Source organism: Anabrus simplex, chromosome 2, assembly GCF_040414725.1.
Source record: "Anabrus simplex isolate iqAnaSimp1 chromosome 2, ASM4041472v1, whole genome shotgun sequence".
Classification (NCBI taxonomy): Eukaryota; Metazoa; Arthropoda; class Insecta; order Orthoptera; family Tettigoniidae; genus Anabrus; species Anabrus simplex.
In genome coordinates this window covers 1,022,369,622-1,022,441,710 of record NC_090266.1, presented here as the reverse complement: position 1 = coordinate 1,022,441,710, position 72,089 = coordinate 1,022,369,622, and positions in this window count along the sequence as shown.

The window sequence follows — 72,089 nt, the reverse complement described above, 5'->3', positions numbered from 1 at the left end:
GCCGTTAGTGGGACGTAAATCTTCTGTTGTGTTTGGGTTAATTTTGTACATCTTATCTCGAAACTACACCACAAATAAATTTGCGTTGCGTTATTTGGTACTGCGAGCTGAACATAAACCTGTGCTAATTATTTGTTCCCAAATCGTTATACACTGCAGTCGTCAGACTGTAGCCTCATCTTGTTTAAAGTTCACATCCAAGTGTACTTTCCTCTTTAGTCACTTGTGGAAAAAATAAAATTGAGGATCAGCTCAATATAACGGTCAGAGTTCATAATCCCTTGAAAACGAACTGCCATATTACAGACCCATCGAACGCCAACATTGGTGAAGTTGAGTGTCATGAATTAATCATGGTTATCCCAGGACCAATAATGGATATATAGTTCATTTAACCACTCGTTCAAATGAAAGCACGCCGCATCAAAAATATTACCAACGCTGGGCTTTAATCACCACTCACCACTGGCTACTGACTGAAGGGACCAATTGAAGTTGTAGTTGTGCATTCCGGCGGAGGATCTCTCCGGCTTAATTTTTGCACTTATACTACTCAAAATTAAACAGGCTCTATTCAGGAATGCTGCTTTCTTGGCTAACAAGAGGAGATGCGTCATGGTGGGAATAATGCCGTCTTTTATCTCCTGGGAGGGGGTATATAACTGTCGATGCTTGTTACTATCAAGAGCATAGGGTGCTGACTGAAGCAAGAATGGGATTCAGATGTAGTAATTGTAGTCAGAATTATCACTGCAAGAAGAGCGTTCCTTGTGTGCAACTGTTACCTCCAACTGAATCGGCAGTTTGAAGAAGGGAACAAGCGCCAAAAAAATCGAAATTCGTTGTTTTGCACCAAACGGGTGTTAACATATAGACTCTCATTCTTAGGTATAAAAAGGGACCAAATACCACTCAAGTATTGGTGTAATTGGCCCTGGAAATATTCGTCAGTTGGAAGAAGGGAATATAATACGGTTTTGTTTCCTTCTTCAAACTGATACCGAGCTTGTCCACCATAGTGCTGTGGTCGCGCTCTGTAACAGCTGGTATTTCTATCTCCTTTTCTGCTTTCAGTTTATACCGCATGTTATGCAGTTCGTCACACTTTTGTTTTGTGTTTAATCTGTGAAGTATCTGTATACATAAAATAAACGTTTTGCCTGTACATTGCTAAGAATTTGAAAAGAATGGTATTTCTGCATCAGTCATGTCCACAATAACAAGGACATGAACTTTTTACTTTTCCGTAATGTCTGTCTGTCTGTCTGTCTGTCTGTCTGTCTGTCTGTCTGTCTGTCAGTCTGTCTGTCTGTCTGTCTGTCTGTCTGTCTGTATGTATGTATGTATGTATGTATGTATGTACACGCATCACTAGAAAACGGCTAAAGAGAATTTAATGAAAATCTGTATGCAAAGTCGGGGAATAAGTCGCTACAATCTAAGCCATTAATAATTCTGGTAGTTTAGGCGAAGGTCTAAAATTTAATTTTCAAATATTTATGTTATTAGTGGTCCTATATTAATAAAAATTCGTATGAAAAGTAGGAGAATAAGTCGCTACAATCTACGCTATTAATTGTTTTATTCACGCGGAGTGAAATAGTAGTTTAGGGGAAGGCATAAAATTTAATTCGTAAATATTTAGGTCATTAGCGGTTTTATCTCATTGAAAACATGTATACAAATTCGGAGAATGAGCCACTACAATCTACGCTATAAATAATTGTATTCACGCTGAATGAAATGGTAGTTTAGGGGAAAGCCTAAAATGTAATTCTCAACTATTTATATTATTAGTGCTCGTATTGATAAATACTTCATAACCAAAGTCATATAGAATTAAATTTCCGACCATTTATGTCTTATACTTTTTTACCGTACTGGCAATGTTAACACAGATATTCATGAATTTGTATTTTTGTTGCTAAGTCCATATCGGCGCCGAGCCACGAGAAAATAAGTTAACAAAATTTAATGAAAATCGGTATATAGAGTCGGGGAATAAGAAACTACAGTCTAAGTTATAAACAACTTTATTCACCTTGGATGAAATTGTAGTTGATGGGAAGGCTCCTACAATTTAATTTTTAAATACCTATGTTATTGATCCTATCGAAAAGTACTACATAACAAAAGAAGAATACAATTTCCGATCATTTATGTTTTATTCAGTTTTACCGTACCGACTATGATGAGTTGTATTTCAGAGTCGGAAGAAAACTAAATGTGAAGGCCTACAATATCGAAAGCGCATAAACTTGATCAACAATAACATTACATTGACCATTGTTTGTTGTGATGTTCTTTGTCTCTTATGTTGCCTCTCAACTCCGAGTATAATAGCCTGACTGGATATTGGTGGGAAATAGCTAGGAAGTTTGAAAACCTTCTTCTTTAGCATGCCATTCCTCTGGTTCATACATTTTCTGATACAACTGGTACGTAACACACTGGTTCTTAATAGTATTCCAGTTATTCGATCCTTACTCTGACGCGCTGTTTTGAATGAACAGTGTGCATACTCAAGGGCAGAGGCTGACTTAGTAGTAGTAGTAGTAGTAGTAGTAGTATAGCCTGGTCTAGAAAAACAATTTAGGCCTATTCCAAATTATAGCACAACAATTCACCAAATAACTCAAAAAACAACCCTGAAGAGAGCCGTTTCTTAAGAAAAGCTTTTCTTCTTCACTTTTATTAAATTCTACATTCATTTTATTCCAAATTATCAGTGAAGAGGAGGGTTTTCCTCTGGATTGGAGGAAAATTTTGCCTCCAAGTCAGATAGATTTTTCCGCCACCGCCAGTGTAGTGAATTGATATTTTCCGACTCATCGGATGCTCCTAGGAAACAGGTTAGTAAAAGAGCATAGTTTTGGCCCTGGGAGTCTCCACTATTCGACCCTCTCCCCGCCGAAGAAAGAGGAAGTGTGTTCGCGAATCACGGCTGTCTGCAGCTTGGTCATTCAAGCTCTGGAACCATGGACTGTTAGATGGGCAGTGTAGTACCGTTCATTAAAAGTGCTTCATTTGGTCGAGTATTTCGTATGAAAGCATTGCGTTCAATCGCGCCATTCCTACTGACGTCATTGTAATGTATGTTCATTTCAGTTGGGAAAACCACTAAGACAGTCTTTTTGAGGATGTAAAAAGGCTGGTGGAGAATGAGTGTCTGCCATTATAATTAAAACTCCCCAACCTGATTGTGACTGATGGTATGCAAACGGGTCTACCATTACAGTGAAAATTTCCTTACTCAGTCTTCATATGAGGAAAGATGTTTGGTGAATTCCTCGTCGCGTTTCTAGGGTAACGTTAAGAGCTATGCAATTTAATACAATCTTGCTCACAACCTGTACACTAGAATTCCGTATGCAATGTAGAATTCCGTAGCGAAGCACGGGTATATCAGATAGTGAGTTTATAATTCTCTTTTAATTGATGTCTTAACCTACCGAACTTGTTTTAAAAGCGAGTTAGTTCGGTCGTTCTAATGTGATGTCATATTTTTTGTTGGAAAGCATTGTGACTGCTAGGCTTATTTTGCTACATGTTTGGTGTTTAGGTTAGTGCTATAATGCCTTCATCCACATCTGAAAGTGACATTGAAGCTACTCCTGTAAAGAAGAAGAAAGGGATACGTCGTCCAGAAACATATATTTATGAAGTCCAGAAAAACAAAAGACTTCGTGGTGAAGAGTATACAAGTATTAGGGCAGGTGTTACAGTGCCTGCCAAGTCAAATAATGATGGTGTCTGCTCGTGTAAAGATAATTGTACTGAACGTCTAAGTTTAGATGAGAAGGAACTTTATTTCAAAACTTTGGTGGATGCTCGTTCTGCAAGACACTTCCTTAATGGGTCTGATTGATCGAAAATCACCATCACGGAGACGATCCAAACGTGAAGCACCACTTAAACGAGATAGTATTTTCTTTATCATATAATGGAAGGTAATGAACGTATGAATGTACGTAAGGATGCATTTAGTATTTTTTACTACATAAAGAATAAAGCAATCTTTCGATTAACTGCATTGATAACTGCAGGCCAAGCTCCCACGGATAACAGGGGCAAGCATGGATACCGCGGTAATTGAGTACCTCACAACATCCGTTCTCTTATCGATGAACACATTAAAGAATTTCCTGTTAAGGAAACACACTACAGTAATAAAACTATCAAGTATTTGATTGCTGAACTTAACATAAAAAAACTATGTACGAACTCTTTTGTAAACAACAACCCAATCTTGCCGGTAAGGTAAAATATGAATTTTATAGAAAAATAATTCCACGAAAATTATGACTATAGATTTAGACGTCCTCAAATTGATGTGTGTAGTGCTTGCGAGGACCTAACTACAAAGATTAAAAGTCCGCATCTTAACGATATTGCAAAGCGAGCTACTGTTGCCTAAGAGATCATATATTTTCGTCGGTCTAAGAGTTTTATAACTAACAGAAGGAAATAAAAACACTCTGTTCTAATGACCCGGAGGTCGGAGCACTTGTGTTCGACTTCATGCAAAATCTACCTTTACCGAAAATACCCGTTCAAGAAATGTTCTACTTGAAGAAACTATGGCTATATGTGTTCTGCATACACGATATGAAAACAGACTCTGGCAATTTCTATGTTTATCAAGAGGGAGAAGCTAAAAATGGACCTGACGAAGTATGCAGCATGCTGTGGTTAAAAATACAAAATATGGACCCTGAAATTAAAGAACTTCACGTTTTCCGTGACGCCTGCGGAGTACAAAATCACAACAACACTTCAGTGCGTTTTTTCCTGCACTGGTTGCTACTGGGCTACTTAGAAATATTTATCCGTACTTCCCAGTCCGAGGGCACTCATTTCTGCAATGTGATCGCAATTTTGGACTGCTGAAAGGAAAATTAGACGAACGGACAGAATTTACTCAGCAGAACAATATACTGATTTAATTCAATCCTCTAAGAAGTCAAGATTCAATGTTACTCAAATCTCTGCAGAAAGCAACCTAAGCTTCAAGAACTGGCGGCTTAAGCTCTACATAAAACAACAAAGTCCCAGAAGATGTCCCCATTTACGATTTTCAAATACAAACAGTTAGAATACTCCGTACCAAACGGTCATCTAACCGCATTAGAGTTCATTGATGGTCTCGTGAAAAATACTTCCTTGCTGCAAAAGCCAAGCACAGGAGTACCCCAGATGCCAACAGTAAAAGCCTACAATGAAATAATTCCAATACAGAATAGTACGGTCCGGTAAGTAGGCAAAATATTAACCTACATTCCAGATGAGTACAAACCATTCTATGAGGAAGTGGTGATGAGACCTGCTACTGCTAATGCAGATGACAGCGAATGTGAAGGATATTAATGATTTTCAGGGTATGATTTGTACATAATGGTTTCAAAACTTGTGAGTAGTATAGAACTTTTTTTTGCTAGGGTCTTTACATCGTACCGACACAGATAGGTCTTATGGCGACGATGGGATAGGAAAGGCCTGGGAGTTGGAAGGAAGCAGCCGTGGCCCTTAATTAAGGTACAGCCCCAGCATTTGCCTGGTGTGAAAATGGGAAACCACGGAAAGACATTTTCAGGGCTGTCGATAGTGGGATTCGAACCTACTATCTCCCGGATGCAAACTCACAGCAGCGCGCCTCTACGCGCACGGCCAACTCGCCCGGTAGTATAGAACTTTACTGTATATGTTGTATTAGTGGTGTTTTGAGATAACTGAAATAATTCTGTTTTATTAATAGTCACTTTTTATGTCTAAGTCATAAACAGTTCGAAGAAGGGAACAAATCCTGTCTATGTAATATCGTACTATTTCTGGACAAACAGTGAAATTGACCTGCCCAAGATATTGGAATAGCAGGTTAATGTACAGAAACTATTATAAATGTTTTGGTTGCAAAAAACTAATAAATAAGAAAAATAGGAGGTTTTTCAAAGTTTCTCAACAACCAATGTAAAGAAGGGAACAAATCCACTGTTTTTAATATCGTATTAATCCTTCACGAACAGTCCAATTGACTTTCCCAATGTACTGGATCAGCGCGTTAATACACAGAAACTATTAATAAAGATTGGTTGCAAAAAAATAATAAATAAGAAAAGTAGGAAGTTTTGTTCAATTTTATCAACACCCAGTTTTCGGTTTGTTCCCTTCTTCAAACTGCCGAATCGCAAACTTGTTGGGGTGTTGTGGAGTTTTGATGTACCTGTGGTGATTTACAGTGTGGAACGGTGTACCGATTCAAATGTAGTGTACCGCAGAATGTTGGAAATCCTTAGGTATGCCGGGAAATTATGTGCATTCTCTACCTTCTCAAAACTCAAGAAATATGGTAATATAGAAGGAATACATGCGCACGGTATGGGAAGATCATCCTCGGCGCGGAACTTCCGTGAGCATTTCGACGTCTGTGATAAGAAAACTATTGAGGTCATAGATGTCTGATCACATTTGCTACACAGTGACGTTCGAAGGAACCACTTCTTCGACACTTGGCCTCTGGCAGGGGATTATTTTCCTCGTAAACCACTCCTTCACATCATTTTCGGGGGTAAATTGTTTTTATTTGTGACAATAGAAATATACGTTTGCTACCTATTAAGAAGTGTTTGGGATCTTATTTATTTCTCCCCCACCCACAGGCTGACAGGCGGTGAAACGTATGTTGCTGACAGGGACCCACGCTCTATCCTACATTTCTTTCCTCTGTGCCCAACTTTTTATTTGATCATATTCTTGCTCAATGTTAAATGTGAACCCTGTGTTACTATTCATCACGCTGTACAAAATGCCTTGAAGTCCAACTCCAAAAGATATCAATAATCATAATAATGTACCACTAACGACATTTTGCAGTTTTTGGAGATGCCGAGGTGCCAGAATTTAGTCCCGCAGGAGTTCTTGTACGTGGTAGTAGATCTACCAACAAGAGGCTGACGAAGTTGAGCACCTTCAAATACCGCTGGATAGAGCCAGGATCGAACCTGTCACCTTGGGGTAAGAAGGCCATCGCCTCTACCGTCTGAGCCCCTCAGCCCGGCAATAATCATAATACCGTAATTAGACTCTTTCAGCTTTCTTGTTTTATCTCGTAGGGACTAACAAATTGTTATGAACCCTCCTTTAAAATATAATTCTTCAAAATATAGGTGACCAGTTGGCTCACCTCAACATTCGTAGGCATTATATATATGAGGAGATCTAATTTAAGCAGATGAGGGAGTTTGTATTGCTTTGGTGATATTTGTCAGAATTATCCTCATACATTTGCTATTGGAAAATCCACCAGTGATGACCCTTTCCGCATGGGTTTTAACACCTTCATTTCTGAATTTCTTCTCTTTACTGGTCTGGGCCGATGACCTATATGTTAGGCCACTTTAAACAACAAGCATCATCATCAAGCTTTATCGGTCTTTCCTTGCACCAACGGATTGTATCAGCTGAATTTGAGGCTCTGGTTATAGGGGTTCCATTGTTAGACATGTTGGGAAAGTGTGTGGAGGAAAGGGTACCAGGGTAGAGTGTTATCCAGAAATTATGTTAAGGCAGATGTTGAGCAAAGTAAAAGAGAAGGAGGAGGGAAGGGAGAAGGTCGTAGTGTTTCACATTGGTACTAACAACGTAATACAAGCAGGTATAAGTACCAACATAGTTGGGATGTATGGGACATGGTAAATGCAGCACGGGTGAAGTTTAAGGAAGCGTAGATTGTTAACATTGAAATACTGTGTAGTAGGGATACTGACTGGAAGGTGATTGGGGATTTAAATGAGACTTTGGAGTGGGTATGTGGGAAACTGGGAGTGAGATTTCTAGATCCTAATGGGTTGGTAGGAGATAGGGATGTGCGCTCAGATGGCCTTCACTTACACCGCAGTGGTACATATAAATTAGGAAATTTGTTTAGAAGGTTTGTAGGGAGGTACATTCAGGGAAACGGTTTGGTCTAGGGAGTGGTGATAAGGGAACAAGGAACTGGAAATCAAGTAGGGATGACATAAAAATGTTATTGCTGAACTGTAGAAGTATTGTAAAGAACCACACACAGCTAGTTGCTCATTGCCCGCCATCTTGTCAGGGATATCTTCTGAACTTCTCAGCCTTATTAAGCGACGTGACATTTTACATGCAAAACTTTAAAATCCCACCCTAAAGAATAACATCAATCTCAATCAGGAACATCGCAGGTGTAGAAACAATGTGATAAATCTAAAAAGGAGCATAAAAAACAAATATTAATCTGAAAAATTTAGAATTCATAACAAGAACCCAAAGGAAACGTGGAAAATAATCAATGAAATCATACATAACAGAAAAACAACAAAAGGCGATAATTGTACATCTCTAGAAGTAGATAACAAGATAATTTCAGACAGTCAGGAAATATGTGAATCATTAAATTTATATTTTACAAATATTGCTAAAACCCTGGCTTCAGCAATCCCTCTCCAGAGCACTGAAACACTTGCGGTTCCTAGTTACTTGAACTCATTTTACCTATATCCAACTGATGAAACAGAAGTAAGATCTATAATATCAAATCTAAAAAACAAGAGTAGCTGTGGGCAGGATGGTATAACTGCCAACTTTCTAAAAGAATTCCAGGATTCTTTAAGTGGGTTGCTAACAGATATCATTAACGAATCCTTGGCATCTGGTACATTACCTAGTGAGCTAAAAGTAGCTAAAGTAGTTCCTGTCTTCAAGGGTGGGGACGGTAGGAATCCTAGTAACTATAGGCCTATCTGTATTCTTTCCATAATCTCCAAAATATTAGAAACTATTGTTAAAAAGAGACTTCTCACTTTTTTAAACAATAATAATTTCTTTTACAATGCACAATATGGCTTTCGTGAGAACTCTAACACTGAAATAGCAACCGTAGATCTCATAAATATGCTGCAAGAGTCAATAGATTTTAATAGTTTTGCTGGTGGGTTGTTTATAGATCTAAAGAAGGCCTTTGATACAGTGCACCATGAAAGACTGTTAGCTAAGTTAGAGAGAGCAGGAGTTCGTGGTGTTGCATTGAAGTGGTTTGATAATTATCTGTCCGATAGAAAACAGTATGTAGTGCTGAATAACTGTAGGAGCTCAGCAATTAGGGTAACCCATGGCGTTCCACAGGGGTCAGTATTAGGGCCGATTCTCTTCCTAGTCTACATCAGTGATATTGCAACTTGCCGCTTGAAAGGACGTATCACACTGTATGCCGACGACACAAACTTGTTTTATACTGGTAGTAATATACACTCCATTGTTAAGGATATGCAGGAAGACCTCAATACTCTGTGCTTTTGGTTTCAAGCAAATAAATTAACTATTAATGTGCAAAATACTAATTATATGATAATGACAAAACAAGGTCAGAATGAAATCCCACACAGTAAAATATATTTGCAGAATACTGAAATAAAACTAGTTAGAACTGTCAAATATCTTGGGTTGGTGATTGATGGGAACTTGAACTGGACAGACATTGTTGAATACATTACTAAAAAGATCACACCTGTTGCAGGAATTTTAAAGAAACTTAGTTATCTTATCCCACAACATCTTCTAAAACACATCTACTACTCTTTAATTCATAGTCACCTACAGTATTTGAATGTAATCTGGATGCGCTGTAAGAAGTCCGACTTGAATGAGCTAATGGTAGTACAAAATAGAGCTGTTAGAAATATACTTAATCTTCCCTACTTAACACCAATAAAATATCTATACCTAAGTGCTAAAATACCACCCCTAAGCATGAGTGCAGAATTCAATACAGCTGTACTCATGTATAAAATAAAACATAAATTTATACAACACAACACTACATATACTCTGAATTCTGACAACCATCCATATAGTACTAGGCATGCAAATGACTTTGCCTTATACAATGTTTGCTCTTATAAATATGGTATAAACAGCCTGAAGTTCTCTGCGATCCAGTTATTTAATAACATCCCTGTGGAGATAAAAACAGCACCAACTTTGGCAAAATTCAAACAAAGAGTCAAGCATTATTTTTGGGAAAGGTACAGTGCTGTTTAAATCAAAATATCAGTTGTCATTTAAGGCATTCTCCCAAACAATCTTGCAAACTATCCGGAACTATTCTTGTACCTCTACAACTTTTATGTTATGTAAATGTAAATACTCTGTAATCTGTTCTTGTACCTCTGCAACTCGGAGTTATGTATATATACTGTAAATACTCTGTAATCAATTCCTGTACGTCTGCAACTTTTGTGTTATGTAATTGTAAATAATCTGAAATCTATTCTTGTACTTCAGCAACTCTTATGTAAATGAAAATACTCCATAATCCATTCTTGTACCTTTGCAACTTTCATGTTATGTAAATGTAAATACAGTCAGAAATAATTCTCTGTAATCCTCATATTGATGATGTACATATTTCAAATACTGTATGTATTTATATGTTCAACCATTTACTAATTATCTTATACACTGACTGACAGAGCAAATGCAACACTAAGAAGGAGTGGTCAGAACTTTATGCCAATTGCAGGGTAGACTGACGTCACTGAGGTATGCTCATGATGTGAAATGCGCCGCTGTGCTGCGCACGCAGCGAACGATAAATGGGACACGGCGTTGGCGAATGGCCCACTTCGTACCGTGATTTCTCAGCCGACAGTCATTGTAGAACGTGTTGTTGTGTGCCACAGGACACGTGTATAGCTAAGAATGCCAGGCCGCCGTCAACAGAGGCATTTCCAGCAGACAGACGACTTTACGAGGGGTATGGTGATCGGGCTGAGAAGGGCAGGTTGGTCGCTTCGTCAAATCGCAGCCGATATCCATAGGGATGTGTCCACGGTGCAGCGCCTGTGGCGAAGATGGTTGGCGCAGGGACATGTGGCACGTGCGAGGGGTCCAGGCGCAGCCCGAGTGACGTCAGCACGCGAGGATCGGCGCATCCGCCGCCAAGCGGTGGCGGCCCCGCACGCCACGTCAACCGCCATTCTTCAGCATGTGCAAGACACCCTGGCTGTTCCAATATCCACCAGAACAATTTCCCGTCGATTGGTTGAAGGAGGCCTGCACTCCCGGCGTCCGCTCAGAAGACTACCATTGACTCCACAGGATAGACGTGCACGCCTGGCATGGTGCCGGGCTAGAGCGACTTGGATGAGGGAATGGCGGAACGTCGTGTTCTCCGATGAGTCACGCTTCTGTTCTGTCAGTGATAGTCACCGCAGACGAGTGTGGCTTCGGCGTGGAGAAAGGTCAAATCCGGCAGTAACTGTGGAGCACCCTACCGCTAGACAACGCGGCATCATGGTTTGGGGCGCTATTGCGTATGATTCCACGTCACCTCTAGTGCGTATTCAAGGCACGTTAAATGCCCACCGCTACGTGCAGCATGTGCTGCGGCCGGTGGCACTCCCGTACCTTCAGGGGCTGCCCAATGCTCTGTTTCAGCAGGATAATGCCCGCCCACACACTGCTCGCATCTCCCAACAGGCTCTACGAGGTGTACAGATGCTTCCGTGGCCAGCGTACTCTCCGGATCTCTCACCAATCGAACACGTGTGGGATCTCATTGGACGCCGTTTGCAAACTCTGCCCCAGCCTCGTACGGACGACCAACTGTGGCAAATGGTTGACAGAGAATGGAGAACCATCCCTCAGGACACCATCCCCACTCTTATTGACTCTGTACCTCGACGTGTTTCTGCGTGCATCGCCGCTCGCGGTGGTCCTACATCCTACTGAGTCGATGCCGTGCGCATTGTGTAACCTGCATATCGGTTTGAAATAAACATCAATTATTCGTCCGTGCCGTCTCTGTTTTTTCCCCAACTTTCATCCCTTTCGAACTACTCCTTCTTGGTGTTGCATTTGCTCTGTCAGTCAGTGTATACACAAACTATATTTTGATGTGTAAGTGCCCGCCAGTATGTAATGTCCTGTACAATTCCTATGTATGAGCCTGCAGGCTCGTTGGAATTAATTGAAATGAATGAATGAATGAATGAATGAATGAATGAATGAAGTAATTTAATAGATATATACATACCAGATATTGTACTAGGAGTTGAATTATGTCTGAGAAATGATACAATGGATGCAAAAATATTCTCACGGAAGTGGAGTGAGTATTGTAGAGATAGGATAGGATTGGTATGAGGAGGAGTATTCATTCTGGTGAAAGAAGAATTTCTAAGCTACTAAGAAGTTAAAGAGGATAAACATGAAATTCTAGGTGTAAGGCCCATCTCTAAAGGTAATAGGCAACTTGATGTCTTTGGAGTGTACAGACCGGGAAATGGTAGCGCTGACGCTGATTCCCAATTATTTCATAAGATAATCAGCTATGTGGGAACTATAAGGAAAGAAACTTGATTGTAACAAGTGTTCTCAATTTACCAAATGTCAATTGGGAAGGTAATGCAAACGACAGGAAGCATGACCAACAAATGGCATATAAGTTGATATGGGAAGGGCATCTGATTCAGAAAGTGATGGAACCAACTAGAGGGAAGAATATTCTGGATGTGGAGCTCGTAAAACCACATGAGCTCTATAGAGAAACCGAAGGAGTAGATGGTATTCGTGATCACGAAGCTGTAGTGTGGTAGTCAAAAATAAATGTGAAAGAAAGGAAGATATTAAAATTAGGACAATTAGGCAGTACCATATGGCTGATAAAACAGGCATGAGGGAGTTTTTATAAAGTAACTATGATAGGGGGAAAACGGTAAATAAAAATGTAAAGATAATTTGGGATGGGTTTAAAGCAATTGTTGAGGAATGTGAACGTAGGTTTGTACCTTTAAAGGTGGTAAGGAATGGTAAAGATCCACTATATTATAACAGAGAAGTAAAGAGGCTAAGAAGGAGGTGCAGGCTGGAAAGAAATAGATTTAAAAATGGCTGTGGATGTAAGGAGAAATTGAAGGACCTTACTAGGAAACTGAATCTAGCAAAGAAGTCAGCTAAAGATGACATGATGGCAAGCATAATTGGCGGTAATACAAAACTTTAGTGAAAAATGGAAGGGTATGTATAGGAACTTTAAGGCAGAAACATGTTCCAAGAATGATATTCCAGGAATCATTAATGAACAAGGGGAGTGTGTATGCGAGGATCAACAAAAGGCAGAAGTATTCAGTCAGCAGTATGTAAAGATTGTTGGTTACAAGGATAATGTCCACATACATAAGGTGACTAATGCTAAAGATGTATTATAATTTACATATGATAACAATGACATTTACAATAAGATAAGATACAAAGCGTTGAAAACTAGAAAAGCAGCCGGAATTGATAAGGTATCGGGGGATATACAAAAGACAATGTGTTGGGATATAGTACCATATCTGAAGTACTTATATGGTTATTGCTTGCATGAAGGAGCTATACCAAATGAATGGAGAGTTGCTATAGTAGCCCCTGTGTATAAAGGAAAGTGTGATAGAGATAAAGCTGAAAATTACAGGCCAGCCAGTTTGACATGCATTGCATGTAAGCTTTGGGAAAGCATTCTGTCTGATTATATTAGACACGTTTGCGAAATTAATAACTGGTTTGATAGAAGATATTTTGGGTTTAGGAAAGGTTATTCCACTGAGGCTCAACTTGTAGGATTCCAGCAATATATAGCAGATATCTTGGATTCAGGAGGTCAATTGGACTGTATTGCGATTGACCTATCTATGGCTTTTGATGGGGTAGACTACTGGCAAAGATGAGTGCAATCGGACCTGACAAAAGAGTGAGTGAATGGGTGGCTGTATTTCTAGGAAATAGAAGTCAGAGAATTAGAGTAGGCGAATCTTTATCTGTCCCTGTAATAATTAAGAGGGGAATTTCTCAAGGCAGTATTATTGGACCTTTATGTTTTCATATGTATTTCAATGATATCTAGTGGAATCACAGATAAGGCTTTTTGCAGATGATGTTATTCTGTCCAGAGTAATGCTTGCTTGTTGTTTAAAGGGGCCTAACGTCGAAGGTCATCGGCCCCCAGAGCAATAAATAAGTTACAGGATTGTGAGTAACTGCAAAATGAGCTCGATGATATTGTGAGAGGGACAGTAGGGAATGGTATGATGATGAACGGGGTTATTGGTCAGGCGGATACTTGTGAGTTTCACAAATAGGAAAAGTCCTCCCAGTTTTAATCACTGCGTTGTTGGGGTGAAAGTAACATTTGGGGATCATTGTAAGTATCCAGGTATTAATATAAGAAAAGATCTTCATTGGGGTAATCACATACACTAAATGGGATTGTAAATAAAGGGTACAGATCAGTGTACATGGTTATGAGGGTGTTTAGGGGTTGTACTAAGGAAGTAAAGGAGAGAGCATATATGTCTCTGGTAAGAACCCAACTAGAGTATGGTTCCAATGTGTGGGACCCTCACCAGTATTACCTGATTCAAGGAATGGAAAAAAATCCAAAGAAAATCAGCTCGATTTGTTCTGGGTGATTTCCGACAAAAGAGTACTGTTACAACAATATTGCAAAATTTGGGCTGGGAAGAACTGGGAGAAAGAAGACGAGCTGCTCTACTAAGTGGTATGTCCCGAGCTGTCAGCGGAGAGATGGCGTGGAATGATATTAGTAGACGAATAAGGTTGAGCGGCGGCTTTAAAAGTAGGAAAAATCACAATATGAAAATAACGTTGGAATTCAAGAGGACAAATTTGGCAAAATATTCATTCACAGGGAGGGGAGTTAGGGATTGTAATAACTTACCAAGGGAGATGTTCAATAAATTTCCAATTTCTTAGAAATCATTTAAGAAATGGCTAGGAAAACAACAGATAGGGAATCTGCCAACTGGGCGACTGCACAAAATGCAGATCTTGATTGATTGAACAAAAAGGAAACCTGTGAAATAAAATTTTTCTATGAAAGGTACATAGCTTATCATACCTCTCTGATAAGCCATTACAGCAAATTTTACTCGTTTCTATGAAGCAAGTGTTTGAAAAGTACATGACTGCAGAAATATTTCTAAGAAATTCAGATAGGCTACTTTTTTATCATTTTCTGAATATACCGAGCTCGATAGCTGCAGTCGCTTAAGTGCGGCCAGTATCCAGTAATCGGGAGATAGTGGTTTCGAGCCCCACTGTCGGCAGCCCTAAAGATGGTTTTCCGTGGTTTCCCATTTTCACACCAGGCAAATGCCGGGGCTGTACCTTAATTAAGGCCACGGCCGCTTCCTTCCAATTCCTAGGCCTTTCCTATCCCATCGTTGCTATAGGACGTATCTATGTCGGTGCGACGTAAAGCACATAGCAAAAAAATTTCTGCATATGAAAATGCCAGCTCCGTGGTGTAGGGGTAGTTTGCCTACCTCTTACCCTGAGTTCCCGGGTTTACTCCCCGACAAGGTCAGGGATTTTTAACTGGATCTAGGGGCTGGCTCTAGGTTCACTCAGCCTACTTTAATACATAATGGATATATCTGTCCGGGAAATAGCTGCTCCGGTGTAAAAGGCCAAGGATAACGGCCAAATGGATTCGTCGTGCTGACCACATGACACCTTGTAATCTACAGGCCTTCAGGCTGAGCAGTGATCGCTTGGTAGGCTATGTCCTTTCGAACCTGTTGTGCCATGTGGTTTGGTTTTTTCTGGATATGAAATAACGTAATTGAATGTGTAAAATTTAAATTATTATTTCTATGTTATTTGGATTTAGGTAAATGCTGGCTGGTATTCGTTAACTGGTTCTAATGTGCCCCTATTGTATATTTCTTGAAATAAAATTAGTGTGTAGGGTTAGTTTGAGTTTCTCTGAGTGGTTTAGGCACAAGTAAGAATCGGTGGCATATGCTGGGTTTAAGGCATTGGCTATCACTAGACTTACGTTACCTCTTTTCGATGGTTGGTTTAGTGAACGTCAGGCCTTCAGCCTTTTGAGCTTCAGCCAGTAGCCAACGGAGAAGCCCGCTGTGTTGTCAAGGCTGCATCACAGTCTACTGCCCCGGCCTCTGTTACTGCCAATGCGCAACCCCTGATCAGTGGAGATGGTAACCTAAGGTTTACCAAATGAAAGTCCGGCTTTGTGGATAGATAGATAGAAGGTTTGCCTTTGATCCGACGGCCCTCGTTCAGTTTCCAGAATCAACCCCTCATACTGTTACTACCCCTGGTTTGGGGACTGGGTGTTTATGACGTCTTCGCCATTCGTTTTATCCCATTAAGTCAGCACCAAGCCTATATAGATGCCATGCTCCATTATTATTATTATTATTATTATTATTATTATTATTATTATTATTATTATTATTATTATTATTATTATTATTATTATTATTATTATTATTATTATTATTATTTATTTTACAGTGGTCGTAACCAACGTTCACTGGTTAATTAGCTTCCTCGGGAGATCAGTGGTGGTGTACGACCCATGATCACGGGTTCGATTCCAACCAACAAAAGAAAACACTAAACCTGAAAGATGGCATTTCATTTTAGCAGATCTACCAATAAAAATAAAACTACATTGCTACTCTAACCCCAGCCCTGCAGACTCTTCCTACAAGGATGCAGAAGTAAACGGGAGTGAGGAATACCCGCACTCTCTTATCTATATCACTAAGTCAGAAGTATTGTATTTCATTGTATTTTACTTTATTTCATCCAACTGATCATACAGTGATACGGGACACGTCAATAATCATATTTACAGTTACAAAGAATAAAACAGTACTCGGTAATATACATGCCATGAGAAATAAAGAGAAATATACAACGTGGTAAAGAGGCACAGATTTAAAAAAAAGGTGATACATAAGTTAATTTTCAAGAGCTAAGAATTCTTCAATAGAATAAAAACAATGGTTAGAAAAAAATTTGAATAATTCTTTCTTAAATTTTATATGCTTAATGCAGTCTGGCAATTTATTAAATAAATGTACTCATGCATAACTCAAACTTGATTCATATAGCTTAGCTTTGTGTGGTTCTATGTGCAGGCTGTGTCTATTTCTAATATAATACCTATGTATATCGGAGTTTATGGCGAAACTGTTTACATTCTCCTTCATATATACACGTTCTATGGAAGATATTAAGGCTAGGCAATGGTAAGATAAAATTAAGTTTAAGGTATTTCTTGCAGCTTGTCCCCCTGACGACACCGGCCATTCCTCTAATTATTTTCTTTTGTAACTTAAAGATGACTTCTCTATATCGCGAATTCTCCCAGTGAACGATTCCATAGGTTAGTATGGGATGGACATATGCAAAATACATTATTCGGCAAGCCGCTGAATTAAAACTATTTTTCAAAGCTATTGTCATGAAATAAATTCTACTAAGCTTTTTCTCTATAAACTCTGTATGTTTTTCCCAGGTTAATGATTCATCCATTCACAAGCCAAGAAACTTTGTTGATGATGAGTACTCAACCATGGTCTCTTCAAATTATATTGGACTAATTTCCATATTTAGATTAATCTTATGGTGAAGTTTAATCACAGAAGATTTCTGTTTACTTAAAAATATATTTTTTTATCATCAAGCCAACTCAGGATATTACTCACGATATTGCCTGCCCTTAATAGGTCATATTAAACGAATACACAATACTGTCACAATCCATCCAGCAAGTTTACAGACACTTTATAACGAACTCACTCCAGACTTTGCCATACCCAATTTTGCAATGCCTTCGTCCATACATAGTGGCCAGTTTGAGATACATATGCAACCTATTGCCAAAATATTTTAATCAATTACTTCAATTCGGTTTTCACGTCAGCCAAAACCCCCCAGGATTGGAATAAATTTATATTAGTACCATTAGAAAAACAGAAAATTGGAAGTAATGTTTACCCTCAGTATAGAGGCATAACCTTGGGATCCTCTATTCGTTTTTTCTACTATGGTGCCTGGAATATTATAACTTATTGCCAAAATATCAATTTGCCTTTATTAAGGGACGAAGTTTGTTTGAGGCCAGGAATATATTTTTTACAGACCGCATTTTAGCTAGATTCAGAAAGCATGATACTATTGTCGTTTTCTTAGACATTAAGCAGGCATATGACAATATTAACATTCATATATTACTCCAAAAATTGAAGGACATGCAATTTCCTAAGGCCCCATTCACAATGCAAACGTAACCGTAAACTTAACGACGTAACGTAACCGTAAAATTAACGTAAAATATGTGGTATTCACAATGGAGGAACGTAACAGTAACGTAAAGAGTACACAGCAGCCAATCAAAACACTGCCATGTTATTTAGCACGGAAGTCGGGTTTTGGATTATCTCGCAGTTTTATATTTCAATACCTCGATGGAATCAAACAACGTGCTAGCGGAATTCATATTACTTCAAACATCTATTGCTTTAATCCTGGGAAAAGACGAAATGGCGATCTAAACAACGGTGCAGAAAATGGGTCCATCCCTTGAATTAAAGAAGGTTACCTCAGTGCGATTTTGGTAATCTAATGTAAGAAATGACCCTCATCAGTTCGTTTTGGACATGTGGATGAAACCTGAACTGTTTGCCTTTCTTACGATTTACTTCCCCTTTTCTAATAAAAAGAAATGTAAGATCTCCTTTACCGACATCTATGCCCCTATCTATCACACCCCGAAGAGATATTTGGATCAGTTTGTTTGGATGATATCGTTTTCGTAAACTAGTAGTCCGTATAACGTTAAGAAATATACAAGGACTCTGTTTTATTTATGACAGGGAGTGTCCCTCGTCCGTTTGCCAGCGCTGCGAGCTTGTCTTCCGCCATTTACCGTCAGATTTCATTGCTACAGGATATTTATTTCCACCTATATTTTATCGGTACAGCGTCTTTGTAATTCTTTCTCCAAATATTGTTTTGAAAGAGAATTACAAGTGTTTCGTCGAAAGAAGTCATTATATCATGCACAAAACACAATGTTTACCTCTGCTCTGATTGGTTGGTTCTTAAAGTTAACGTAAAATTAATCGCAAGAGCTTGGAGTTTGCAATCCCTTAATTTTATGGACTCGCAGTTACGTTCACGGCGGCGCATTGTGAATGGTTCCATTAGATAAGATGGCCGCTAACTTCTGAGTTAACGTTAATTTTAAGTTTACGTTACGTTACGTTTGCATTGTGAATGAGGCTTAACACATGTATAACTATACTGAGACAATTATTATATTATCGATGCCTACACATTAAATCCGCGTGGCAGCCTCATGCCATTAGATATTCTTCCAAGGGATTACCTCAAGGTGATCACTCGCGACGCCCGGATAATGACATATGCCAATTATATCTTAATATACGATACTAAAGTTCTGTACTTGAAGCCAAATAAAATGCCTCCATTGCACTAGAAAATGCGAACACTTGGCTAGTTGCACATGGATTCGAATTTTCGCAGGAGAAATGTGCTGCCATTGTCTTCACCAAGAAACGTAGTTATGATCACTCTCCCGTACTCTTCAGCACTTTAGTTATTCCTACTCCTACAAACTATAAATATCTACTCTAAGTATATATTCAGATAACAAGTTACATTGGAAATACCATTTTGAATCTCTACAATCTCAAACAACTAACTTTTTAAATATTACCAAAACCACAGTAAGGAGGAAATGGGGTAGACCCAGTCGTTGCTTTTACAATCTACGAAAATGCAGTAAGATCTAAGTTAGACTATGGATGTATATTCTTTAATATGGCATCTGCTAACCTCGTACAAAAATTTGATGTTATTCAATACCGAGCGTTACGACTTTGCATTGGGTCCTTGAAATCAACCCCCCACTAATGCATGCCGTTGTTCCTACGGAGAAAGTTTCTAGCAAACAATTTTTTAATGCGAGAAATCTGGCTGACTTCTAATCTGCTATTTCCTAAATAACAATTCCTATCGAAATATTTTCAGAAACACCCTAACACCATTTTAAAAAACCCTGCCCTCTTAACAGCATTTGAAAATATAAGAGATTATCGTACTCACATGATTCAATGTCCATCACCACCTAATCATTCATTCCCATCCTATTTATTATTATATAAACCACAACTTATCACATCACAGTTTGGATCTAATTCTAAGCAAGCCCAACAATATTCTCACATTATCTCATCTCACATCCGTGTATGCCTATCTCTACACCAGGATGCATTAAGCATTTACACAGATGTTTCTAGAAATTCTCAAGGCGTTGGAGCACTACCGCCACCTCAATCCTAATTACTGCCTGCTCTGTGCTATGCTGTTAACATGCTCCTCAGCGTGAGCTCTTAGTGTCACAAACCTCTGCTAGGGGCGCCAGCTAACGCATCTAACATCTCCGTACCCATCTTGTGTTCCAGTGCCTTTGCATCGAGCATTTATGTGTATGTCTCTGGTTGTAAAACGATGAATTGTTGTGTTCCTCTCTGTATATCATAGCAAGAAATCCAAATTCTTCAGATTTGAGGATTTCTGAAATCCCCCCACGCAAAGAACTTTGGAATCATTGGCTTAGCGGTATATCAAGGCAAGGATCAACCAAGGGTAGTCAACGGATTCCATCCGATTATTCACGTATCTGTAGCTAGAATTTTAGAAATGAAGATATAAATAAACTAAAAGAAACATTTGAAGCCAGAGAGCGTGCCTAGTCGGTCTTCGAATTATACCCATTACCTTCAAACTAGAAAACTAGCTCCACGAAAGAGTAGACAGCGATAAGATATTCCTTCGGAAGAAATTTATGAAGAAACAAGCTCTCCAACCACAGGAAATACATTGGATGACAAATACAAATGCTGTATGAACAACGATGTGTCATTCCACGTCAATATTACAACGAGTAAGAATGACATCAGTGATCAGAAATCATACATTAGAGGCTCCGATCGAGAATTCTGAGACTGCGAACACAGCTGATGACTAACCATAATGAAGTTAAAAGACTACAGGGGAAATTCGAAGACAACCAAGAAACTGACCGTTTGAATAAAGTAAAACGATCAGGTAATATAATGAAAAAAGACCTTTTATCTTTAAAATCAAATCCAAAATGTTGGCAAGTCAAAATCCGCGTGGTCAGAGCAAATCACACGGTACTATGTGCGTGGTGAATAGTATCCCAAACAGTTACGAATATGGCAGGACTACTGGTCTAGTGTCAGTTCCGTCACAAAGTACTCTGGACAGGTAGCCTAAATGGAAAATGTTGATAGTGTTTGACGGGATTTCTCAATTAGTGAAGGATAGACTCAGAGCTGAATGTAAAACTCTCAGACGAACATAGATGAGTGTAACAGTGATTCCGGATGAAATGGCTAACTAGGTACGATTCCTCTACGACCGATCCAGTGACGAGTTCGTTTTCGTGGTCAATGTTGAAGGTGAAAGCGGTACGGATATTGGAAAATATCCTGCTCTCGCGATTAAACTGTTGTGTTTTCTTGTAAACGGACTTTGAAATACTTTATTCCTGCTGCCTACTTTCTCGTTAAAGTTTTAGAAGTCTACGATCTATCCCTTTCAGTTCAGAAATGATTAGTGCCGTTGACTGACAATCATAGAACCAATGTTTAAACATTTTGGAGAAGGAAAATTGAGAACCTGTGTGACTCATCCATGTTATCCTAGTTGTAAACTCCTTTTCAGTTTTCACTATTACCATTTGAAAAAATTGATATCCCAGTTCCTAGACAGTGAAATGACAGCAATGGCATCATCACCTCTAATTATGTGTAAGAAGTTTATCGCCTCCAGAGAGACTTGACATCCAAGCCTGTTCGGTATTACGAATAAACAGAGGAATTTGGAAAAGATTAACGTTCTGCTGTACAAATATTTCCCCAGCGGTCAATGCTGCTATTCGCTTCATGAAAGAAAACCATGCCCGTTTATAAGCACATGTTTAGACATTTCATACGCGGAATCGACGGTGTACTTCATGGAATTAATTTACACATTTTTCACATTCGACGACATCATTCACAAAACTCAGCACATTCAGCAAAACAACCCATATAATGTGCATTTCTATTCACCAGCAGATAAAAAATACTTGCAATGGTTGAATGATGATTTCAACGAGTACGTTAAAATAATTCAGTTGGAATCAAAACGTGAAAAACTGAAGTGTCTGCCTAATGGGACGGCAGATCTATAGTGGGATGTGTGTCTTATCTGTTACAAAACCGGTATTTTTATGTTCTCACTAGATGATGTTCCGGAGACGCAGTAGAAGCTCTATTTAGTGCAGTGAGATGGTGGATGTAATGACATGCCGGACGCACGCACTGCATTATGTGCTATAAAATGTATCCTGAAATCTGGCCGTGAACAAAGGGTCAGCGAAATAGTGATAGAAAATATGATTCGTCCACTGCTAGTAAATAACAGTAAGAAAAGTATTGAAAAGGTGCTCCATTTCTCGTGTCAAAAAATTCTGAAATTTTTATGTACCATGCACAGGTGGGATGATCCTAATGTATCTACTGTAACAGGTAAGATTTTATATATTTTAGGATTCTACATCTTAAGCCAAGCTCAAATGTGAAATGTAGGTTTCTGTATGTGCATTATCTTCTCAATTATTTACATGTTAATAATAATTTTTATTTTATGTTGGTGTTACGGACGAACTCTCATTTAAACAACATGTGCTCATGGTGCGGTAAGTGCTGCCATCTGCAATGTCGCTGTAAACGCAATTCTCGCGGCATGGAGCAGTCAGTATTTAGAGACTGAGACGGCGGTGCTGTACACCCTCCTCTCAAACTTCCTGTAAATTCACATTAACAAAATACGCCTCCAATTTTACAGCTGAAGCCTTCGCCTATAGACAGGCCTTACTATATGTAAAACATAATGTTATACCGGAGGCTATCCTATTTTCCGATTCACAGAGTGTCTTGAAACGAATACAATACACTCGAAGTCCCAGTCCGTGATATATATTTACTATTAAAAACTAATATATGAACTAGAACAAAACAGTCAGGATATAACCCTAGTCTGGATTCCAGGCCATTCTAATATTGCCCGCAATATGAAAACTGATTTACACGCAGAAGATGCTGCCTTGGGAAAAGGGTTAATTTTTAAAATCGCTGTTCCTGCTGCTGACATTCAATCTCTCATCAAAGAAACAATTTGTCAGGAATGGATGATTGGAAAGGATCAGCAAAAAGTAAAGTTTTTTTAAATTTCACTATCCAACCTTCCATCTGTCTTCGACCTTAGTATTATAATGGTACATGTACACATCGGCATGTCACCACTATCATTCGCCTCCGTTTTAACCATGTTCTCACATCCGCGTACAAATTTAGATTTCATTTAAATAACTTACCGATATGTAGTTGTGGGAACGCTATCGGGGATGCTAACTACATTATCTTCCAATGTGAACAATTTTCGCAACAAAGACACCTCCTGTTCCAAAACTTAATAGAACGAAAGGTTACATTCACAACATGTGTCTCTTGCCTAGTATACGACCACACACCGGAAATTGTAGTGGCCCTAAATGACTACTTAAATTAATGCCATATCTGTCTATGAATGACCTTTTACGCTTGAAATTATTCAAATGAGATGTGTCAAATTATTCAATTCTTTGCCATAAATTATGCCGATAAATGTGAAAACTCGTTCCTTATGTATAAATATAAAGTTCTCATCAGGAGGAAATCACTAAAGTTATATAGCGAGTATAAACACGGCCGACAGGATCCCTCGCTGAGTTCTTCATACCAGCCTTGACAATCGCTTGTGAAGCCTAGCATAAAGCTGTAATTGGAAAGTTTCGCCATAATGCCGCTGGAGCGCTGGCCTCCTAAGTCAGAGACAGGAAGCGGTATACCGCTAATTACCGCATTTCCAGTTTTAATTATATTGTTTTGCTGTCATAAATGTTGGCAGTGTGTTCGCAATGACGTGTTTGTTGGCTTGATATTGAGAGCTGAGAGTTATGTTTTAATCAGTTTTTATTGTGTAATGTGGTTATTTGATTTTTAAATTGTGTTTACAAATATTGGAATATGTTATATTATTGTGCGCCTTTTTGTACTTCGAACGGTAATTTCCTGCAAACAAGCACAAATGTAATGAGTGGCTCAAAGTGATTTCTCGCCGTAACTTCGTCCTAAACGAGAATTTTAATTTATGCGCTGATCCTTTTTTCTGTAAATTGTGCATGATTTGCTTTTCTTTAACTGTGTTCGGAAATATTCGAATATGTATTGCTGCGTGCTTTTGCGTGCTTCGAACAGGAAAAAAGAGCAAAGGTACACTATCATCTCACGAATTATCTGTAGACCAGGACAATACTTCGGAGTGGTTCGAAGCAGTTAGCACTTTCATCTTAGTTTTCCGTTTCTGTTTCGGGTATTTACCTTCTTTCTTTCTTAATCCGTTTATCCCTCCAGGGTTGGTTTTTTCCTCGGACTCAACGAGGGAACCCACATCTACCACCTCAAGGGCAGTGTCCTGGAGCTTGAGACTCCGGGTCGAGGGATACAAATGGGAAGAGTAACCAGTACTCGCCTAGGAGGCCGCAACAGCTATGCTGAATAGGCGACTTGTGTTGCAGATGGGAAGATGGGGAGGAAGAGGGAAGGAAGCGGCCGTGGCTTTAAGTTAGGTACCAACCCGGTGTTTGCCTGGAGTAGAAGTGGGAAACTATGAAAAACTACTTCGAGGATGGTTCAGGTGGGAATCGAACTTCCCACCCCCGCTCCACTCATTTTGCCTCCCGATGCTGAGTGGACCCCGTTCCAGCCCTCGTACCACTTTTCAAATTCCATGGCAGAGCCTGGAATCTATCTCGGGCCTCCGGGTGTGGCTGCTAATCACGCTAATCGAGTATTTTTACCCCTAAATTTTCTTTCATTAAATAATCCTTTAGGAGGAGACATAATTGACACATGACATGAACACAACACATTTTTATCCAAGATAATATGAACTTGAACTTTTAAACACTGACAAGTAGGAACCCTTACTGTTATCAATCGTGTTTGAGTAAGCAGGGAGTGCTGATGTGGTGAGTTGAGTGAGGAGCAATGGACAACACGTTGGCACAATACAGGATAGTGATTGGGAGCTTGCACTGTGGAATGGAAAGTAGAAAAGAGAGAAGAGTGAAGATAAATGATGTAAAAGGGGGATGTTGGCAGCTCTACTGATGACAGCGGTGGTGGATGTGCTGTTGATAACAGCAGGAGTTGAAGTTAATCCTGGGCAAGAGCCAGTGGGTTCCATTGGATGGAAAGAGTTCGAAGCGATAAGAGAGATGTTAAGAGAGGCATGTTAGATAGAGCAAATAATAGAAATGTTTCGAGAGTTATATAAGGAGTTTAAGGACCTAAAGATGAGTATTAAGAAAGATGTGAGGAAGATAATGGAGGAGAAGTGGATAATAAAAATGAGCTGGAACTATTGAAGCAGAAGGTAAGAAGTTTGGAGCAAGGCCTGAGAGGGATGAAGTGATTAGTAGTGAGGGGTGAGCAAGAAATTTTGAGGAAGAATATTTTCATATACGTACGGTGTGCAAGAAGAGGAAAATGCACTAGTGTATAAAGTGGTGGAAGTGGTGCAGAATATGATGAAGATTAACTTTAGCGAAATTGATATAGACGATGTGCACCGGGTGGAAAAAGTTAAGGGAAGGAGGCCCATTAGAGTAAAATCATTATCTACATTGATGACGGACATTGTGATAAGGAATTCGAGTAATTTAAAATGCGAGAATGTGTGGATAAGAAGGGAGATGAGCAGTGAAGCCATCAAGGAGAACAGAATCCTGAGCAGGCATTTAAGTGGGGAAAGAAAGCAAGGCTTTAAAGCATATGTTAGAGGGCAGCAGCTGGTTGTTGGGGATGACAGATGGTCACGTATATGGACGGTGGGCTGGCTAAAGGAATTAGATAAAGATCATCAACATCAGCAGAAGGCGACCCCGACGGCAGAGGGAGAAGTGATGAAGGTCACAAGGAGAAGTAGCAGTGACGTAAAGGAGAGTGACATTACGGAAGTGAACGAAGTTCACAGCACACCAAGATCAGGAAGCGGGGAACTGCTGAATAGCAGTGTCAGCAACCAGATGGTCGGGAATTCAGAGACCTTGGTGAGCCAGGACAGCATATAGGTGAATGAAGAAAGAAATAAGACACGAGTGGTGCAGAGTGATGTGAAAGGTGTGAGTGAAGGCAATAGGAGACAGGGTAATGATTAAACCTCGCCGAGTAAAGGGAATACAGGAAGGAAAATGGAGAGGAGACAGGAGCTAAATAAGGGAAGGTCGATAAATTTGAAAGATTTATGTGGAGGGAAAAAAGGTTCTGGTGCGGAGAAGGGAAAGGAGGAGGAGAATACGAAAGAAAAGGAAGAGGAGCGGGGTGGGGAAGGCTTGCAAGGAAGAGTGACAAGACGTAGGGGTGGAAGTGGAGAAACACAGAAACAGGGAGGGGGAATAAATAACTAGATATGGTGATAGGGCTGTGGAATATTGAGGGGTTGATGAGGAAGCTAGGGTAGAAAGAAATTGTAAAATTAGTAAAAGATTTTGAGATAATTTACTTAGTGCAGACGTGGTTAGGGAAAGGGGTAGTAATTGAATGGGACGGGTATAGAGCAGTCAACGTGGTAAGAAAAATGGGGAAGATGGGAAGAAACCCAGTGGTATAGCAGTTTTAATTTAAAACATGAGATAGCTGGGAGGGTAGAGAGGATACAGAGTGAGGTAGAGGGGTTAGTGTGGTTTATCATTAAAATGGAAAGTGACGCGCAGGAGGCAATTTGTCTGGCTCTATGATATAATCATCCTAGAGATTCAGTTTATGCAAATACAATTTTTTTGAGAAACTGTTTGAAGAAATAAACACAATTAAGGGGATGTATGTGGAAGATGGAATGATTTTAATGGGGGATTGGAATGCAAGAGTGAGCAACAGAGTACCAGATTATGGGAGAGAGGATACCGAAGTGAGAGGGTACAGAAGTAGAAAAGACAAAGGTATAAATGGTTATGGAGTAAGGCTGTATGAGTTATGTGCTATAGAACATTTACATATTTTAAGCGGGTGGATGAAGGGAGATAGTAAGGGGAAACTGACGTACATCACATCAAATGGAGGGAGTGTAGTAGATATAGAATTAAGCACGGAAATAGTGTTAAGGAGAATGATCAGTTTTGAGGTGGCAGAATATGGGGCAACAGAACACATGCCCATTAAGATAAAACTAAGAGGTGAGGATGATGAAGAGAGGAGAGAGGTAGGAAAAAGGGAGAGGTATAATATGGAGGAATGGAAGTATATCTGGAACGATACTACGAGAGAAAAATTGAGATTAGAGCTAAACGAGAGGGGAGATATCTTAAGGGTAGAAATTAAAAGTGCGTTGAAAGGAAACGACATGGATAAGGTGCTAACATTAATAGAACTCCCAGTATGGAGTGTGGGAAAGAAAGTGAAGGTAAGAGAAGGGAGAAATAATAACAGAGTCACGGGGTGGGTTGTTGAAGACTGTAGGAGGAAACGAGAGGTTGTAATGACAGCTCTAGTGGAGTTAAAGAACGGAGTGAAACAAGAGAAGAGGGAGAAATATTGTGAATTAAGAAGGGATTACAAGAAGTTATTGAATAAGAAAAAAACGCTGGAAAGAGGCGGAAGCAGACAGAATAAACGGATTTGCAAAGAGCAGGGAGTTGAAATGATTTGGGAATCTATAAGATAAAGAGATCGAGACCGATGGGGGAAGGAGACAAATATAGGGGAAAATGAGTGGGTAGGATACTTTATAGGTCTTGTAGGAGGAGGAGAAAACTGGCATGTGGAAATGGGCAACATCTGTATCGTAAGAGACCTAGAAGTAGGAATCCAGATACTAGATAAGGAGATAACAAGCCAGGAAGTAATTAGCGTGTTAAGTAAGGCAAGAACAAATGCAGCAGGTGGTGTAAACGGTATTACGAACAGGGTATGGAAGGACGTGGGGGATAATGAACAGGTGTTGAAGGTGATGGTTAAATTTTTTGACAGCATGTTGGAAACGGTGAAATTTCTTAGTGAGTGGAGAAAAGGGGTTTTATGTCCAATTTATAAGAATAAAGGGGCAAGAAGTGATCCTAATAATTATAGAGGAATAACACTCCTTGACACCTTGTCGAAGGTGTGTACAGGGATCTTAGCGAATAGGATTAAAAATTGGGCAGAGCAGTATGGGAGGATACGAGAGTATCAGAATGGCTTTAGGAAAGGGAGGAACACGGTGGATAATGTGTGGATTTTGGATACTTTGATCACGAAGTATGTGAGGATAGCAGGAATGAGAATATATATAGCAGCGATTGACTTAGAAAAAAGCCTTTGATGCAGTGAGTCGGGAGGCGCTATTTACTAGATCAAGGGAAACAGGGCTGTCGAAGGAAATAAAGGCGGCAATAAAAGTAATATATGAGAAAGTACTGGTGATGATTAAATTACAGGGGGGAGGGTAGAGTAAGTGTATGGAGTCGAAGAGGGGGCCGAGACAAGTTTGCAAACTGTCACCGACACAATTTTTATTGTTTATAAATAATATTTTAGAGAGATATGCAGGAGGGAGGTGGCAATGTCTTTGGATAGATAAATGGGAGGTACCGGGCCTGCTATTTGCAGATGATCCGTTGATTTTGGCACTAACAACAGGTGGGTTGCAAAGAGGATTAGATGAGGTAGTTGAATATACTAGAAGATGGTCGCTCAGAGTAAATGTAAGAAAGATGCAGATAATGGTATATAGGAAAAGGAGAGCCAGGAAAATAAAAGAAATTCTGGATGGTAGAGCAGGAAGAAATCAGACCTGGAAAAAATTTAGTATTTAGGTGTAATAAGTAGTATAACGGATTATGGAAATATCAATGTACGAGGGCCAAATTAAAGGGAAGGGTAGCACTTGCAGCAGTGGGGGTATTAGAAAATAAATTCCCTGTTATAAAGTATAAAATAAAGAAAATGGTGTTCCAATCACTGGTAAAAGGCAAAATGTTATTTGGTGTAGAAGTATGGGGATTGGAGGAGGGTAGGAAAGAACTAAACCAGGTGGTGGCGAAATTTAGCAAGATTATGATGGGCCTTCCAGACTGCACTGCAAATGTGGGAGCTAGATTAGTGAGTAAATCATCGATGGGAATTACAATAGCTAAGAGGGTGATTAAGTTTTGGATAAGATTGGAAGAAGGGAAGGGAGGGGAATTACTACAAGAAGCATATAGGTTTCAGAAAAGTATGGAGAACGAAGGATACTGGGTGAATAAGTGTAAGAAAACCTTACAAAGTTTAGGGTTGGGGTTAGGATGTGTGGGACGGGGGAGAGGAGAAAATGGGCATGGGAAAGGGTAAAGGGAAGAGTATTATATACAGAAAGACAGATTTTAATAATGGAATGTAGGGAGAGAGGCTTGCTATCAGTATTAAACAAATCGGGGGAAGTAACGAACCCGAAAACCGAGTTTAAGGGCAGAAGAGATAAAATAGGTTTATATTGCTGGGTAATGGGAATTCCGAAAAACAGGGGATGGGTAGGACGAGAAAATAAGGATAGATGTATTTTGTGTGGGGAGGGTTGGTCGGACCTGCATATATATAACCAATGCAGAGCCTTAGAGAAGATTAAAAAGAAAGTGCTGAATAAGAAAGAGATGGAAAAGGTAGAAAAGAGATATAAGATGACAGCATAGTTGGGTAGAGATTGGGAGAGAGGAACAAATATATCAAAATATTTAAATGTGGTTATAAAGAAATTGAGGGAATAACAGGAAGAATGTTGGGAGCAAAAATGGGTCAATAACAAAAGGAGAGAGAGAGATAGGAAGAAGAGGAAATGAAAGAAAGAGGGAGCAGGGAGGTTTGGAGCTATGTTTAGGAAAGGGGGTAGAAGGTGAAAGAAGCAGGAGGAGATGAGTAGGTAGATAGGAGATAGGCGAAATGGCGAGTTGAATATGAAAATGAAGTCTTCAGAAAAGAGAAAGTTTTAGATGAACGAGGGAAGCATCTTGGCGAGAGAAATGGTTATCCGCCCTGAGCAGGATGATGCTAAGTAGAACGAGAGAGTTGTATTAGGTATAAGGATATGTACTATGAAGTGATTGTTATAGTATAGTGTAGTGCAGTAGTGTAGTGAATTCAAGGAGGGACAATTGGCAGAGGGTTAGTGTAAAGAGAGCAAGAGTGAGTGGGAAAGAATGAGTTGTTGTATATCCACAGTAGTGACTAGAGAGATGGATTGAGCAAGAGTTTTATGAATGGGGGAGAGCATCTTGCTCAGAGGAATAGTTATTCGCCCTGTGCAGGATGATGGTCAGTAGCTTGAGTGTTATATTATACACAATGTAGATACAGTGGGAAGAGATTTGTATATATTGGTATTTGAATGTATTTAGAAACGAGCAGGTAATATCTAGATAGGGGTAATGAAGAAAAACCTTGTAAAAAGTAGGAACTAGGTAGGAGAAAGAAGGCTGAGAAATTAACTATAAACTATATAGATATTAAGTCGATGGTGCTGTTTAAGGAAATGTGCAATTAGTGAATGGATTGTACAGTATAAGATGTAAATAAGGTGGAAGAACTGTATGAAGATGGTGTAAATTAGTAGAGTAGTAAGGAAACCACTGGTATGTTTGTAAGATCGGTGTTGTGAACTGTGGAAAGAAGACGAGGAATGGTGGATGTATATCTAGTGTAGTCGACTAGAAAGATGGATTGAGCAAGACTTTGATGAAGGAGGAACAGCATCTTGCCCAGAGGAATGGTTATCCGCCCAGAGCAAGATGATGGGCAGTAGAATGAGTATACAATGTAGATATTATAAGAAGAGATTTGTATATATTGGTATTAAGAGACTAGTGGTAATATTTTGAGCGGGGATGGTGGAAGACTTCGTAAAAGTAGAAATTTGGCAGGAGAAGGAAGGCTGAGAGAGTAAATGTAAAGAGGTGTATAAATATTAAATTTATGGCATAGTTTATGAAAATGAACAATTAGTGTGTGGATTGTTGAGTATAAGATGTAAATAATGTGGAAGAAGTGTATGAAAAGGTCTAGAAGAGTAGGTGAGAGAGTAGGAAGGAGTATGTAAGTGAGAAAGAGTAGAGTATAAGATACGTGATGGGGAGTGGGAAAGGCTAGGGTGGGACTGACCCACCCTAAGTTAACAAAAAATGTTAAGCATGTCCGCACGTGGGGAAAAAGGAGAAGCAAGCATGGGTGCTGGCAATGTGAAAGAAAGGCGACTCGTATACAACAGGCTGGACAGAAGATAAGAATGTGACGGGTCACATAATGGGCTGGCTTCCGCCTGATGTGATCTGTCACGCAAAGAATACGAGGAAAACTCATTGTCAGCTAGTTACCTGTAGGGTTAGATATATGACCACAGGAGGCGGGGATGGGTGTGGTGTCTCGGGATGGACGGGCAGTTTTCCTTACCAGGGGAGATTCCACGACCAGCCAGTTCTTTTAATTCAGTTTTAGGCAGTAGAATACTTAGTTAGGATATTTAGTGTAGATAAGGTAGCATATTACATGTGGCGCTGGACATCCGCTTATGTGTGGGATGCTACAACAGAGTAGATTTAATAGATTGTAAATTTAGACATAGGGGGAAGTATTGGCTTGTTATCTTTATTACCTAACCGATGGTATGTACAATGGTGGAAATAAAGTTATGTATTGCAATTACATTACTGTTATGGCGGTAAGGCCAATGAACAGTTTACAATGTATTTACTCAAAATAATTATCTCTCACTGAATTTTTATTTAAAATTCTTATGTTTTGCTACTTGTTTCACGTCGCACCGACACGAAAGGACTTATGTTGACGGTGGGATAGGAAAAGGCTATCAGTGGGGAAGAATCGGACGTGGCCTTAATTAAGGTACAGTCTGGTGTGAACATTGGAAACCACGGAAAACCATCTTCAGAGCTGCCGACAGTGGGGTTCGAACCCACTAACTCCCTGATGTAAGCTCACAGCTACGCGCCCCTAACCGCACGGCCAATTCGCCCGGTATTTAAAATTCTAGTGCAAGGTATGAATCAAATATAATCTGAAACTAAATACAACGCATATATATTGAAATTAAAATTTAAACATGTTTGAGGCAAAATATTTATGTTATCCATATACCGAATATCACAACGTAACAGCATTTGACGAAGTTTTTGTTTATCATATTTTTGTGCATTTATTGCTTAATTTGGTGATGCTGATTATGAATATATAAGTAGTTTTCCTCAAGTGTCAATATTTTGGATATGATAATGAATGTTTCAATTTTCTTAAAAGCTACTAATATTGCATGCTTATTTAATACGACTAGATTCCTATAGCAAAAATCTACCATACAGTACCTCGAGGATTGTTGAGAATAAGTGTAAAAATATCGAGTAACACTGATTTTCACCCAACAATGGTGACATTCAAAAATGTACGTTAGAATGGGTTTTCATCATATGTCCTTCTGACCCCTCTGCTCGTACTATACCCCACAGATAATCTCCGATCATAGCACAGTCCCAACGTCCCTGATACCTTCTTTCCATGCAGTAAATGTCTTCGTGAAAGCGTTTGCCGTGTTCTTCATTTACGCCTCCTAAATTTGGCCTAAAGAAATCAATATGAGGAAACAAATAGTGCATTTTCACCGATATTCTACATCCAAGTACATCATAACACTGCATCAAATTCTCTATCAGTTTCATGTAATTCTCAATTTCTATTGTTTCCCATGCTTTGTTGCACTACCATTCTAAAAGCATCCCAAGCATTTCGTTCATCAAGAGTCATTGCATCTACAAGTTCTTTTCATTGTAACATTACACGAATCTGAGGTTCGGTGAAAATTCCGAATTTTATTTTTGCTTCCAATAACCTGGGGAACATTTGTCTGATGAGTCTAAGAGCCTCACTGTTTCTATCTAAACCTTTGATGAATTGTTTAGCGAGTCCAAGTTAGAAATGGAGTGGTGGTAACAGAATCTTCTCCCTGGACACAAGGGGATCATTTCTCACGTTGTGTGCAACTGGGACGAGTTATTTTCTCGTTGGCCATTCTTTCCTGGTGTAATACTGATCATTCGCTCTGCTGTCCCATATACAGAGGAAGCAAGAATATTTGGTGTAGCCACCTTGAAGCCCCAGAAGAAATCCCCAAATCTTAAAATCACCACAAACATCCCATTTGTAACATCCGTAATTTAGTTTTTCCAAGAGCAGCTTCATATTTTCATAAGTCTCCATACGTTGTGCTGAATAAGCTACCCGTATGGAAGGAAAGTTTTTCCCATTGTGCAATAGGACAGCCTTGAGACTTCTACTTGAACTACCTATAAATAGACGTCATTGATCCGGTTCATTAGGAATCTTAATATCTTCTTAAAAGGAAAGAAAAATTCCACCTAATCAATACATTTATTTTCTTGCAAAGTATTACAATCTAGGACCGGTTTCGACCCTTCATAGGTCATCCTCAGCTATATCAGAATCACATTTGCATTTCTATCTTATACCTCTGAAAGACCTTATGATATATTGTTTCATAATTTTCAGTAAAAACTTATCTTAAAACCTTACAAATTTCTAAGCGTTGTGTTAAAATTAAAAATTAAAATTACAAAACTTTGTCTATTATATACATGCCCTTGGGCTGACAGAATGCATCCTTAGGTTGATTAAGCATCTATCTTAGGTATTGTTGCTTATTCTGTTGAATCGAATCCCTTTTATACTTATGTACAATCGTGAATAGACTATCAGTAAAATTTGATAAATAAAGCTTGCGTGATAATTATAATAAAATATCATGTTACATCTTTATACCTTATTGCTGGAGTGATATTATTTTAGGCAAAATATAAATGCGTATTGACCTCTATAAAATATTTTACATAATATATTTTAAAGTCTAATCATTGTACTTTAAAGTCTAAAATACTTATTGCTTTGGATCTTGCGTTGTTATGTGGTAAAATATTATAACTTCTTCTTCTTTCTTCTTTTTCTACCGCTTATCCCACACCTGTGGGGTCGCGGGTGCGAACTGTGTCGCACATGTGGATTTGGCCCTGTTTTACGGCCGGATGCCCTTCCTGACGCCAACCCTATATGAAAGGATGTAATCACTATTGCGTGTTTCTGTGGTGGTTGGTAGTGTAGTGTGTTGTGTGAATATGAAGAGGAAAGTGTTGGGACAAACACAAACACCCAGTCCCCGGGCTAGAAGAATTAATCAGAGACGATTAAAATCCCCGACCCGGCCGGGAATCGAACCCGGGACCCTCTGAACCGAAGGCCAGTACGCTGACCGTTCAGCCAACGAGTCGGACGTGGTAAAATATTATAACAATTTGTCTTATATAACATCAGATATTGATAGTATTTAAAAATGCCGTGTATGGTTGGCTTTTAAATCTAAAGATTAAATGTCATTTCCTTCTTGCATAAAATTACAAGTTTCATATTATGTTGATTATGTGTTATATAAAACATAAATGTCTAATAAATTGAATGCTTATCATTTACTACATAAATTTTAAACACTTGAATGTCTAGTAATATAGTCAGTGTGTTTAGTGACACTGAAACATGTTGGCCTTGATTCTTGCGTTATATTTCCATAATTTGCCTTTTTTATATATGTCGAATGTTGGTCTTTATAGGTTCCATTTGTAAATAACAGCACTTTCCTATAATTGTGAAATGGATCAATAAGCTTGATACGTGTTAAATTATGGAATATATGTGCGATTCAGTTCTGGCCTAACTTCTGGAGTTTTTTCCCATCAAATGCCGTAAGACTGTGGTGGTTCCTTTCCCTTTTTTAAGGCTGGTAAAGTCTGTAAGCCAAAATGAATGAAGTGAGTTAGATTTCAATAGAAGTGTAATATTGTGTGAATTTGTAAAGCCTGAATTAATTTACTTACTGCTGGATGTTTGAATTGCAAGTTTCTTGGCCGTTTGACAGGTAATGTACCTCGTACTGATGGTTCTAGTGTTGTCTGTTGTGAGAGGGGCGGAGGGATAAGTAGGGGAGGTTGTTACGTGTGTATGGGCGGAGTCACTGAGGTTCGCTGTCTGCGCCGTAGCTTGTGTATGACGTCGTCTGTTGACTATTTTGACGTAGTCGTTTTTTAAGATAGGAACGATTTTATTGAACAAAATGTTAGTTTTTTCAGATAACTCATTTATGTTATAATTAGGATTTGCATACTGATCTAGTGTTATATATAATTCTTCACTTATATTAAGCAAAGGACCTTTAGGTTCTACATTTAATATTTTAAAATCGTTATTTATGTCCGTAAAATTGTGCTTATATTCATGCATATGTTGCCCTATTGCCGAGAAATGATTATGCCTAATTGCGTTTACGTGCTCATTATATCTAGTCGTGAAATTCCTGCCCGTACGCCCCACATAACTTGTTAAACAGTTGTTACATTCCATACGGTAGACTCCTGATTGAAGATATTTGTTACTACTATTTACTGATTTGCTATTACATATGACATGCCTATTATTTTGTGTAGTCTTAAATGCTATTTTAATGTTATGCTTCCTCAGAACATTGGTTAGTGAATATACGCCCATATTATTGAAAGTGAAAGTTGCGTAATTTTTTCTGGGTTGATCTGTTTTCGTCAGAGTGGTGTTGGGTCGTGATTTGAACTTACGAATGATGGAATTAACCATTTCTTTTCTATAACCATTTTTTTGAGCTATTTCGTGAATTAGTTGTAGTTCATCTTTCAGATCTGCTTTTGACATCGGTATGTTAAACGCTCTATAAATCATACTTTGATATGCTGCTTTTTTGTGGATTAGGGTGATTAGAATCTCTTTTTATGGTGTTTATTGTATATGTAGGTTTCCGGTAAATTTTGAAGGTGAAAAGTTTTTCGTGTCTAGTAACCGTTAAATCTAGGTAATTTAGTTGACCGTTACTCTCAGATTCCTTGGTGAATTGTATACATGTATCTATGGCATTTATTTTATCCAATATTGCATTTTCGTTGGTTGTTCTGTTGTCGATGATGACGAATACATCATCCACAAATCTGCACCAGAAAGATATTCCTTCAATGTTACTAAATGCAGTATGTTCTAAGTAGTCTAAGTATATATCTGCTATTATCCCGGAGGCGGGTGATCCCATAGGTAGACCTGTTTGTTGGTAAATTGTATCGTGAAATTTAAAGAAATTGTTATTGACTGCAAATTTGAGTAATATCATAAATTCCTCAATTTCCAATGTGCTTAATTTACTATATGTTTTGAGATTAGTTCTGATTATGTTTAAGGTTTTTTCAGTGGGGATATTTGGATACATATTTGTTACATCATAGGAGGCTATGGAATGATATTTATCTAACTTAAAGTTCTTTGTTTTGTTGCAAAAATCTATGGAATTTCGTATGCTCTTATTAGCCTGAAAGGAGTAGTTATTTTTTAGAAATTTCTGAATAAATTTAGAGATTTTATATGTGAGACTAGATCTATAATTTACTATGGTTCTCATAGGGGTATTTTCTTTGTGAATTTTGGGAAGGGCTTTAGCATTCGGTAACTGGGGGTTCATTATTATTAAGCTATTTGCTTCTGCTTCGGTGAGTAAAAAACGTGTGTTCTTAAGCAAGTTTTTTAGATTTCTTTGTACTGTAATTGTGGGGTCTTTACGTATTGTGCGGAATGTGTTATTATTGAAACATTCTTTTGTTTTTTGAATGTACATATCTTTGTTCATAATTACCGTTGTGTTCCCTTTGTCGGCTTTTGTTATCAGGAGATTATCACGTTTGACCTTTTCTTTTAGGCTATTAATGTGTGTTTTGTCCATTTTATTGCTATTAGATATGTTTTCTTGTATTCTGTTGATGTACTGCGGGAGTTTTTTTACAATATCGTGTCTAACTTCCTCACGTATTTCATGCGGAATTCTCTGTATGGCTAATTCTGTTTCTGCTATTGCGGTAGTAACGTTCTGTAGTAATGAGGCGTTATTCCAGTTATGTTTTGGTCCTTTGCTTAAAATTTCATACTCTGCTTTACTGAATGTTGTATCCGTGAGATTTTTTAATGGTGGGTAAAATTGATGCATTCTATCTCCTGTGGACTGAGCTAAGTTATTGTTTTCTGTAAGGTGAGTCACCTGTTTTTCTTTCTGAGTTCGTTTCAAGGTTTCTAATTTCTTGTCTAGGGTGTTCTGTTTTTTTATGGCTAGATGTTCAATTTTCTCATTCGTAACATGTTGGAAGTGATCCCAATAGCTACGTGGTAGCTCTTGGGATACTTTCAAATGTAAAGGGTATAGTATGTTATTCAAGTGTTGTTTTTTACGATAAAACAATTTTATTTCAGTTTTTATCCAGATTTTATTGGTTTTCTTTAAAGTGTCACGTGTCTGTCTTGTGTTTCTATGTTTGTTGTTATATTTAGTTAAAAACTTTGGAATTAGGTCATGAGCGAGGCATTCTTTCAAAAATGCGATGTTCTTAATTGTATTCATTAATTTAATTCTGATATTCCTATACTTATATGCTTGACTCTTTGCCTGGTTGGCTTTAACATCTTGATTTATGAATTTCATTTTCCGTATTGACATTTACCAATCTTCTTAAAAGGAAAGAAAAATTCCACCTAATCAATACATTTATTTTCTTGCAAAGTATTACAATCTAGGACCGGTTTCGACCCTTCATAGGTCATCCTCAGCTATATCAGAAGGATGCATTCTGTCAGCCCAAGGGCATGTACATAATAGACAAAGTGTTGTAATTTTAATTTTTAATTTTAACACAACGCTTAGAAATTTGTAAGTTTTTAAGATAAGTTTTTACTGAAAATTATGAAACAATATATCATAAGGTCTTTCAGAGGTATAAGATAGAAATGCAAATGCGATTCTGATATAGCTGAGGATGACCTATGAAGGGTCGAAACCGGTCCTAGATTGTAATACTTTGCAAGAAAATAAATGTATTGATTAGGTGGAATTTTTCTTTCCTTTTAAGAAGATTGGTAAATGTCAATACGGAAAATGAAATTCATAAATCAAGAATCTTGATATGTTCAAACAGACCATTAACATCACTACAAAAACAAAGAATTCCGTACATTAGGTAGAAGCATGAAAAATCCTCATGCCTTAGCCTATATTTTGTTATTTTATAGGATTTATCGAGCAAGTTCTATTGCTTCAGATGGGATGCAAGAAGATCACACATTGATTTAGTTAGTTGCAACTCCCTAATAAGGTCATCCGATTTCGGCTGAGTAAAGAGCTGTGGTTCCAAATTGCTGTCATCACTAAAACTGAAATCACTGTCATCACTTGAATTTGTCTCTACGTCCTTTTCACTTGTATTCTGTTTTGGTGGCGATTATGTGGTACTGGAGCAATAGATGACGGTATGCTAGGATATGGAATATCTTTCATGCTCGTAACTCAACCACGGCGGTGTGTTGAACCGACATTATACGGGTCGCGAACGTGAAACTCTATCGTTCGTAATACTGTTCGCCGGGCTTGTGAAAATTTTAATCGTGTGTTGATACTTGGAAACATTCAGCGTGTGCCGAAATAACGCGGACTTATAAATTTCTCAACCTGTGTTAAGGTGAACTTTAAGGTTTAAACAGTGCTACATGAGACTTGTAAAATTTCACTGCAGATGATAATGTAACTTGTGCATTTGACCAAGTGTTATTCAGACTTAGGAATTTCGTATCTGTGAGACTTATAACTTAGTAGAATTCTCGATGTCTCGAACTTGACACATTTTCCGTGATTAAATTATCGAATGTGATGTATTTATGAACAGTCATACAAGACGATTCATTGAATATTAAGGCCATTTTCCAGTAAGTTTAAACAATACTAACATAGTTGAAGGAAACTGACAGTTATTATTTACTTAATACGTATTTTGTGTAGCAAACATTAAATAACATTTAAACATATTCATGTGCGGTTAACCAACTGCGACTCGCACTTCACAATACGATGATATTTAATATAATTCTCAACTAAATAATGTAAATCTAAAGAGACTGTGACTTTATTTTCTTGAACATAGAATGAAATGTACTATAAACTGTGAATAGTGTGAAGAGAAAAACTTTGCCATGAACTGTGCTGTAAAAACGGTATTTCGAACCAAGGACTATACTTCGGAACCCAGAACTGCACTTTTAATTCAAGGTGTCGAATATCTTTACTCTAAACTGTGTTTTAGTTCAATTTAAGTAATCGACTCTGGCACGAACAGTGATACACACTGTGATACTTTGTGCTATCGTTTCTGACTTCAAACAGATAAAATCGTATTCATTTAACACTCTTTAAAAGTCAAAGTGGCAATTGAACTTTCTCGTGTCATTACGATTTAAAGCGTGACAGACAAATTTTGACTGAATGTTGCTTTCACCATATTAACCTGAACGATATACGAAGCGGAACGGCGCGGGAGATGGTGCGAGATACGACGCGGGACGACGCGGGACGACGCGGGACGACGCGGGACGACGCGGGACGACGCGGGACGACGCGGGACGACGCGGTAGATGGTACATCACGATATCAGTGGAATTCATAGATGCTGTACTACACTTCATCAATCCCAGCTCGAATAACATCTCAGGTGATATGAGTGCATTTAATCTCAATACTATTTGAACTATAAAGACAGTGATAAATCTTGAAGTCATTTCAAAGGTGTTAAATTCAGTCACTAATTCATAATACGACTTTATTTTTAAGTGAACATTCAAAGAACTCCGAAATTCATAATTTTCAGTGATAATAGTTATCTTATTCAAAGAACACAGAACTTCAAAAAGTTTTCCCATAGTAATAATTTTCTATAAAATTGCCCAGTGATAACAATTCTTAAAGGGGCTGCCTGGCCGAGGCGGTAAAGGCGTGCTCGGTTCGTCCGGAAGGACGTGGTTTCGAATCCCCGTCAGGAAGTCGTAAAATTTAAGAAATGAGATTTCCATTTCCGGAGGTGCATATGGCCCTGAGGTTCACTCAGCCTACACAAAAAATGAGTACCAGGTTAATTCCTGGGGGCAAAGGCGGCCGGGCGTAGAGCTAACCACTCTACCCCATCACATGCCGAGGTTAACAATGGTGGAAACCTTTACCTTCCACTCCTCCAAGGGCCTTCATGGCCTGTACGGAGGTGACTTTGCTTTGCTTTTAACAATTCATAAACAGATTGTAGGAAGTTCATTAGAAGGACTATAGGTTTCAACAAGAGAATAATTTAAGTGTTGTGTTGAATTTACAAACGATATCATATTTTAGAGAAAGGTTCTAGGAAATCAGAAAGAGACATTTATTTTCATGAAGGAGATTCATTTTCGTTTACTACAAAAATATTTTGAGATTTTGAAAGTGCAAATAACAATTCTTACGAGATAAGGAAAGAAAAAGGGAACGGGAAAGTATTTATTATTAATTTGGTTTTACCGGCGAAATAATAGGATTTTCTGCATCTCAGACAAATTGAATAAAGCTAGTATTAGAAAGTACCAACCTTTGCAGTTCACTATTACTTAAGTGTTTCGTTTGTTCGGTTTCAACCAGCATGTCTCTGTTAGCTGCGCTCGCTGTTGGTCTTGGTGATGTGCAGGCTATTGGTGCCATTTTTGATGGTGGTATGCTTGGTGTGTTTTCCGTACTAGGCCCTGCAGCACCTTCCTTTGAGGAAATCTCTTCATAATCATCCGTAATGGGATTGGTGACCACTCCACCTTAAAAATTATAAGTTATGTAAAAATTACAACACAATTTAAAAACCACATTGCATTATATATTAAATAAAATCTCTCTTCCACAATTTATTAGCGTTGTAATTTACATATTTCCTTACCATTGAGATTTTCACCGTCGCCTCTGTTGGAAGTCGAAGTGATGACAACTCCTGCAGATCTTGCTCCTTAAAAGATACATTCAATTGTTAATATATTAACGAAGTTTCGTTATTTACATAATACAATTTTTCTCAGTATATTAATGCTGTAATTTTCAGGCTATGATTTCTTACCTGTCAGGCGGCCGATGGTTGGGTTATCCTCCCCCTGCATGAGATTCATCAGCTGTTTTTCCCATACTTTTAAATATATGGGCTTTTTCCAGTGCGCTATAAATCTACTTTAAATTTCAGTCTTGTTTTCATGTTTTGCAGCTTTTTATAAAGCTGTTGCACCGAAAATTTTAAGTTACATTTAGCAAGTAGTTCACACTGAACTGCATTTATTGCACTTGCTTTCTTGTGCTTCGTATCCGGTAACTGAGACTTAGAAAACAGAACTGGATGTTCCTTTAAAATGGAGATAAAAGCGGACTGGAATTCCACACTGTCCTCTGCCATCGTGAGCAGAACTGTGTTTCAAACATCCGGAAGTCACCAAGGTGTGATATAAATGGCACCTGCACGACCTTTATCAATGCCAATGGAAAAGACAATTATGTAAAATCAAAGATAATCATCTCAACTTGATTACGGAGAGTTATTTAGGTCCAATAAGTAGCATGCTGAAGAGCCTCCGTGGCTCAAGCGGCAGCGCGCCGGCCTTTCACCTTTGGGTTGGGTGGTTCAAATCTCGGTCACTCTGTGAGGTTTCTGCAGGACAAAGCGGAGGCGGGACAGGTTTTTCTCCGGGTACTCCGGTTTTTGTTCTCATTTTTGATTCCAGCAACACACTCCAATGTCATTTCATTTCATCTGTCAGTCATTAATCATTACGCCAAAGGAGTGCGACAGGCTTCGGCAGCCGGCACGATTCCTATCCTCGCCGCTAGCTGGGGCTTCATTAATTCCATTCGTGACCAGGTCAGATGACTGGAGAAAGGTTGTGGATTTTCAAGGAACATGCTGAATGGTTAGCGGAGCATTTCCTTGTGAACTCCAAAAAAAGCAAGCGGTTGTACACTAACAAATGAAAAAACATGTAAATCTTCTTGCGTTGTGTTGGTGACTCTGGGATTCACTTGAAGACATTTCGGAGCACTATGTCAAAAACATTTTCGCAGGTTTTGACATGAACAGAAATGAAAGAATATTAAATAAAATTCTAACAAATATTGCTTAGATGCAAAAAGCACAGGCTAAGTGGCAAGAACGTTTTAGCTTTCCCTTATGCTGTCGGAACTGTAGACTGTACTCATGTACAAATTTACAAGCCACATGTTATGGGAATGACTACATTTACAGAAAAAGGCGTCCCTAACATTAATGTACAGGCCACTTGCAATGGAAAGGAAGAATTCAACCAGTGTCGATGTACCACGGCCTGACTCTGTCTATGTCTCCCGAATTTGGAGGAACTCCAATGTTTGCAGAGTTATGACGCCTCTGTTGGAAGTCGAAGAGATGACAACTTCTGCAGATCCTACAACTTGCTTTACGTCGCACCAACACAGATAGATCTTATGGCGACGATGGGTTAGGAATGGCGTAGGAGTAGGAAGGGAGCGGCCGTGGCCTTAATTAAGGTACAACCCCAGAATTTGCCTAGTGTTCAAATGGGAAACCACGGAGAACCACCTTCACAGTGGGGATCGAACCCATTATCTCCCGGATGCAAGCTCACTGCTGAGCGCCCTTAACCGCACGGCCAACTCGTCCGGTCCTGCAGATCTGGCTCATTAAAAATTATATGCAATTGTCAATATACACTAGAGTCCCGTTAATCCGAACTCCGTTAATCCGAAAGTCCGGTTAATCCGAACTGAAATATTCATTTTTTTAAATATCCTTGATGAAATGAAAGAACATATTATAGAATGAAGATTTACTTGCATTTTATAAGTAATATTTTACAAGAATAACTTAATGGCAACATAATTACTCATCATAAACCATCAATCACTGGCCGTTTATCTTTACAAAGTGTGTTAGCTTCTTTTGCCGTAATGATTGGAACCTACTCGAAGATGCAGTGTTAAACCAGCGTCTCATAAACAACACATCAGTAAACGCTAAAGAATGGACATTTCAAATTACAGTATGTACTGTACTGTATTGTAGAAACTATTTTCCTCAGACGGTTGAGACACTGACCTTCTGACCCTAACTTGGCATGTTCGATCCTAGCTCAGTTCGGTAGTATTTGAAAGTGCTCAAATACGTCAGCCTCGTGTAAGTAGATTTACTGGCACGTAAAAGAACTCCTGCGGGAGAAAATCCTGACACCTAGGCGTCTCCGAAAACCGTAAAAGTAGTTAGCGGGATGTAAAAACGATAAGATTATTATTAGAAAATATTTTCCGGTTATTCCGAAAATTTTGTAATCCGAACAGACTCTGGTCCCAATTAGTTCGGATTAACGAGACTCTACTGTATCTTATTTTCATCACAATTATTTTTTGTTGTTTACGTTAGACCATTTTCCTCAATTTATTAATGTCGTAATATTCAGGCTAAGATTTCCTACCTTTCAGACGGCCGATGATAGAGTTAATCTCCCCCTCCATCAGAATCATCAGCCGCATCTCCCATCATTTTAACGATATGTATTTGTTTCCAGTACGCTTTAATTCCACTTTATATTTCAGTCTTGTTTTCATGTTTTGTAATTTTTTACGAACAGTTTTTGGTCGGAAATTCTTCTTCTACCGCTTTACCCACCTCTTTGGGGTCGCGGGTGAGAATTGTGCCACACATACATACACTGACTGACAGAGCAAATGCAACACCAAGAAGGAGTGGTTCGAAAGGGATGAAAGTTGGGGGAAAAACAGAGACGGCATGGACGAATAATTGATGTTTATTTCAAACCGATATGCAGGTTACACAATGCGCACGGCATCGACTCAGTAGGATGTAGGACCACCGCGAGCGGCGATGCACGCAGAAACACGTCGAGGTACAGAGTCAATAAGAGTGCGGATGGTGTCCTGAGGGATGGTTCTCCATTCTCTGTCAACCATTTGCCACAGTTGGTCGTCCGTACGAGGCTGGGGCAGAGTTTGCAAACGGCGTCCAATGAGATCCCACACGTGTTCAATTGGTGAGAGATCCGGAGAGTACGCTGGCCACGGAAGCATCTGTACACCTCGTAGAGCCTGTTGGGAGATGCGAGCAGTGTGTGGGCGGGCATTATCCTGCTGAAACAGAGCATTGGGCAGCCCCTGAAGGTACGGGAGTGCCACCGGCCGCAACACATGCTGCACGTAGCGGTGGGCATTTAACGTGCCTTGAATACGCACTAGAGGTGACGTGGAATCATACGCAATAGCGCCCCAAACCATGATGCCGCGTTGTCTAGCGGTAGGGCGCTCCACAGTTACTGCCGGATTTGACCTTTCTCCACGCCGACGCCACACTCGTCTGCGGTGACTATCACTGACAGAACAGAAGCGTGACTCATCGGAGAACACGACGTTCCGCCATTCCCTCATCCAAGTCGCTCTAGCCCGGCACCATGCCAGGCGTGCACGTCTATGCTGTGGAGTCAATGGTAGTCTTCTGAGCGGACGCCAGGAGTGCAGGCCTCCTTCAACCAATCGACGGGAAATTGTTCTGCTGGATATTGGAACAGCCAGGGTGTCTTGCACATGCTGAAGAATGGCGGTTGACGTGGCGTGCGGGGCCGCCACCGCTTGGCGGCGGATGCGCCGATCCTCGCGTGCTGACGTCACTCGGGCTGCGCCTGGACCCCTCGCACGTGCCACATGTCCCTGCGCCAACCATATTCGCCACAGGCGCTGCACCGTGGACACATCCCTATGGATATCGGCTGCGATTTGACGAAGCGACCAACCTGCCCTTCTCAGCCCGATCACCATACCCCTCGTAAAGTCGTCTGTCTGCTGGAAATGCTTCCGTTGACGGCGGCCTGGCATTCTTAGCTATACACGTGTCCTGTGGCACACGACAACACGTTCTACAATGACTGTCGGCTGAGAAATCACGGTACGAAGTGGGCCATTCGCCAACGCCGTGTCCCATTTGTCGTTCGCTGCGTGCGCAGCACAGCGGCGCATTTCACATCATGAGCATACCTCAGTGACGTCAGTCTACCCTGCAATTGGCATAAAGTTCTGACCACTCCTTCTTGGTGTTGCATTTGCACTGTCAGTCAGTGTATATATGTATGTATGTATGTATGTATGTATGCATGCATGCATGCATGCATGCATGCATTGGCCATGTTTTACGGCTGGATGCCCCTCCTGACGCAACCCTACATGGCGGAATGTAATCACTATTGCGTGTTTCTGTGGTGTTTGGCAGTGCAGTGTGTTGTGTGAATATGAAGAGGAAAGTGTTGTGACAAACACAAACACCCAGTCCCCGGGCCAGAAGAATTAATCAGAGGCGATTAAAATCCCCTTCCCACCGGGACCTTCTGAACCGAAAGCCTCGATGCTAACCATTCAGTCAGACAGACAGTTGTTGGACGGACATATTTAAGTTAAATTTACCAAGTAGTTCACACTTGCACTTGTTTTCTTGTGCTTCTTATCCGGTAACTTACTCGATAGCTGCAGTCGCTTATGTGCGGCCAGTATTCAGTATTCGAGAGGTAGTGGGTTCGAACCCCACTGTCGGTGGCCCTGAAGATGGTTTTCCGTGGTTTCCCATTTTCACACAAGGCAAATGCTAGGGCTGTACCTTAATTAAGGCCACGGCCGTTTCCTTCCCTGTCCTAGCCCTTTCCTGTCCCATCGTCAACATACGACCTAACTGTGTCGATGCGACGTAAAGCCACTAGCAAAAAAAACGTAATTGTATGTTCCTTTAGAAAGGAGATAAAAGCGGACTGGGAATTCCATACTGTCGTCTGCCATGTTAAGCATTGAACTACCCGGAAGTCATCGAAGTGTTATCGCAGTCTAAGGTGTTATATACATGGCACGTGCACGACCTTGATCAGTGACACTGAGTTGCTGCTTCAGACACTCGAGTTTATGCTGTGCTTCCGCCCTACATTTTTATTCACCGCAAATGCTGAGTGGAAGCTCATCGGCAGGAAGACACTCAGGCACTCAGCGAGCACACGCTCACTCGCTCAGACTCATTTTTATTCACACCACCCATTGTCACCGTCTGTTGAGGTTTCACTCTCCCCTGACCCTAAATAGACAATAAAGTCTTCAACATAATCTTCTGTGAGACTTTCTTTCTCCCAAGGTTTAATCATCTCGGATTTCGTGTGTCTCACAACGTTGCTCCAATCCTCCGTACTTATACGGCCTACCGCTTGGAAAATAAGTCTTTCGGCTTCCGAAACTCTGAAGAGTCGGTTATTTTCAGCTACATAACCCCTCACTTGGGCCCAAATCAGTTCTATGGCGTTAAAGTGGCAGTAGTATTGTGGAAGGTGAACAACTTTATGTCCATGCCTCCTGGCTATTTCATCCACCACATAAACTGGGCACTGGAGCTTGTTTTTTCACAAGATGCATGGGATCCCCTTTCCTCATGTCATCGCGAACCAAAATATTGTGCTCCTTCAACCACTTAATCAACTCATTCTTTCTAGCCGCCATTGTTGGTGCTTTGTCAAGAATGACTGAGTGGTAGGAGGCATTGTCCATGATTATAGTGCTCTTTTAAAGCAAGTTGCTCAGCAGGCTTTCCTCAAACCATTTCTGGAATGGGCCAATATTCATTTCCTCGTGGTAATCTAATCTCCAGTTTTCTTTGATCGGAACACATTCAAGCTTTCGCACTAAACCTTGCGAAGTACCGGCTTGAATTACTATGACTCTGCCCCCCTTCCCAATAGGTACTGGCATAGTGCCTTCTACTGAATCATCTGTCTAGCCTTTGCTGTGGGAAAAAGAAGCATTTACCCAACTTTCGTCCAACCATACAATAGAATCGAAATTCTCGTCAATAATCTCTCTCAGAAATCTGCACCGGCACATTATGTTATCGCTTCTCTCCATCAGCACTCTTCGCCTGTTAAAATTATTGTACCTAAAACCCAGATTTTTAAGTATTTTTCTACGAAAAGATTTGTTACGACTGAAAAGTTCATTGTTTTCAAGAGAATGGCGCAATTTCTCAAGAGTAGGACATTCTTTCCTGCGGTAATATGCGTAAATATGCACACTAATCGCATCTCGTTGAAAAGAGTCTAATTCTGTTACCGATTTAGTGTTATTCCTCTTCTTCCCTGGAGTTTCAAGTTTGGACGGCCCCATTGTCTGATCCTCGGCAGTGTACTTCTCCTTCCCTGTTCTTATAACTGTGCTCCTGTTAATTTTGGTACCATCACCTGTTTTCTGAACTGCTCTCGCAACAGGCAAGAGAGGCGCACCGTATTCTTTCTCCTTCTCGAAATACTCCCTATCATTGCAAATGATTTCCCGGGCCTAGCTTCTTTGTGGAGTACCACTTCCGAAACGCTTTCTTCTCTTGGGAGCCTCATCCTTAGACGTAGGTGTCGACGTGACATAATATCAAATTCACACACGGGCCTAAAATTAACCTACTATATGACTACCGAACGAAATATTAAACAAAGCTGCTATAAAAACTAGATCACTATTGTACCTTGTTAGGCTACACACTATTCACTACAACATAACGCGTTACACTATTAAAAATATTAAACAATAAATTTATATACTGTACACTACGAAATATAAACGAACAACCTAGCACAACGACATACAAAGACCGCCAAAAGAACTGAGCGCAATACAACACGCAGCTAATAGCACGTGGGTACAGTAAACAACAGATCGACAACACTGCTAACCGGAATTGGAGTCTAACGCAATCTGTCGGAGCGATCGGCTGCCTAAGATTGTCTGTTGATTAGTTCACCAACCCTCTGCCAAAAGGCAGGGCGCAAACGTCAAGTAGAAACTTATAATAACTGAACTATAGTCCCTTTACATGAATGACTTCTACAATTTGGAGCGACACAATAACACATGTCAGTCTAATCTAACTGCACTGTATAACACACAGTGAAGACATTTGGTCCCAAGATGGCCGCTGCCACAAAGAATTCTGGGAGCGTGACCACACCTGTGTATATAGACCTTTGTAAAAACGTAGGTCGCCAGCGCCACGGGTCGAGCTATGAAACTACTCCAATTACAGTGGGTGGACCAGATTGTCAAGGCCGGTAAGGAGCGAGTTAGAGTGACACATCAAGTCAGCCGTGGTATAAATGTGGTGATTGGGTTAATTGACGTGCGTAGCGCACATAGACATATAGTAAATAGACAGGCGGCGCCGTATCTCGTAGCATTGGTGCTAGTGAAGCCAGAAACTGGCGGTCGGCGCCATCTTACGTAATTACAGATTCACTGTAAACAAGCATGTTACTTTGTTACGTGCAGTCTTGTTGTATGTTGTTTTATGTACATTTCACATTAATTTTTCGGAAAACTACTATGTGGCAGAATGATGAATACCCGTGTAATGTTTGGGTGAGGCTTTTCCTATTTACGAGGAAAGAATAAGGTAGGAATAGCAATTTTAATACACCGGAAAGTGGCGTACTTGCGGTCATGTACACTTCTTGTCTTGCCTTAATAAGCACATTTACTGACACGTAAAACTCGCGCGGGACAAAATTTCGGAAACTCGGGTCTCCGAAACCGTAAAAGTAGTTAGTGGGACTTAAAATAAATAACATTGAACATTTTTATTAGAAAATCATTATCCATTCATCCTTACCAATCATTCCACTCTAATTTTAACAGTAATTTTGGCATTCTTATAATATATCTTTAAAGGTTTGAAGAGACCGTGGCCTCTGTTATTCAATTACTAACACCAGCAAGACAGAAACTTAACTTGTAACCTAATGTTGTAGTAAAATTATTATTATTATTATTATTATTATTATTATTATTATTATTATTATTATTATTATTATTATTATTATTATTATTATTATTATTATTATTATTATTATTAGGCCTTATGCCGCACTCCATCACAAGGGGTCTAATGTCAACAAATATCAACCGGAAGTTAGTGAATCAGGCATATTTTATCGTAAATTTAATTGCATTAATAAGTACATTTGAATCGGCAGTTTGAGGAAGGTTACAAGCGCCAAAAATCGAAATACTTTTTTTGAACTAAACGTGTATTAACATATAGACGCTCATTCTTAAGTATAAAAAGGGAACAAAAACCACTCAAGTACTGGTGTAATTGGACCTGTAAATATTCGTCAGTTGGAAGAAGGGGACATATCTCGGTTTTGTTTCCTTCTTCAAACTGATAAAGAGCTTGTCCACCATCAGCGCTGTAGTCGCGCTCTGTAATAGCTGGTACTTCTATCTCCTGTTCTGTTTGCAGTTTATACCACATGTTATGCAGTTCGTCACACTTTTGTTCTGTGCTCAATCTGTGGAGTATGAGTTTACAATTCCCTTTTAATTGATTTCTTAACCTACCGAACATGTTTTAAAAGAGCGTTAGTTCAGTCGTTCTTATGTGATGTCATGTTTTGTTGGAAACCATTGTGACTGCTGGGGTAATTTAGCTACGTGTTTGGTGTTTAGGTTAGTGCTATAATGCCTTCATCCACATCTGAAAGTGACAATGAAGCTACTCCTGTAAAGAAGAAGAAAGGGATATTTCGTCCAGAAACACATAGTAATGAAGTGCAGAAAAACAAAACACTTCGTGGTGAAGTGTACACGTGTATTAGTACAGGTAATACAGTGCCTGCCAAGTCAAATAATATTGGTGTTTGCTCGTGTAAACATAAATGTACTGAACGGCTAAGTTTAGATGAGAAGGAAAGTAGTATAATAAGCGGGTTCGGCGGCCTCCGCCTCCGCCCGCCTCCTCCTCCTCCTCCTACTCCTCCCTCCTCCTCCTCCTCCCGCGGGAAATTTGAATTTTGGCGCGAGATTTGAATTTGTAAACAAAGCCACGTGCTTTTTGACAGACAACAACGCATCGCTAACCTCACTGCTGCCATCTTGACGGGCCTAAACCTCAGTAGTGCCAACTTAACCTAACTAGTGCGAGGTAAACAAAGCCACGTATTTTTTTGACAGCCACGTGCTTTTTTTGACAGCTGTCATCCGCCATCTTTGAGCACTGTGCTGCCCTCTTGCGTCACCTGTCATCCGCAGTGCTGCCATCTTGACGGGTCTAAACCTTAGTGGCACCAACTTAACCCAACTAGCGCGAGGTAAACAAAGCCACGTGCAGCTGTCATCCGCCATCTTTAATCACAGTGCTGCCCTCTTTAGCTACTTACCTTTGAAATGTGGTGGCGGATAATTTGAAAAATGCTTTTTGACAGCAGCCATCCTTGTTCACCATGCTGTCCTCTTTAGCTAGATACCTGTGGTGGCAGGCAATTCCACATGACAGCAGCCATCTTTAATCAAGAGAGCACTGTGCTGCCATCTTTAGCTAGATACCTTTGAAATGTGGTGGCGGCAAATTGAAAAATTTCACGTGCTCTTGTTTGGAAACAAACTCACGTGCTTTTTTTGACAGCTACCATCCACCATCTTTAATCAACAGAGCATAGTGCTGCCCTCTATGTGGTGGCGGCAAATTCCACGTGCTCTTGTTTGGAAACAAAGCCATGTGCAGCTGTCATCCGCCATCTTTAATCAACAGAGCACCGTGCTGCGGGCAATTTCGTCAGCTGTCATCCGCCATCTTTAAACACCGTGCTGCCCTCTTTATGGCTACTACCTTAAGCACGTAGTAGCGGGCAATTTGAAAAGTTCTGTTAGCTATCATCCGCCATCTTTGAGCACCGTGCTGCCATCTTTAGCTAGATACCTTTGAAATGTGGTGGCGGCAAATTGAAAAATTTCACGTGCTCTTGTTTGGAAACAAACTCACGTGCTTTTTTGACAGCTACCATCCGCCATCTTTAATCAACAGAGCATAGTGCTGCCCTCTATGTGGTGGCGGCAAATTCCACGTGCTCTTGTTTGGAAACAAAGCCATGTGCAGCTGTCATCCGCCATCTTTGAGCACCGTGCTGCCCTCTTTAGATGTAAATTCGTCACCTGTCATCCGCAGTGTTACCATCTTTAGCTAGATACCTTTGAAATGTGGTGGTGGATAATTTAAAAAGAGAAATTCTACAGCAGCCCTCTCTCGACGCTAATTGCATAAGATGGCGGCTATACATGACTCCTTAAGGGTGCTTACGCAAGATGGCTGCTATACACAGACGCCCTTGGGATGCTTGCACAAGATGGCAGTTATACATGGCTCCTTATGAGATGCCCTAGGGATGCTTGCTCAAGAAAGCGACTGCTCTTATGGGACGGCTTAAGTGTCCTTGGCTTGAGACGCCCTAAGGATGCTTGCGCAAGATGGCGGACACAAGATGGCGGCTATACACAACTCCTTATGAGACGCTTTAAGGGTGCTTGCGCAGGATGGTTGCTACTCTTAGCTTAGAGGCTAACGTGTCGTGCTAGTTCGATTCATTAAATTTAGGGCTTAAATGCAAAATGTTAAATATATCGAAAACGGTGCACCGTAGAGCAAAACGGGCAAAATTTTTCTGCCTAATACCTAGGTTCGCAGTATGAGGAACAAGAAAACCATAGTCTAATGATGGGATCAACGGTTCGGTTCCTACTTAGGCCCTTTGACATTTGCTCTGTTTTAGCTTGTATTGAAGCGAGTCTTCGTAACATGATCAGGTCTAACTATGGTACCGTGCTGGTTCGATTAATTAAATTTGGAGGCTTAAATGCAAAATGTTAAATATCTCGAAAACGGTGCATCGTAGAGCAAAACGGACAAAATTTTTCCGCCTAATACGTAGGTTCGTAGTATCAGGAACAAGAAAAAACATAGTCTAATGATGAGATCAACGGTTCGATTCTTACTTAAGCCCTTTGGCATTGGCAGCTATCTATTTCTACAAGATGGTGGCTGCTCTTATGAGACACAAGATGGCTTGAGACGTCCTAGGGATGCTTACGCAAGATGGCGGACACAAAATGGTGACTATACATAGCTCCTTATGAGACAGCCTAGGGGTGCTCGCACAAGATGGCAGCTACTCTTATGAAGAAAGCTAGCTTAGAGGCTACTGCGCAAGATAACAGCTGCTGTTATGCATGTGGTGGAGGGCAATTTGAAATTCTATGTGCTTAATCAACAGAGCACCCTGCTACCCTCTTTAGCTGAAATGTGGTGGTGGATAATTTGAAAAATTCTTTTGACAGCTATCATCTTTAAACATTAAGGCCTTATCATTCTCCTCCTCCTCCTCCTCCGCCTCTTATGTCAAGGCATAGCTTTATATCGAACAAGTTTAAACCTGCATCGCGAAGGCAAGCGTGTGCAGCGATAACATTATTATGCATGTTTAGACTTTCGAAACATAAGAAGAGTAGAATCAAACGCTGTACTCGATACGACATGTGATCAGAACATTGATTGATGCGTTCAGAAAACAAAATAAGTGATCAAGACTAGAATCGAACACTGTACTCAATACAACATGTGTTTAGAACATGTTAGGGGGTACCCTTGTTCTAAGAAGATCAGAATGAAACATAACAAGACTAGAATCGAACACTGTAATCGATGTTGTTAACCTCAACATATGATCAGAACATTGTTTGATGTGTTCAGAGCAAAAGTACAATTTTGATGATTTGCTTAGTGTAAAATCAAAAACTATGGAAACACACTGTGCACATTTCGCATAGCTAACTCGCTCAATAAGTAATATTGCAAAACTACAACTTCAATGATTTGCCTAGTGTAAAAATAAAAAAAACACTGTACCCATACTGCGCAGCTAACTCGCTCGGTAAACGATATAGCCAAAGTATAACTTCAAATTATTTACCTTCCATCATTCGTCTTGTGTGAAAATCAGTCGAACAAGTTATCGCATAAACATGTAACATGAAATATCAGTCAATCTGTTGGCATGGGTTACAAGCATGTAGCTTATGCGGGAAGTAAAATTAAACAGAACGCTAGTGCTATAAGAAATACTCTGCTTACATTTAAGTCCCTAGCTGTTGAACAAGTTATTACATAAATATGTAACATGAAATATCGGTTCGGAAACATATTGTTTCAAGGATGAAAGGACTCTTCCTCCTCCTTACCGCACATTCCTTGTAGGGCTAAGGGGCTAATAGGCTAAAGGGCTAATGGGCTAAAGGGCTAATGGGCTAAAGGGCTAAAGGGCTAAAGGGCTGAAGGAGCAACAACCTCATCGATCGCTATCAGCAAGAACGCTTGTACTTTGTTAAGTGTAGAAAATTAATCTTTATTTGTAAATGGTTTCATGTTCAGAACAAGGAATGGAACCTAGGGGTTACGTCTTACGTAATAAAATCCCCGAGGTGCAATGAGTTACGTTTTTCGAACTAGTGTTTGGAACACTGAACTTTTCAAGATGATAGCAGAGAGTTTAGCAATGTTCTGTTGTTGGATTATAAATTCCGCGCTACAACATGCATAAGGTGGCAGCCTTGAGGTTTACTGCCGTAAAGATGACAAGAGTGAGGTTAACAACGTTCCGTTGTTGGATTTTAAATTCCGCGCTATAACATGCATAAGGTGGCAGCCTTGAGGTTTACCGCCGTACAGATGGCAGCAGTGAGGTTAGCGACGCTCTATTGTCCTTCAAAGTGAGGTTAGGGTTCGTCAAGAAGACAGCTGTCAAAAAAAGCACGTGGCTATGTTTACCAAACAAGAGCACGTGGTCGTGACGTCACGGTCACGTAATCAATCCTTAGCTCGACGTCGTTAAGAGCAGCATTAGGATTAGCTATGCTCAAAAGTCTTGGGGACAGAGCAGCAGTATGAATTGCCATGTTTCAAAGTGTGTACACATCACCTATCGATTTTACATGCATCGACCATCGAACTAAACTTCATCCGCTAGATCGTGCTGCTATCTTAGCATAACCTATACACATAAAATTAAAGTACAATGAATAGCCATGTTTCAAAGCGTGTACACATTACCTATCGATTTTGCACGCATCGACTCTCGTACTAAACTTCTTCCGCTAGATTGTGCTGCTATCTTAGCATAACCTATGCGCGTGACCATAAAGTACAATGAATAGCTATGTCTCAAAGCGTGTACACATTACCTATCGATTTTGCATGCAACAAATATCGTACTAAACTTCTTCCGCTGGGTTGTGCTGCTATCTTAGCATGTCCTTAAGGTACAAAGAATAGCCATGTTTCGAAGCGTGTACACATTACTTATTGATTTTGCATGCATCGAATCTCGTACTGAACTTCTTCCGCTAGATTGTGCTGCTATCTTAGCATAACCTATACCCATGAACTTAAAGTACAATGAATAGTCATGTTTCAAAGCGTGTACGGATCAACTATCGATCTTGCATATATCGACTCTCGTACAAAACTTCTTCAGGTAGATTGTGCTGCTATCTTAGCATAACTAAGACGCATGAACTTAAAGTACAAAGAATAGCTATGTTTCAAAGCGTGTACATATCACCTATCGATTTTGCATTCATCGACTCTCGTACTAAACTTCTTACGCTAGACTGTGCTGCTATCTTAGCCTAACCTATACGCATCAACTTAAAGTATGAAGAATAACCATGTTTTAAAGCGTGTACACATTACTTATTGATTTTGCATGCATCAAATATCGTACTAAACTTCTTCCGCTAGGTTGTGCTGCTATCTTAGCATAACCTGTACGCATGAACTTAAAGTACAAAGAATAGCCTTGTTTCAAAGCGTGTACACATTACCTAATGATTTTGCACGAAACGACTATCATACTAAACTTTTTCCACTAGATTGTGCTAAAATCGTGTAAGTGTGCTGCTACCTTAGCAAAACCTATCGATTTTACATGCATCGACTATCGTACTAGACTTCCTCCGCTAGAGCATGTAGCAATCGCTTTTGTGTATCCCTAACCCATGTGCACGAACTTAAAGCACAAAGAAGAGCTATGTTCTAAAGCGTGTACACATCACCCACCGATAATGTATCGAATATCGTACTAAACTTCTCCTGCCAGAGCGTACGACTATCGCTTGTGTGTGCACGAACTTAAAGCATAAAGAATAGCAATGTATAAAAATCTTGTAAATAAAGCAGCAGCATTAAGTATAGCCATGTTTAAATGCGTGTACACATCATGTATCTATGATGCACGCAGTACTAAACATATTCCATTAGAATGTACAAAGTTCGCATGTGTTTGTGCTGCTATCTTAGCATAGCCTATGTGCATGAACTTAAAGCATAAAGAATAGTTATGTGTAAACAATCTTGTAAACACAGCAGAATGTTTACTACGTAGGTGTAGACATTGAACTTTGCATGCTGAGGCAGCATACTACGTGACCGTGACGTCACGACCACGTGCTCTTGTTTGGTAAACATAGCCACGTGCTTTTTTCGACAGCTGTCTTCTTGACGAACCCTAACCTCACTTTGAAGGACAATAGAGCGTCGCTAACCTCACTGCTGCCATCTGTACGGCGGTAAACCTCAAGGCTGCCACCTTATGCATGTTATAGCGCGGAATTTAAAATCCAACAACGGAACGTTGTTAACCTCACTCTTGTCATCTTTACGGCAGTAAACCTCAAGGCTGCCACCTTATGCATGTTGTAGCGCGGAATTTATAATCCAACAACAGAACATTGCTAAACTCTCTGCTATCATCTTGAAAAGTTCAGTGTTCCAAACACTAGTTCGAAAAACGTAACTCATCGCACCTCGGGGATTTTATTACGTAAGACGTAACCCCTAGGGTCCATTCCTTGTTCTGAACATGAAACCATTTACAAATAAAGATTAATTTTCTACACTTAACAAAGTACAAGCGTTCTTGCTGATAGCGATCGATGAGGTTGTTGCTCCTTCAGCCCTTTAGCCCTTTAGCCCTTTAGCCCATTAGCCCTTTAGCCCATTAGCCCTTTAGCCTATTAGCCCCTTAGCCCTACAAGGAATGTGCGGTAAGGAGGAGGAAGAGTCCTTTCATCCTTGAAACAATATGTTTCCGAACCGATATTTCATGTTACATATTTATGTAATAACTTGTTCAACAGCTAGGGACTTAAATGTAAGCAGAGTATTTCTTATAGCACTAGCGTTCTGTTTAATTTTACTTCCCGCATAAGCTACATGCTTGTAACCCATGCCAACAGATTGACTGATATTTCATGTTACATGTTTATGCGATAACTTGTTCGACTGATTTTCACACAAGACGAATGATGGAAGGTAAATAAATTGAAGTTATACTTTGGCTATATCGTTTACCGAGCGAGTTAGCTGCGCAGTATGGGTACAGTGTTTTTTTTATTTTTACACTAGGCAAATCATTGAAGTTGTAGTTTTGCAATATTACTTATTGAGCGAGTTAGCTATGCGATATGTGCACAGTGTGTTTCCATAGTTTTTGATTTTACACTAAGCAAATCATCAAAATTGTACTTTTGCTCTGAACACATCAAACAATGTTCTGATCATATGTTGAGGTTAACAACATCGATTACAGTGTTCGATTCTAGTCTTGTTATGTTTCATTCTGATCTTCTTAGAACAAGGGTACCCCCTAACATGTTCTAAACACATGTTGTATTGAGTACAGTGTTCGATTCTAGTCTTGATCACTTATTTTGTGTTCTGAACACATCGATCAATGTTCTGATCACATGTTGTATCGAGTACAGTGTTCGATTCTAGTCATGATCACTTATTTTGTGTTCTGAACACATCAATCAATGTTCTGATCACATGTTGAAGTTAGCAACATCGATTACAGTGTTCTATTCTAGTCTTGTTATGTTTCAATCTTATCTTCTTAGAACAAGGGTACCCCCTAACATGTTCTAAACACATGTTGTATTGAGTACAGTGTTCGATTCTAGTCTTGATCACTTATTTTGTTTTCTGAACGCATCAATCAATGTTCTGATCACATGTCGTATCGAGTACAGCGTTTGATTCTACTCTTCTTATGTTTCGAAAGTCTAAACATGCATAATAATGTTATCGCTGCACACGCTTGCCTTCGCGATGCAGGTTTAAACTTGTTCGATATAAAGCTATGCCTTGACATAAGAGGCGGAGGAGGAGGAGGAGGAGAATGATAAGGCCTTAATGTTTAAAGATGATAGCTGTCAAAAGAATTTTTCAAATTATCCACCACCACATTTCAGCTAAAGAGGGTAGCAGGGTGCTCTGTTGATTAAGCACATAGAATTTCAAATTGCCCTCCACCACATGCATAACAGCAGCTGTTATCTTGCGCAGTAGCCTCTAAGCTAGCTTTCTTCATAAGAGTAGCTGCCATCTTGTGCGAGCACCCCTAGGCTGTCTCATAAGGAGCTATGTATAGTCACCATTTTGTGTCCGCCATCTTGCGTAAGCATCCCTAGGACGTCTCAAGCCATCTTGTGTCTCATAAGAGCAGCCACCATCTTGTAGAAATAGATAGCTGCCAATGCCAAAGGGCTTAAGTAAGAATCGAACCGTTGATCTCATCATTAGACTATGTTTTTTCTTGTTCCTGATACTACGAACCTACGTATTAGGCGGAAAAATTTTGTCCGTTTTGCTCTACGATGCACCGTTTTCGAGATATTTAACATTTTGCATTTAAGCCTCCAAATTTAATTAATCGAACCAGCACGGTACCATAGTTAGACCTGATCATGTTACGAAGACTCGCTTCAATACAAGCTAAAACAGAGCAAATGTCAAAGGGCCTAAGTAGGAACCGAACCGTTGATCCCATCATTAGACTATGGTTTTCTTGTTCCTCATACTGCGAACCTAGGTATTAGGCAGAAAAATTTTGCCCGTTTTGCTCTACGGTGCACCGTTTTCGATATATTTAACATTTTGCATTTAAGCCCTAAATTTAATGAATCGAACTAGCACGACACGTTAGCCTCTAAGCTAAGAGTAGCAACCATCCTGCGCAAGCACCCTTAAAGCGTCTCATAAGGAGTTGTGTATAGCCGCCATCTTGTGTCCGCCATCTTGCGCAAGCATCCTTAGGGCGTCTCAAGCCAAGGACACTTAAGCCGTCCCATAAGAGCAGTCGCTTTCTTGAGCAAGCATCCCTAGGGCATCTCATAAGGAGCCATGTATAACTGCCATCTTGTGCAAGCATCCCAAGGGCGTCTGTGTATAGCAGCCATCTTGCGTAAGCACCCTTAAGGAGTCATGTATAGCCGCCATCTTATGCAATTAGCGTCGAGAGAGGGCTGCTGTAGAATTTCTCTTTTTAAATTATCCACCACCACATTTCAAAGGTATCTAGCTAAAGATGGTAACACTGCGGATGACAGGTGACGAATTTACATCTAAAGAGGGCAGCACGGTGCTCAAAGATGGCGGATGACAGCTGCACATGGCTTTGTTTCCAAACAAGAGCACGTGGAATTTGCCGCCACCACATAGAGGGCAGCACTATGCTCTGTTGATTAAAGATGGCGGATGGTAGCTGTCAAAAAAGCACGTGAGTTTGTTTCCAAACAAGAGCACGTGAAATTTTTCAATTTGCCGCCACCACATTTCAAAGGTATCTAGCTAAAGATGGCAACACGGTGCTCAAAGATGGCGGATGATAGCTAACAGAACTTTTCAAATTGCCCGCTACTACGTGCTTAAGGTAGTAGCCATAAAGAGGGCAGCACGGTGTTTAAAGATGGCGGATGACAGCTGACGAAATTGCCCGCAGCACGGTGCTCTGTTGATTAAAGATGGCGGATGACAGCTGCACATGGCTTTGTTTCCAAACAAGAGCACGTGGAATTTGCCGCCACCACATAGAGGGCAGCACTATGCTCTGTTGATTAAAGATGGTGGATGGTAGCTGTCAAAAAAAGCACGTGAGTTTGTTTCCAAACAAGAGCACGTGAAATTTTTCAATTTGCCGCCACCACATTTCAAAGGTATCTAGCTAAAGATGGCAGCACAGTGCTCTCTTGATTAAAGATGGCTGCTGTCATGTGGAATTGCCTGCCACCACAGGTATCTAGCTAAAGAGGGCAGCATGGTGAACAAGGATGGCTGCTGTCAAAAAGCATTTTTCAAATTATCCGCCACCACATTTCAAAGGTAAGTAGCTAAAGAGGGCAGCACTGTGATTAAAGATGGCGGATGACAGCTGCACGTGGCTTTGTTTACCTCGCGCTAGTTGGGTTAAGTTGGTGCCACTAAGGTTTAGACCCGTCAAGATGGAAGCACTGCGGATGACAGGTGACGCAAGAGGGCAGCACAGTGCTCAAAGATGGCGGATGACAGCTGTCAAAAAAAGCACGTGGCTGTCAAAAAAACACGTGGCTTTGTTTACCTCGCACTAGTTAGGTTAAGTTGGCACTACTGAGGTTTAGGCCCGTCAAGATGGCAGCAGTGAGGTTAGCGATGCGTTGTTGTCTGTCAAAAAGCACGTGGCTTTGTTTACAAAAACAAATCTCGCGCCAAAATTCAAATTTCCCGCGGGAGGAGGAGGAGGAGGGAGGAGGAGTAGGAGGAGGAGGCGGGCGGAGGCGGAGGCCGCCGAACCCGCTTATTATACTACTAAGGAACTTCGTTTGAAAACTTTGCTGGACGTTCGTTCTAAGAACGAGCAAGACACTTTCTTAATGGGGCTGATCGATCGAAAATTACTATCACGGAGGCGATCCAAACTTGAAGCACCACTTAAACGAGATGGCGTTTTTTGTTTATCAATGAACGTATACCTGTATGTAAGAATGCATATAGTATTTTGAACTGCATAAAGCATAAAGCAATATTTCGATTAACTTCATTGATAACTGCAAGCAAATCCCCCGTGGATAATAGGGGCAAGCATGGACACCGCGGTAATGCAGTACCTCACAACATCCGTTCTCTTATCGATGGACACATTAAAGAATTCCCCGTTAAGGAAACATACTAAAGTAATAAAAGTAACAAGTACTTGAGTGCTGAAATTAATATAAAAACTATGTATGAACTCTCTTATAAACAACATCCCAATCTTGCCAGTAAGGTAAAATATGAATTTTATTGAAAAATACTTCCACGAAAATTATGACTATAGATTTAGACGTCCTCAAATTGATGTGTGTAGTGCTTGCAAGGGGCTAACTGCAAAGATTAAAAGTCCGCATCTTAACGACATTGCAAAGCGAGCTACTGTCGCCTAAGAGATCATCCATGTTCGTCAGTCTAAGAGTTTTATAACTAACAGAAGGTAATAAAAACACTTTGTTCTAATGACCCGGAGGTCGGAGCACTTGTGTTCGACTTTATGCAAAATCTCCCTTTACCTAAAATACCCGTTCAAGAATTGTTCTACTTGAGGAAACTATGGCTATATGTGTTCAGCATACACGATATGAAAACAGACTCTGCCAACTTCTATGTTCATCCAGAGGGAGGAGCTAAACGCGGACCTGACGAAGTATGCAGCATGCTGTGGTTAAAAATTCAAAATATGGACCCTAAAATTAAAGAACTTCACGTTTTCATTGACGCCTGCGGGAGGCCAAAGTCGCAACAACACTTTAGTGCGTTTTTTCTTGCACTGGTTGCTATTGCGCGATTTAGAAAGATGTATCCCTACTTCCCAGTCCGAGGACACTAATTTCTGCAACGTGACTGCAATTTTTGGACTGCTAAAAGGAAAATTAGACGAACGGGCAGAATTTACTCAGCAGAACAATACACTGATCTAATTCAATCCTCTAAGAAGCCAGGTTTCAATGTTACTCAATTCTCTGCGGAAAGCATCCTAGCCTTCAAGAACTGGTGGCCTAAGCTCTACAGAAAAACAACAAAGTCCCAGGAGATGTCCCCATTTACGATTTCCAAATACAAACAGTTAGAATACTCCGTACCAAACGGTTATCTAACCGCATCTGAGTTCATTGATGGTCTGGTGAATCATACTTTCTTGCTGCAAAAGCCAAACACAGGAGTACTCCAGATTCCAACAGAAATTGCCTACAATGAAAAAATCCCAATACAGGATAAGGAGATCCGGGATGTAGGCAAAACATTAATCTACATTCCAGATGAATACAAACCATTCTATGAAGAATTGGTGATGAGACCAGCTAATGCTAATGCAGATGACAGTGAATGTGAAGGATAGTAATGATTTTCAGGGTATGATTTGTACATAATGCTTTCAAAACTTGTGAGTAGTACATAACTGTATATGTTGTATTAGTGATGTTTTGAGAGAACTGAAATACTTCTGTTTATTAATATTCACTTGTATGTCTAAGTCATAAACAGTTTGAAGAAGGGAACAAATAATCCCGTCTCTGTAATATCGTACTATTTCTTGACGAACAGTGTAATTGACCTACCCAAGGTATTGGAATACCACGTTGATATACAGAAACTATTATAAAAGTTTTGGTTGCAAAAAACTAATGAATAAGTAAAATAGGAGGTTTTTCAAAGAATCTCAACAACCAGTTTGAAGAAGGGAACAAATCCATTGTTTTACTATCGTATTATTCCTTCACGAACAGTTCAACTGATCTGCCCAAGGTACTGGAATAGAGTGTTAATATACAGAAACTATTATAAAAGTTTGGTTGCAAAAATAACAAATAAGAAAAGTAGGAAGGTTTGTTCAATTTTTTCAACACCCAGTTTTTGGATTCGTTCCCTTCTTCAAACTGCCGATTCATTTACTGACACGTAAACTCCTGCGGGACAAAATTCCGGCACAATGGTGTCTCAGAAAACCGTGAAAGTAGTTAGTGGGCGTAAAATAAATAACATTAAAGATTATTATTAGAAAATCCTTATCCATTCATTTTTTCCAGAATAGAGTTAATCTGTACGTTCCTACGATGTATATTCATGTGTGCAAACTTTCTGAGATGTATTTCAGAGAGAATACATGTAATAGTTTGTGCTCAGTCATGAAATAGAAGATACCAAATGAAATCACAGCTCAGTTGTTTGTAGCATTTTAAAAAAGTTAAATCTCACATACTTTAGATCTAAACTCAAAGGACACGCATGTTTATCACCTTATTAGTGTAATTTATTTTCATAACTGTACCTGAAAATACGTGGGAAAGCCCGCCTGGTGACCATGATTTTTAAGGCATTGAAGTCTAAACGATCTGACACCGTGGTTAGCCGGTTCGAGTCCCGTTTGTCGAAAAAATGTTCATCATCAGAATGTTGGCCGACAGGGTACGCGAGGTGGTGGTATAAAATTTCTAATCTCTAAACTGCGTGACAAAAGCCTGGATTAAATTCCAAACCTCTCCGCAATACTCATATGGAGTGAGGGCATATGACGCTGATGATGGTGATTCGTCTGGCGGATGAGAATGTTAAGCCTTGAGCAAACCCATTTGCGCTATTTTACAGGAGTAGGATATGTGCCAGCATTGGGTTTCATCCTTTCCCATCCTAGTATCATATACGGTATCACGTGATTCATTTATTCTCATTAACTCCTCGCAGCAATTCACTTGAAATGTACAGGGAGGTAGAGCTTAAAATAATATTTCGCTTTTCAAGTGACTTGTTTCTTGAGACCGACAAAGGGACGGTCCGGTAACTGTCAACTTGAATAGAATTCTTGGCAACAGATATATTTTATTATACATGGCGTAATTTCCATGGAATTATAGGTCACTTCCCGTAAACACATGTCAGAATTACTTTTTCCAATTGTCATAGGGCTGTCACATACGTCAACCGGGAGGGATTCACTTATATTTACCACCAAGTAAGCACTCATAATAGTGAAAACTAAAAAGTATTCGGTATGTGGTTATTGTATATATAATCGTCGCGCTAATTCAGGTAAGTTTTCGGCAACTATGAGATAGGAAAATGCAAATGATGGTGGTGATTATTGTTTAAAGAGGAGGACTGGGGAAGAAGAAACGTGGGCATAACAGCCCTAATATTTCCCTGGTTTAAAAACAGGGGAAACTACGGAAAACCATCTTCAGGGCTGCCAATAATACTTTACAAACCTACGATCTCCAGAATGCAAGCAAATCTATATGGCTCGTACAACACATTCGGTTACATATTACTATTGCTTCATCTTCCCTTCGTCGAAGCTATTTACGAGTAGACTACACTCACCATAAGAATGCTATAATCAGAGCTACACTTCCCCGAACGGTGGCGTGTCACTTTAGTGTGGGTAAAATTATGAGATTTAATTCCCACCGAAAGCGACATTCTTCTTTGTGGGAAAGTCATGCTTAGCCATATTTGAGTAATGTGCAGGAAGATAAACAGCTGAATGGCGTTCGGCGCGATCACCGACGAATTTCATTGGTTGCCACAAGAAAAGAGTTGCATGAAAGATACTTCTATCTCAATTTTCAAACCATTATTGGAACTTTAAGGGCCGATTGTATAAACATCATTGACTGGAGATCAGTTTTAATCTAAGTTCAGAAAATGATCTAAGATCAGACCGGTGTCGTGTTGTATAACACTGATTTAAGATCAACTAATCGAAGTTCAATTTTGATCCCAGTTCATATGTGAGTGCTTAACAACAGCGCAGAAAAAGCTGAATATCGCGAGTTGCGTTGAGCAGTGTGAACCCCTTTTCGTTCGTATTCTGTATGCCGAGCGAAAGAAAGAATGAAAGAAAGAAAGAAAGAAAGATTGACTGAAATGAAGCAGAAAAAGGGCGGTTCTAATTTTTACAAGGAGTACAGCGATGACGTAGTTCAATTCGTACCGGGCGAGTTGGCCGTGAGGTTAGGGGCACGCATCTGTGAGCTTGAATCCGGGAGATGTTGGGTTCGAGCCCCACTGTTGGCAGCCCAAAAGATGGTTTTCCGTGGTTTCCCATTTTCACACCAGGCAAATGCTGGTGCTGTACCTTACTTAAGGTCACGGCTGCTTCCTTCCCACTCCTAGGCCTTCCCTATCCCAACGTCGGCATAAGGCCTATCTGTGACGGTGCGACGTAAAGCCAATTCTAAAAAAACACGAGGTAACTTCACTCTTAGCACTATACTGAGACAAGGCAGCCGTCTTTACACAATCCCCAAATGTTCTTTCTATTGCTGACCTAGTTGCTTTATGGGGTAGATTATAAACTCGCTCTGCAGCTGTTTCAGCATGAAGTACTGGAGTCAGCAGGAAACGACAACACTGACAGCTATTGTCTCCCAGGAGTAGGCCTATGCCTTCTGGATTATCTCCTGTTTCGAACTGAGCATGCACTCGTAAATTAATGAAAATATTGCTATCGTGAGCAGATCCTAGCCGTCGTGCTACGATATTTAGGAACCTAGGCCCGGCATCACAAGTAACATGAAAATTTAACGAAAGCCACCCATGAAGATTCCCATAAACTTCTGCGTTATCACCCTCAGGAGGTATTATAGGTATGTGGGTACAATATATAGCGCCTAGAACACCAGGGAAGTGTTGTACATCGAAAAAATCACGCATGATTTACCTCACGTCAATTTGTTCGGAAGGCATTTTGATAAACTCGTGTTTCAGTGCAGCAATAAGATTAGAAACACGATTAATGGCTCTGCAGACTATCGCTGCGTCTACATGCAGTACAGTAAATCACCGACGACTAACTGAAAACTTCCCGTGGCAAAGAATCTCAAAGTTAGTAATAACATGTGCATTGGAGACAAAGGCCAGTTTCTCTTGGTAGGTTTAAATAGAATATCACGCAACCTGAGTTCTAGCTGTTCCACGGTGTCTTTTTCCAGGCGATCCCTCACTTTAAACTCTTATCACTCAATTCTCTCATTGGATTTCCTCTTTCACAGAAGACACGGGGAGCCCGACGAAATTAATCATTTTCATCATCAGAAGATATATCCGAGATATCACAGTAATCAGACATCTGTAAAATACGAAAGAGATAAGATAATAACGTAAGCAATTTATCTTGGTTTTGTTATAGAATTATTACATTACAGTGCAGTAAAAGAAGCGTAATATTGCCTATAAACGGACAACAACTATAGCTAGCAATATATGAGGTTAGACTTCAGTGTAATTTTTTTTAATCATTTATCGTAACAACACAGGTATTAATATATTAACAATCAGATGTACTTGTATATCAAGTAGAAAACCACTCCTTGAACTAAGATCAAAGAGTTTGATCGGAAAAATTTCTCCAGTTCAAGTTGATCTTAGTTCAGTGCGCATTGATCTCAGATCAACGTTTATACAATCCAGATGTCCGAGTTTTACGTGAACCGAGATCAGTTTCGTCTCTGATCTAAGATCAAACGGTTTATACAATCGGCCCTTTAAACATCGGCTGAACATTGTCTATGAAATGGAAGAACGTGTTCCATTTAAACGTTGTTTTGGTAAACATTTTCTAAGGCTTAAAACTAGTCATCGTTTCTGTAATCGACCGTTGTTATTATTTCTATGTGCTTTAAATTATTTTAATTATATCATGTCCACTATTCCCGTTTCGCTACTATTTTACATTAATGAACCAGGTTAGTGTAGTGACGTAAGATGGCGGCCGTACGCCTCTGGCTTCAAAATCCTGCTGCTCATTGCCAGTCTAAATCTATATATCTGTGGCAGCGCCCAATAACACATAAGGGAAGCAGAAGAAGAAATAAAACACAAGATCCCATCAATATTTTGACTATAGACCTTCTCCTTGCCAAACATCGTAAACAGAGTAAACTTACAGTATTTCTGGATATAAAAAGTGCCTACGACTCTGTCCTTTTACATCTTCTCTGGGAAAAACTAGTTGCGAAAGGCCTACCTCCCGCCTTTGTCGTCATTTTACAAAAGTTATATACATATCGTTCATTAACAATTAAATCTTCATATCATCACTTATCTAGCCGCTCTTCGTGTAATGGTTTGCCCCAGGGCGACATATTAAGTGGAATTTTATTCGTACTCTATATTAGTGATATAGTACATCTCGTTTCGCAATATGCCCGAGTGCTTATTTATGCGGAAGACATAGTTTTAGATACATCTCATGATAGCATTGATGATGCAAGAATACTGGTGAAAGGTGTAATGAGTAAAGTACACACATGGTTTCATGATAATGGACTTCAATTTTCTAATGATAAATGTGCTGCAATGTTTTTTTACTCATAAACGTTCTTATGGCCGTTCTCCACTTACCTTCTATGGCTATAGTATTTCCTTTACTACCCATCATAACTATCTTGGCATAATCTATGATCAAAAATTGATCTGGCAACGGCATATTTAATCGATATATCAAAAAGCTGACGGATATCTCAAAATCCGCCGTACGCCGTCAATGGGGCGCAGATCCCAATACTGCTCTGTCATGATATAAAGCGACTACCCGCTCCTATCTGGAATAATGCGCTCATATAATAGACATTGCATCAGTCACATCACTTATGCCGCTTACTACTTTACAATTTCACGCCTTACGCCTCTGCATCGGTGCCCTTAAGACTACTGCTACCAACGCGTTACTGGTAGAAACAGGTGAATTCACATTTGTAATTAGACGGCACATGCTTGCACAGAAATACTTGCTTAAACGTCTTTTCCCCTTTAATACCAAAGTTGTAGCTCTTACAGGAATACCATCAAAAATGTCCTCGCCGTTCAGGACGATTCCCTGCTATATACACTGCTTATATTACTCTAAACGGATTCCGAACTTCGCTTCTCAAGACTCCTTCACTCCCAATGTATTCTATTCCCTTTACTAGCTTACACTATACCCCGAATATTATAATTTCTCATAAATCTTTATTCTCTGGTTCGACGTCTAATTCTGATCTTCTCCTTCCCGCGTCGAAGAAACTACGCATAAGCCCTTCTGCTCGTGGTGTTAATATCTACACTGACGGATCAAAACATTCCCATGGAGTTGATGCTGCTTTCTTTATTAGCAATTCCTGCACGATTGAACGATTCCATCTCCCGACTACTTTTTCTATTTTCCCTGCTGAGCTTTAATTTATACAGAACAACTTTCCTTCTCAAAAGTTACCATTTATATAGATGCTCAAAGCGTTTTACAGGCATTATCGTCATTTACCCCTCTTTAAGGTAAGGGTTATTCTGCCCGAAGGCAGGTCCGAACCTCCGCAGAGGTTTTCCTGAGTCGGAGTTTACGTGCGGTAGGGTGGCCAGTTCCTTTCCGTTCCTCCATTCCCTTAACCCCCACCAACAGCGCGTGGCAACCCATCCAACTCCTGACCACGCCCAATGTTGCTTAACTTCGGAGATCTCACGGGATTCGGTGTTTCAACACAGCTACGGCCGTTGGCTACCCCTCTTTAAACTAGTATTTATATAATGTCAAATCTCTACTCTACCAACTTAAACAAGATGGAGTTTATATAATGCTCGTATGGATATCAAGACATTCTAACATTACAGGTAACGATCAAGCTGATCTTGCTGCCAAAGAAGAAAACCGTCTCCACACCCCTCCTCTTATAGTAGCCATACAGCCTCTTGATCTCAATCCACGTCTTAAATAAACTGCCTACCAGTCCTGGCAGGAGAAGTGGAATCAATCTGCACGTTTTAAAGGTACTTATTATTACCAGCTTCAGCCATACATTCCAACAAAACCTTGGTTTTCCAAGGGCACATATACACGGCGACATATTACAAACATCATTCGCTGAAGGTTCAAACCTGCTCTTACCCCGCAATATAAGTTTCGTTTTCATTTAGTTAATGTTCCTAATTGTGTGTGCGGTGATTCAGACGGGGATCTTATTCATTTATTTTTCCAATGCCCTGCATATTTTCTCTCACGTCGTAAGTTACTCTCTAGTATTACACGGATGGAAATTCCCTTCCCTACTAGCATTACCTGTTTGTTATCTGACCTCTCTCCTGCCCCCATACACGTTGTTAATTAATTTCTTGATGACGCTCAATTGATTTTATAACCATTACTCGTTCATAATCTTGTTTTTAACCAGTTCTCACTTCTCAGACAGATCCTATGCCAATTCTGTTTTTGTGTCGGTTCCTCTCTTTTGTTCTTCGTTGCCACTGTAGATACTGCGCTTCTCGTTGAATTGCTACCGTCTTTTGTCATTTCCTCATATTATCCTCATTTTCTCATATTCCTTAATCACTCCCTAAATGTCCACCCTCCTATTAGTGTTTTCCCCTCCCTAAAAGGACCTCCTTTAATATTGTTGATCCATGTCTTATCGTTATTCCCAGTTGTTGATCCGGTCATGCACGTGTGGTAATAAGACGCCGCGATGGATCACTTCGGCGTGAAGACTAGTACCTTGTGTCCATATGCTTTATCCTATGTTTCTTTACCTTTATGACTATGTGTTAATTCTCACTACTCTTAGAGGTTCTTGGGTCATACTTCTTTCCGCATAGTTGCTGTAATCCAAAGTTCTCTTGAGGGATCCCCTATACATCCTTTACCCAGCCTTTTGCAGTTTTGTCACATGCAGAAATTGTGTTACAGTGTTTTATCCAACATCATAAATTCTGGTTAATAGTGCAGTGAAGTGTTTAATACTTATGTATTGGACCAGGGTGACAAATGCCAAGCCAGTTCAAATTCCCAGACGATGAAGATTTTGTAACCTTCATACTTTATTTGTCTGCCATCAAACAGTACGCTCTGGCTTCCGTTTTGAACTGTGTACAAGATCCTTTTCGTGCGTGATCTATGAATAACTTGACAATCCGAACAGTGTTCATGAGCTCTATATCTCTTCTTCAATATGTGAAAATTTTCATCTGTATATGTTTTTTTTTTTTTGCTAGTTGCTTTACGTCGCACCGACACAGATAGGTCTTATGGCGACGATGGGAGTGGGAAGGGCTAGGAGTTGGAAGGAAGCGGCCGTGGCCTTAATTAAGGTACAGCCCCAGCATTTGCCTGGTGTGAAAATGGGAAACCACGGAAAACCATCTTCAGGGCTGCCGACAGTGGGGTTCGAACCTACTATCTCCCGAATACGTATATGTATTTAACCGTTGCCTCCGGTATAATAGAAGGCCTGGACAAGCCGACACATTTCGTGGCGAACAAAGTAGTTCAGGCACTGGCCGCTTGGATCGCGTTTATGTTCTGTTGTTCTCATGTTCCGTCTATGTCTTTATATTGAAGATTCGAACAATAACGCGAAATAATAAATTTTATTATCCTTATGCCCGGTGTGAATCAGATATATGAAATAAATTAGAACATACTACACTTCATATATTTCTTTCATTTTGCACTTGATTATAACACAAGAATAAAGAATAGGGAAATAGGCCTAAATAGAAATACTCACACGATTTTTCCCGATTTCTATAATTTCAACACTTTTCTGCTCAGAGGCTTGCTCTTGAATTTGTTTAATAAATCACAGTCACTTTCTTTGCATTAGTGTCAAGCACAGGCCTAAAAAATTTTCTAACTATAACGTATGTGATGTGTGCTTGATCACAGTCGCGGCACTGAAACCAAATATAGTAGAGATACTTCCGGATTTAGCCTTGTTAAAATGGGAGACAAGTCGCAAATGGCGCTCCTAGTGGCTTGACCTGAAAATTCGCACTAAATTCAAATATCAGTGAAAACGTATATACGGAAATTAAAAAATAAATTACGTCTAGAAAGAAAGTGCTACTAAGATATTAACTTCAAAGTTGCTAAAGCAATTCTGGATAAATGAATGAAGAATTATTTAAGAGGTTTTTATTTAAAGACTGAAATTAGACATATAATCAAGATGTGAAATGGACTGCTGTAAAAGGGCCTGATCTTTCAATTATGCATTACATTTTTAGCTTTAGAATTCCTGCCTGAACGTTCACGGCTAGATTTTTCTTTTTTCTCATATAAAAGCATTGTATCATCATATTAAAACACTTGTCAACAAAAATATCGGCACATTCCATACACACACGATTCAATTAATTTACATTTAAGAGCTGGACAATTTTCCTTTTAACTTGAAGCCTACTAGTAGTATAATAAGGGATTCGGCCGCCACCTCCACCTCGGGCTCTCGGGAGAGGCCTCCACCTCCCGCGGGAAATTTGAATTTTGGCGGGAAATTTGAATTTTGGCGCGAGATTTGAATTTGTAAACAAAAAGGCGTGCTTTTTGAAAGCTGTCATCGACAACAACGCATCGCTAACCTCACTGCTGCCATCTTGACGGGCCTAAACCTCAGTGGTACCAACTTAACCTAACTAGCGCGAGATTTGAATTTGTATACATACCCACGTGTTTCTTGACAGCCACGTGCTTTTTGACAGACAACAACGTATCGCAAACCTCAGTGCAGCCATCTTGCCGGACCTAAACCTTAGTGGTACCAACTTAACCTCACTAGCGTGAGATTTGAATTTGTAAACAAATCCACGTGCTTTTTGGCAGCTGTCATCCGCCATCTTTAAACTACTGAGCACCGTGCTGCCCTCTTTATCGCAGTAGCTGCAAATTCGTCACCTGTCATCCGCAGTGCTGCCATCTTAACGGGCCTAAACCTTAGTGCTAACAACTTAACCTCACTATCGCGAGATTTGAATTTGTAAACAAAGCCACGTGAATTTTTTGACAGCTGTCATCCGCCATCTTTAATCAAGAGAATGCCGTGCTGCACTCTATGTGGTGGCGGCATATTCGAAGTGCTTTACAAACTCACGTGCTTTTGTCATCCGCCATCTTTAATCCAGAGAGGACCGTGCTGCCCTCTTTGTGGCGGTGGCAAATTCCACGTGCTCTTGTTTGGAAACAAACTCACGTGCTTTTTTCTGACAGCTGTCATCCGCCATCTTTAATCAAGAGAGCGCCGTGCTGCCATCTTTAGCTAGATACCTTTGAAATGTGGCGGCGGCAAATTCCACGTTCTCTTGTTTGGAAACAAAGCTGCGTGCTTTTTTGACAGCTGTCATCCGCCATCTTTAATCTAGAGAGCACCGTGCTGCCCTCTTGCGTCAGCTGAAATGCGCTATCTTTAAACTACAGAGAACCATGCTGCTCTCTGTAGTAGCGGGTAATTTGAAAAGTTCTGTCAGCTATCATCCGCCATCTTTAATCTAGAGAGCACCGTGCTGCCATCTTTGTGGTGGTGGCGAATTCCACGTGCTTTACAAACTCACGTGCTTTTATGACAGCCTTCATCCACCATCTTTAATCTACAGAGCGCCGCGCCGCACTCTGTGGTGGCGGACAATTTGAAAAGCTGCTAAGAGAGCATCGTGTTGGCATCTTTATTCTTTGACATGTGGTGGCGGCAAATTCCACATCCGCCATCTGAGAGCACCGTGCTGCGCTCTTGATCGTAGTAGCGGACAATTTAAAAAGAAGCGATTAAGAATATATAATTGAACACTGTACTCGATACAACATATGATCAGAACATCGATTTGTTCTAAGAGAACACAAGAGTACAGTTTTGAACGGCTTGCGTATGATAGCGATTGTTTGCTTAGCATAACTTGCACCTAACATGCTTGTTGTCACATCAGGAATGTTAACTGGCTAAATCCTGGTCTTTCAGCGCTAGGAGGGGCATCTAGCGGTAAAACAATAGTTCAAGAAACTGTGATTTAAATTTCTAGCTGTAAAAAACAGATTCTTGCGTCAGGAAGGGAATCCGGCCGTAAAATAGGTTCTTACAATTTAAAATCTCATGTTAGGAAGGGGCAACCGGTTGTAAAACCAGGAGGAGAGCAGCAGCAGCAGCAGACTCTAGAACGAGAAAAAATATCTGGGATGTGTTTTTGAAGTATGCCTACACACACGCGCGCGCGCGCGCGCGCGCGCAAGCTGCATCCGGCTAGCAAGCTCCTACCTGGAATATGTTTGCCTCAGCGGAGTACGAAGTCCACTGCACGCGTACAGTTCGCATTAAAATTATTAGCAGCTTGTCGAGCTGTGCTCAAACCTTCCTGTTTAATCGTAGTACAAAAACGTCTGCTTGTAGAACTTGTATATTTCGGTACCTCAGCGTTTCGTGTTGTTGCTAACAGGTAGGGGGTACTGTGGATGTAGGCTTAGCTTACTAAAACTCACGACAATGTCTGACCTCTGTAAGTTGAGACTTGGTTTCTTCCGAACATTGCAACTTTAGTCTATTGATAAATAGTTGTTCTCTTCAATTCTTATGCTATAGAAGAGGTTAATCTTATAATTTGAAACCCACAACTATGTCTTACCTCT